Source organism: Lathamus discolor, chromosome Z (assembly GCF_037157495.1).
Source record: "Lathamus discolor isolate bLatDis1 chromosome Z, bLatDis1.hap1, whole genome shotgun sequence".
NCBI lineage: Eukaryota > Metazoa > Chordata > Aves > Psittaciformes > Psittacidae > Lathamus > Lathamus discolor.
This window is the reverse complement of record NC_088909.1, coordinates 4,554,173-4,626,261: the sequence shown is the minus strand read 5'-3', so window position 1 is coordinate 4,626,261 and position 72,089 is coordinate 4,554,173. Positions and strand designations below refer to the sequence as shown.

At 41.4% G+C, this 72,089-nt stretch overlaps 2 protein-coding genes across 5 annotated transcripts; one reads left to right on the top strand and one right to left on the bottom strand.

The window, feature by feature from the left end:
* Positions 1–16,676: 16,676 nt before the first annotated feature.
* LOC136005094 (hepatocyte nuclear factor 4-beta-like) lies at positions 16,677–42,500 on the top strand. 3 transcript variants are annotated; one of them, XM_065662243.1, is made up of 10 exons: positions 16,677–16,879; positions 23,564–23,735; positions 25,597–25,691; positions 33,279–33,385; positions 34,495–34,650; positions 35,132–35,219; positions 36,016–36,168; positions 38,551–38,787; positions 39,434–39,547; positions 40,760–42,500. In XM_065662243.1, exons 1-10 carry the CDS (start codon positions 16,765–16,767, stop codon positions 40,822–40,824), a joined length of 1,302 nt encoding a protein of 433 aa, XP_065518315.1. In that variant the 5' UTR covers positions 16,677–16,764; the 3' UTR covers positions 40,825–42,500. The 3 variants fall into 3 exon arrangements, with proteins under 3 accessions (XP_065518315.1, XP_065518312.1, XP_065518314.1); XM_065662240.1 differs by having other exon boundaries at positions 16,678–16,879; positions 40,550–42,500; XM_065662242.1 differs by lacking the exon at positions 16,677–16,879 and adding an exon at positions 23,182–23,257 and having other exon boundaries at positions 40,550–42,500.
* Positions 42,501–45,047: 2,547 nt separating this feature from the next.
* ZDHHC7 (zinc finger DHHC-type palmitoyltransferase 7) lies at positions 45,048–69,451 on the bottom strand. Of its 2 annotated transcripts, none has more exons than XM_065662468.1 (8): positions 69,309–69,451; positions 62,820–62,905; positions 58,724–59,047; positions 55,881–56,005; positions 50,235–50,331; positions 49,686–49,767; positions 48,386–48,516; positions 45,048–47,357 (listed from the first exon to the last, which is right to left on the bottom strand). In XM_065662468.1, the coding sequence occupies exons 3-8, from the start codon at positions 59,027–59,029 to the stop codon at positions 47,181–47,183; spliced, it is 918 nt and encodes a 305-aa protein (XP_065518540.1). In that variant the 5' UTR covers positions 59,030–59,047; positions 62,820–62,905; positions 69,309–69,451; the 3' UTR covers positions 45,048–47,180. The 2 variants fall into 2 exon arrangements, with proteins under 2 accessions (XP_065518540.1, XP_065518541.1); XM_065662469.1 differs by lacking the exon at positions 69,309–69,451 and adding an exon at positions 68,212–68,231.
* Between the last annotated feature and the right edge of the window lie 2,638 nt (positions 69,452–72,089).

Here is a 72,089-nt window from a genome sequence, read left to right as displayed (position 1 = left end):
TGAAAAAAGAAAAGATATTTCAAATTGGGCTTTGCTCTTCTGCTGAACATGCTGAGGGAAGTCTAGATGCTGTTAGGTCAAGCCACAATTAGTATAAGCTTACAGGCGCTTGGTTTCTACAGGTTCTGAAACGTCATGTGTCTGTATGCTCCTCTGATAACACCAGTGACCTGTATAAAACTGATGAGAGCACACCTAGTGTCTCCTTTTCATCACCAATGTCCTTCTGTACAAAATTATCCTTCACACAGGGAAGAGCAGGCAACACAAGGCTGATACCATCCCTGGACAGAGCCAATGAGCAACAGTGCAGGTGAAATATTACCTGAGCAGTCTTGCATGGGGCAGTATTTTAATCACACTCTGGCTTTCTGGTTTGGCAGGGATTTCAGCTCTTGGTTTCATGTCTGTCTCCAGGCACGACAGCGTGAATAAAGGCTGTCATGACGTGCCTTGGCTTTTTATTGCCTGTTCTTCTTAAGACTTGCTTTATTTGGGCTCTCTCCCAGCTTATCCTGAGGCCATTGTTTAGGTTCTTTGAATCAGGTATTCACAGCCCCACAGGGGCACTGGGAAACATGAGGCATGGGGACAGAAGTGGGGTTTGGACTGGATAAATCTGGACTTTGCTTCTGCTGAGCAAAGTCTGTGGTGTCCTCTGTTGATAGAGCTCAGTGCTCTCTGCAGCTCCCTCTGCCCCTTTTTCAGCAGCATCCATCCATCTCTACTGCCACTGGATTTTCTCTCCAAAGACTCCGTTTTGCTTTTGTGTGTTTCTCCAGCAGGCATTAGTTAAGCTCATCTCTGAAAGGCTTTTGAAGATCCCCAGAGCTGGAGGCTGCTGAGCATTAAGCAGTGGAAGAGCTTGAGGAGGTTTGTAGTCCTGGATAACCAGGTTCCTGTTTCATATTTGAAATAGATCTGCAGCCAGTTGGTTAACTAAATATTATGCTCAGGATAACTACCTGAGCCACCTCGCCAAGCCAAAGAGTCATTGTAGGGTTCCAGAAAAGCCAATATTAAGTCCAGAGACATCAACATTAGTGAAGTAGGACTAAATTATCTCCAGCTGGCTCTGGCTCTCGCCTAAGGCTCAGAAATAAGTAGCTCCCTTGAAAAGAAGAAAAGATGAAGCATTCATTAATGAGGATCATAGCAAAGCTTGTACCTCAGATCACGTTCTTTTTCCAGTCCTATCAGGTTCACCCAAAGACAATTTCTCAGCTCCCATCACTTGCACACAAGCCACTCCACCAAAGCCAAATATCCTTGACAGTGAGGAAGACAGTCCCACTGCTGGAGCATCAGACATGAGGTGTTTCAGCTTCCAGGCTTGGTGTAGGTGACAAGCAGAGAACCCTTGAAGTTTATGCTGGTTTTGATTCAGTTAGCTGGTTTTACATGTTAAGCACAATGAGAACTCGCTATTACGTGCTTCTGTCGTAACTGGAGACCATAAATGAGTACAAGTCTTCAAATGTAAGGGGAAAGCAATACATAAACATTGGCTATTGCTCTATGCTAAATGTGATTTAGAACTGCAACATATGAACAGATCAAAACTCAGCCTTGGCTTACCTGGATATTCAGAAACTTTCACTGTCTTTCTGATCAGTTCTTATGACAAAAGTGGTTTCAGAAGAAACAGGAATTTCAGACATGTCCTATTCACTGCTGTGACATGTAAGCTCTGCTGTCACAGATACAGTCCTGGTGCTGCTATTATTTTTAATTGACATCTGCAGGTCCTCTGATAAACTCTCATTGCCATATGAATCTACACATAAAACCACATTGAAAATGCCTGTATTTACTGATACTTATGATTAGAGACCTTTTCCTTTCTTTGAAAGCTTAACAAGCCCAAAAAGTCCAACCAGTTGCAATGTGTTGGGGGAGGAGTTGTAAAAGAGGCTTCATGTTTTAATGATGGCATGAGGAAAGTTAATAAAAACTGTCTAACTGTACATAGAGGTGCAGAAAAATACAGCTGTTCATAAAAGCATTGAATATTGTTGGGCAAAGTGGAGATGGGTATAATGAGACATGGAAAACATAAATTCAGTTGGCCAGGATTGTAGGGAGAGTCATTTTCCCTATGGGAAAATAGCAGGTGGACTAGTTACTGGGCTGCATCTGCAATAAGCAATTAAAGGAAAACATTTGTTTCACATCATCCATGTCTTCTTTTCCAGGATACTCCTCCAGTTTGCCTCTCTGACACTGCAACTTGAATACAAGTAGTTTCTCTAACAAGGCTGTGCAAACATCCTGTGTTCCTCTGTGGAAAGAAGTGGAAATGGCCAGGAGCAACAGGGCACAGTAAGTAACACCCGGAAATATATCCCAACTCTCTTGTTTGATTTTCTGTTAGATTCTGCTCTGTTCCAGTCCAAAATGAATCTGTTTCCAGTGACTTGAGAACAGTCCTATTGGAGGTCCAGAAAAGAAATCCAGGACGAGTGCTGCAGTGACTCATAATATCTCTGCTGCCATCTTGAGTAAGAGAAAAGGCTGAACATCGGATCAGCCTTTTCCTGTTCAATCAAGTTGCTTAAAGTAGATTTGGTTAAGTTAGCCAGACCAAACTGATATCTGCTGCACAGTGTGTTGTAAAGTCTCTGTGTACACCAGAAAAGACTACTACGTTCAGCCGTGCTTCAGGGTATCTGATGCTGAGTGTCCTTTTGCTAGTAAAAACTAATATTAAGTGAAATGTAAATGTTGTACTTTGCATGTTTTTTTGTGCCTGCCGCATGCATTATTACAAGAAAGATTTCTTTATGCTTTGGATGGATTTAATTGGGTTGGATTCCGTTTGGAATTATGGTAAATCCAGAATAAACCTGCTTTAGGCAAGCCAGTTTCAATAGTGCTGGTATAAATCTACATGCATGTAGTTAAAAGAATGGTTTTCCCCTTAGTTCTTGTAATTTCTCACTGGGATAAGCTAGCCTGAATGTAGCTGTCTATAGGGCATCAGAGCACATAGAGATCTGACTGCTAAGAGAACACAGGCATAAAAATAGTTATTGAAGATGTGGACTTCAATATTTAATTTCTCCAGCTTGTCTTGGCCGAGCAAACATTGCTTTCACTGAAAGCCCCTTGGCATTATTGTTCTTGTCTGGGATTTATTTTTCAAACAGGGATTAGTCTATATTTCTGTAAAATGACTAAACGTATTTGTTCAGAAGTGTGGGGTTTAGAATGCATCTCAGAGTGCCGTCTACTGTACATACAGGAAATGTTGGTTGGTTTCTTGAACTAAACTCATCTATCTGTTATGCCAGTGCACAGCTGGAATAACTCAGTTTGGTGAAGGAAACTATCCTGCCTCTTTCAGTATGACATAAAGTAATTAAATGCACTTTTTCTTTAATTTAGAGTACAAAGATACTGCTGTTTGGCATGAAATGTTTAAGCAGTATATCTTTTTCCCCGTCCCCCAATCTCTGTTTTACAGATCAAAATACAATTATTTCCAATGCAATAATAATTTACAAGAGCAGGCTATTACCTGGAGAAAAGTGCTTTTTGGTTGTGTTTCTATCAACTCTCTTGGAAAAAAAAAATAATCAGCATTGCATATTTTTCTACGGAGAGAAATGGACCAAAAGCCTACATGGGTAAACAGAATGTTGCAACTATGGGGTGTAAATTGCTTACTGCTATCAGGCTGGTTATTCATGGGGGTCAATCTAAAGTTAGAAAGTCTTAACTGGAAGCAAGCAGCAATGCTGGAGATATCTTGGAAAAAGATGAGATGACCTGTTTTATGAAATCAAGAAAACAGAGTCCTGGAGTGTTAGTTACCTCCTTTTATATGTATCTTGTATAAGCACCAGTGAAATTCTGGCCAAAATGGACTGATTTCAGTCCATGGTGATGGTGTTTCACTTCAACTTCATGGACAGCCTCTTGGCTTGTAAGACACTGCTAAGTAATTTCGGTAATTGCCATGGTCTTTTTTCTTTTGCACAAAGGAATCAGGACTGTGTATCGGCTCCTTCGTGCCTCTTTAAATGAAAACAATTAGATGCGTGATTAAACTCCCTCCCACACTGTGGGATCTGGATTCACATACATCTCACAATGCAGTGGCATAATCTGATGGGAAAGACGTGAATCTGAGACTGAGCAGATTTGGCCTCTGTTTTCACTCTTTAGTTTTGCTTCCTACCTCTTCTCTTCTTCATTTATCCTACATAGGGACTGTTTTCTCACTGCATTTCTGAGCAGCACCTGTTCTAGAAGCAACCATCCTGTCAACGCTGCTGCAATACAAGAGCAATAAAAAGCCTTTTCCTGCACTGATATTTCATTGGTGTTTTTATGCAGGATTTTGGCCTGAAGCAAAGTATAATTGGCAGGCAGCTTTTAACTGGGGAGGCCACACTGACCTATTTCAGCAAGGGACCACAGAATAACAAACCCTTGTTATGCTTTAAACAGAACTGAAATCAGAAATGAAGCTTGGGTTTGAGAGCTCTTCCAGGATTTAAAGCTGGTTGTCTCCCCCACTCCCCCCTGAAATATCTGGTGGGGGAGAAAAGCCAAACAAACAGAAGGACAGAGATCAGGTTATTCCACATGGCAGTGGAAAAATAGTTGTAGAGTACATTACCTGGTATTGCACTTTAGCTGTGCCCCACAGATCATCCTATTAACACAGACACTGCCCCTCAATCTCCCTATGCATGGGCTCCTGAAAGTAATTATTACTAGAGCTGGTAAAGTCCTTCCATTTGTCTTTCATTAGTTTTTCTTCTGTTATATTTTTCCTTCAGCCTTTTAAATTTTATGTAACATGAGGAGGCAAGATCAATGCAGGTTAGATAGATAGAATATAAAAGAACAAGATATGCCAGCGTGTCCCTGAGCTTAACAGCCACAGGATAAACCCAGGACAGGGCAAGGAGGGACTTCGCTGTCCTCTCTGCTCTGGGCCATCAGATAAGCCGGTAGGAAAATCAAGGATGGGAAAGATGATGTTTATATCCTATGAGCGTACTTAGATACATATATAATGTACATATATATTATACGTATGTATGCATTATATGTACTATATATATTATATAAAATATATATTCTAGCAGCTATTCTCAAAACATTTCAATCCCTAGTTCTGTAACATGGTATGTATTCTGCCTTTTCTTTCTCAAAATATGTTGTAAAAACCACTGCCTTTTTATCCCCCCACTTTTTTCCCCTCTGATTTATAGCAGGCAAAACAGTGGCACTGCTTAGATTTTTCCCTTGGGATTACTGTTACACAACCAGAATGACCAACAGCTAAAGTGTAACTGCCTTGACTGTCAAGGTAAGCAAGAGTTGAGCTTCTTAGGGATTTTTCTTTATTGCATGACCAAAGCTGGGGAGGGGGAAAAGATGAAAACAAAAACTGAGGGTTTTTTTGTTTCTTGCTATTCACTATCTAGCAGCACAGACTGCAGTGCTGGCAAAGACATTCTCCAAAACATTGTCAGCATTCAGAAATTGAAGTTTGTCGTGAGACATCATTCTTTGACCCTGGTTAGACTTGGGCAAAGGACAATGATCACACAGTGATTCAGGTTGAGAATGACTTTGGCGTTTGGAAGCTTGCAGGCGGTTGGTTTTGAGTGAGAGAAGTGGACGGAAGGCGCTGCAGGATGATCCATATTTTGCTCAGCCTGACTAATTGTGATCATATTCATTGCAGTAGTAAAAATAATCCCTTTCCAAACAGATCTGTGGAGAACAGAGATGAGTTTGCACCTTTGTTGCAGTCTTCTCAAACTGTATCCCAAAGCTATCATACAGATTATGGTACACATGTACCTCTGAATGGGTTCAGATCTCCAGGATGGAAAGGATCTTGTTCGTCAGAGGACTGCTATGGAACTGAGGAGTAGATAATACAGAAACTTGGACCAGATCCATGAAGTCATTTTGATAAAATGAAGATTTTAATGTAGCTTGGCAGCTAATGTGCCTCTTTTGATTAGATTAGATTAGATTTAGACTAGATCTTCATATTTTTTTAATCCATGTAGTCTTACTGAACTCAGTAGATCAGATTATAAACTGCAAAACCTTCCCATTTGTCGGTGCTACTCCTTAATAAAAGGACTGGTTCAGTGTGACCACTGGTCATGTAAATTGGTATATGGCATAGAAATGCGTTCCAAATCTGTCCCTGAGACTGGGACATTTACTGCATATTCAGGTCCAGGAGATATGATAAACCTCTAAGTGAATTTTAACACTGGCAACCCATGAATGAAAAAGAAGACTGTCGTACTGGCTAACTCCAATTTCTAAATGATTCATTTGATGTCATGTACTCCTTAAGATATGAAATCAGTCTAATTAAAGGCAGATGTGCAAAATATAGCCTATATGATGGATATAAAGAAAACATACTTTCCCATGTGAGTGGCAAAGACCGCAGCCACAAATACCTCTCCAGTTTAGCAGCCTCAAAAATGCATCCACAAATATTATTCATCTTGGTGGTCTGCAAAGATTTATCAGGGGTTATAGGTTCCTGAAAACATCTGTGAAACTAGGAGTTTTGTGTATGTGTGTATTTGTCACTCAGTAAACAGTCACTTTCTTTTACCAGACCCACTAGTCTGAGAGAGCAGCAATTATGAGTAAGGAAGTCTGGAAGACACTGAAGCGTTCAAAAGTGGATATTATGGAGAAAATATAGTTTGATGTTTACAATAATTTCTCAAATTTAAAGTCATAAAAAGCATCTTTCCAACATGTCAATAGGTCTCCTTACCACTTTTTTGTGGGAGAATCTTTTAGAAACAAAATTCTGTCTGGATTTGCCTCAAATACTTCTAAAATAGCTTCTCATTTTGGATGAGGAAGGCAAAATGCATTCACCTGTAGTCGAATGAAGTAATCCTGAAACTTTAGGAGTTGTGTAAGAGGCATCTGGTAGTCATGGATTTTGATGAACAACCAGTTCTTGGTTTATGGATGTTGTTGAATCACTATCTTAATGGTCACTAAGGCATTTTTAAAATATATGCCTATTAAATAAGAAAAAAGGAAAAGTCCCTATAGGATGTAGGATTGATAGCTTGTTAGAGATGATAGGTACATTGGAGTGTGGTAGAGTCTATGAGGTACAAATATACACCCTGAGCAATACCAGCATTTCTTTCCCTCATTCACAGAGACTGAACTGCCATTAATATTACTCAGAGCTTTGTTCGTGAAGGAACTGCAAGCAACTGAATGACAGTAGTAGATTAAATATTTGCTGATGATTCTCATTTTCTATCTTTCAATGTCTAGCTGAGATGTTTTATAATTACTACTTCTGGACGCATAACTGGAGAACTGAGACAGGCACTAAGAACTACTAGGTCTTCTTATCCTGTATTTTAAAAATATATAAAATGGGGGCTATTCTTCTGCCTCAGTATTCTAGATTAAACCATCTTTTCCTACTGATTTTCTCATTTTTCTTTTTGACTTACTCCTTTGATGTAATACATGAAGACTCATACATATTGTACCCAAAGCCTCATTAATTCTGATACAGTAGCAATTATCCATCATTAAAATAATACAAATAAAAAAACCCTATATCTCTTTGGTTTGCGCCTCTTTCAACTGTTCAGTCCTCTACATAAACAGGTTTTCCTCCAGATCACTCAACACATGCTGGCTGAAGTTCTTTCCTTCTTACCCTGAAGTAATGCTTCGACAAGATCTTTATGACTGTGCAAGACCTGCAAGACCAGAGGTGCAAATATATAATGAATTATTGCAGGTAAAGTGGACTTCACCTGTTCTAGGTTTTTGTTTTTAAAGTGCTATGTCTTCTATCCTTTCTGAGATTTTTATATTTGCACTGGGTTTATTTAGCAGACAACGCTGAAATGAGGAAGCATAGTTCAGGACCTTATCTGTCCTGAACTATTAATTTATCTGAAGAATGGCAAAGCTAAAAAATCTAGGGCACAAGAACAGAAACCAAAACTACTCAACAAAACTCTGCATGATTTCCCTGGTAGGTACCTTACTTTTAACTGCTCCATTTACCGTAACACAGGTGGCGATTCACAAGATCACAGACAAAGGTCAACTCAATCTTGGCACTTCTTTGGAGCTGAGCCAGAATCTGTTAGTTTATCTCATGTAATGAAGGTACAGAGAAGAATGGTTTACAAAAAGCTTACAACTGGAAAAAATAGATTTTGGTGAAATTCTAATCCTCAGAGTGGTAAAGCATAAGTCTTAAAATACAGAAATAAACCGGGAACAAGGTAAATGCTTTTAGACCTAGAACTAGGAATTTGTAAGATATAAGCCAAAATCTAATTCCTGGGTAAATTTGGGAGAATTTGGGAAATTACATTTTAAGATATATGGCCATGATTTTGTTAGAAGAATACCTTAAAAAGGGTGCCTTATGTGATAGAAAGGGCTTATAAAATAATAAAGGCGTCCCTCAAAATAGAAAGAACAACAGTAACATAAAACACTCAGAAGGGTTTTAACGCAAAGTGAGAATTTGCGCTCCTAGCCTCCCACACTGGATCTGGGTCTTGAATAACGTTTCTGTTTTCTCTGCAGCTGAGCTAATGACAGATCTGAAGAAGTGTCAACACTGCAACCGAAAAAGCTCAGAGTGTCAGGAATGTCGTTCACAGGGGAGAGGGGAGTCATAGCAAATACTCTTTTCAAGGTTGGTTACTCCTGACTAATGGCATGTCATTTTCAGCAAGAAAAGCCAAAAACTTGCCCGCAGGCAGCGGAGTGCTCCAGATGAGTCCCATGCCTACTCCAAGCAGCAGTGGGTGAGGTAATGCTGCTCCCCTTTCCCTGGCTCCTCTCTCCTTTCCCTCTGCCAGCCCTTGCTTAGTCTGGGGTATTTGCTTTAGTCAGAGGTTGATGTCACCCATGGGTGAGGAATCCAGCCTAATTCTTGATGTCTCTGTGTGTCGTTTTCTCTGTTGGCAAGGGGAATTCATCTTATGTGACTTCACCTTCCAAAAACATTGTAGGTCGAGTGTAAGTCACCTGTGCTCCCCATGCACTCCATTTAGAGAGATTGGTGTCATGATACAATACATCCTCAGTCCTTTGGAGACCTGTCCTAGTCTGGGATGAATCACTCTCTGGACACAGGATGAAAGGAAATGGCCTCAAGTTGCACCAGGAGAGGTTTAGTTTGGATGTTAGGAATATTTCTTCATCGAAAGGGTTGTCAAGCATTGGAACAGGCTGCCCAGGGCAGTGGTTGAGTCACCACCCCTGGAGGTATTTAAAAGATGTGTAGACATGGCACTTAAGGGGATGGTTAGTGGTGGACTTGGCAGTGTTAGGTTTATGATTGGACTCGATCATTTTCAAGGTCTTCTCCAACCTGGATGATTCTATGATTCTGCAACATGCCAATTTTAATTTGGTGGCTGCAGCAACATTGACATTTCCAATTCAGATATGAAACCTTAGTTTGGGATGGTGAAATTAGGATAACTGAGTTCTTTAGTGCGGTAGACAGCGATCTGGAGCAGGTGATCTGCTGCAACCCTGTATTTCTCTGACCAGTATAAATCCGAAGTAGTGTGTGGAGAACATCTCATCCCAAGGCAATGAAGTACATGAATGAGAGGAGGACTGGGAGGTCTGGTACTTCTCCTTTGGTTTTCTTCATATGTTTTGGTTCTCTGGATAACATGCTTGAATGTGTGGTTTTGGCTTTCTATTCAATGTTGAGTATGCTGAAAGTTTGGAGAACTTTGGCTGGATTGGTGTAAACCAGAGAAAACCTCAGCCCAAAATCTCGTTATTGTTTGAGTTTAGATTTTTCATGTAAACCCAGCCTAAGAAAGACTTGTGTGAAAAGAAGAGGATGTGATCTTTGTAGGAATTAAGTGGAAACAGCATTTCCCTGCTAGAGAGTGAAATATTGCAAAGTCTCACTTGTGAGACACTAAAATAAGTTAATTGAAGGAAGTTCTATGTTAATTTTGGTGAGTGAGCTGGAGTTTCACCACCATGTTAATGCTTTCATGTGTTGATGGTGTAGGATGCAACCTATTCTGGAATTTGTATCTTTCCAGAAAAAAACATGCTGTTCCCCTAAATTTGTCAGCTTTACTACCTGTGACATAATCTTTTCTCTTAGTTGTAGAAGGTTAAGTAAAGCTAATTGTGACTTTTGAAATCTCAGCTACATGAGCTGAGCAGAAAGCAAGTTGCCAAGTGTCTCAAATTTAAGTCATAGAATCATAGAATAGTTAGGGCTGGAAAGGACCTCAAGATCATCCAGTTCCAACCTCCCATAGGCAGGGACACCTCACACTAAACCATCTCACACAAGGCTTCATCCAACCTGGCCTTGAACACTGCCAGGGATGGAGCACTCACAGCTTCCCTGGGCACCCGATTCCAGGGCCTCACCACCCTAACAGGAAAGAATTTCCTCCTTATATCCAATCTAAACTTCCCCTGTTTAAGTTTGAACCCGTTACCCCTTGTCCTGTCACTACAGTTCCTGACGAAGAGTCCCTCCCCAGCATCCCTATAGGCCCCCTTCAGATACTGGAAGGCTGCTATGAGGTCTCCATGCAGCCTTCTCTTCTCCAGGCTGAACAGCCCCAACTTCCTCAGCCTGTCTTCATACAGGAGGTGCTCCAGTCCCCTGATCATCCTCATGGCTTCCTCTGGACTTGTTCCAGCAGTTCCATGTCCTTTTTATGTTGAGGACACCAGAACTGCACACAGTGCTCCAGGTGACGTCTCACAAGAGCAGAGTAGAGGGGCAGGATCACCTCTCAGAAGCTGTGTCTTTCATTTGCAAACAAAATCGTTTTGTCTCTGTTTTTCAGTACTTTTCATGTTGCTTATTACTGCATATTTTAATTTTCCTGCCCTCTCCTGTGACTTTCAAAGTTCAATTACAAATAAAGAATCATTTTGAAACCAATAAATTTCTTCTACCCGGAAAGTATTTAATGAAGTTTGTTCCTTTTCTTTTTCAGAATTATTTCAAGTGTTGATCAGCTGAGTTCTTTCTAGAAAGGAAAAGAAACAAGAAGTCCTCTGAAATATCCCCGAGGAATACCCAGTGATAGAGGTATTGCTGTTGTGAGGAAAAATATGCTGTTTCAAAAATATTGCAGGCATTTCCTCTTTCTTACTCCTGCTTCTGGAAAACAAGAGAAATTCAAACTCGCGCATGCAAGTATCAGATGAAGTGCTTGGCAGCAAGAGATAGATTTGCAAAGGGCATCAGACTCCAGCGGACCCCATGTGGATGAGAAAATAAGGTTTAACTCAGGTGTCCAAAAAGGGGGATTTATATCTAAGACACTAGTGACCTGTAGCTACATAAAGATATCTTTGCAGATCCAGTTGTTATTCCCAGTGGGAGCTCCCATCTCTCAGCAGATATAAAATTCAGGCTGTTTCCTTCTTAGAAACTTGAATGAGCACTTAGCACTTCTGAAATTCTGGCCTTGGCCAAACACACTGTAGCCAAGAATGAAAGTTATATAAACTCAGAAAGAACAAGCCATCAGATTCGCCTTTGGTCATCAGGAGAATGTAAAGCATCTTAGATTTATTCCCCCAATCCAGTTCAGGCTTTGTCTGCTCAGAACAGTCAGTGCATCAGTGAAATAACTGTGAATATAATGAATTACCCAGCCTGAAGTCATTGCTGGCAGTAGGGTCTTTGTGTGATTTGCGCTTGACAATTTGTAAAGACCAGAATCCACCATTCAAACCTGTTGGAAAAAGTTTTCTGGTGTTTTTATTCTTTTGTTGGGTTTTTGTAGTCCTGAAGGAATTTTTTCAGCATAGTGATTAGAGCTTGCTAAACTTTCTGTTTTCTCCAAAGGGTTGTTACAGAAGATTGAATCTAATTGGTCTAACAGCAAAATCGATAAATGTTTAATATATGTGTTGGCAGCAGAAAACCAAAATAAACTTGGAGAGAAAGGGAATGAAACTCCTGATGTTTTGCTTTTCTCCTTTCCATCCTCTTGTATGAGGGGTGATGTTTTCCTATGTCCATCACATCATTGTCCGTCATGTCATGTCCATCACAGGGGTCTGAAAAAGGCTGTATGGTTCATAGCATCCCTGCTGGAGATGCTGTCAAGTCATCACAGAGAAAAGGCAACGTCTTTACTTAGATTTTGTTCACCCCCTCAGGGTGTGACTAGCCCAGAAATTTGGTTTGTCTCTAAACAACCCCATATTTGGTGGGTTTGGACTCTAGAGCTTTCTGTTATACCTGGAGGTCTTTAAGGCACAGCTAGTAAAGGATGGGTTTCCAGCAGGGGATGAAACTAGTGCTAATATAAAACTGCCACCAAACGAAACCAAAAATGTGTTGATGGTTTTGGCTAACATTTTTTGGCAGGACACATTGTTTCTTGGGGAGTTGACATTAGTTTTAATAGGAATTGTATCAGCTGGGGATGGAGGGAACTTTTGGGTACTGTAGAAAAGTGAGCAGGGGGTAAGACTGGAGCAGGATCTCATTTTGCCTTTCTTGTTCATATACCTCTGTCACAACACTGGGAGAAATAAGTGGTTCAGCTTTGATGTTATTGATGCAGTAATTTGCCTCTGTTGGGTTTCTATCTATTCAGAGAGTGGGTGAGGCTGGAACTGGTGATGGTCCATATAGCTGTTGCCAAGAACCATAGGATGCTAAATGTCAGCCTTAAACCCCATCAGCATCCTCCATGGTCAGTCCTGTCACCTTCAGCTTAGGGTGTCATGACATTGACACTCCCAATAGGTGCCTGCATGACTGTCTTGTTTTTTAAACATGCGATGAAATTAAAACACACTATTTTTATTTTATGACTAATCACTATATGGAAAAAATGTTTTTAGGAGATAACAGGGAAAACAAGCAGGCCTTCACTATGCTTTGACAGTCACAGCACTGTGGATATGTAATGTTCATTGTAATAACAAATACCTGAAAATGTAAAGAGTGATTTTGCTGCTAACTGTATCAATCACAATTATCATTCAGTGATACATGCCATAAAAGACTACACCCATGAAAGGAGGGAACTGATGTAATAAACATCTGGTCTAGATAAACTTGTCATGTCTGCCATTGTAATTATATGCTAATCATATGATTTCACACTGTTTATAATCTCAGAAGCATACTGTTTCTCATTATACCTCACCCAGAAAAAAAGGCTGTATTGGGTTCTGTCTCTCTATTATTGTGTTATCCAGACACCCTCTCTCAAGTAGGTAATTTCATGGCTACTGTTACTTCTGGTACCTGAGAGCCACTTGAACACTAATCCATTCAGGCTCAGGAAAGAGTATAATTATCGCTGCATTTCAGGTGGAGAAACTCATCAAAACCATGGTAGGACTTTTAAATTTACTTCTAAGAATAAAAGAGGAAAACTTTTGTGCCAAAAGTACAGTTAGTGGCTTAAGTTTTCCTCATCATTTGCATAGCAACAAATCTTTCGTTGGGTTTTAGTGTCTCAGACACTTCTCCCCATATGCGACACAGAGCTATTTTCCTTTAAAATCCAGCCTCCAGAGATCAATGTGCAGCTGCCATAACTTGCGATCATCTTCTCCCACCACTTACCTTGCCAAAGAAATGTTTTGGTGGCTTGCCTGCAGTGATCTGTGTTCTCTCTTAATTAATCAAAGAGTTCTTATCTGTTCTGTACTTCATCTTGTCTAACAAGTACTCCCAAAAGCATCCAGATTTGATTTCTAGGAATGAGCATGTGGTCTTATTGGTACCATGTGTTTCGTCAGAGCCTGCCCTCTGTCCTCTCTGCACTACAGATGAGAAACCATATTGATTTATTCCCAGAGCACTGTCTTTGAACACTCATACTATTTTTATTAAACACAACCCTGGGTTTTTTCTCCCTTCTCCCTTTTCCCCTGCACCCTCCAGCTATATCCAGCCTCACCGAGTCAAAAAAAGAATAAATAGAAAATATATTAAAAAGAGGATTATGTCCACATGGAAGAGGACTGACATGAATTTGCAAACTGGGAAGACTCTCTTAGACCCTCCAGTTTTGCTTTTGGTTATCCAGACACCTAAGCTGCCTGTGCAAATGAGTCAATGCCCAAACACCCGAAGGCAGGACAGACACCTCCAGTCCTGCCCCCTCACTGGAAAACCAACAAGGTGTTTCGCAAGAAATGCCATTATCTCTATGTAATTCACCTACACAAGGTGATAAAACAACTAGGGATTTCTGGCTCTTGGCTGGGACAGGTGTCTGCTTCACTGTGATAATGAACAGTGCCAAACAGATGTTAGGACACCTAAAAGTGAGCTAGACTTCTCATGATGTTAACAACATTCAGTCCCAGTCTTGAATAGATCACAGCTGAGTTGCAGCTGTGACTCAGAAAGTGATGTAAGAAAGCTGGGAGATGCAAAAGAAGAAACTGCTCAATCCTCAGTAAACTTTTGGTATTCTTCATGGCCGCTTTTGTGCTGGAATAGTTTGGAACAGGGCACTGACATCTGTTTGAAATAGATAGAGGTGCTGCCTAGAATCACTCCAATGCCACCTTCCCTAACAAGTCAATCCTGATTATCCGTATGGGTGTGATGTTGAAATCTGGTTCTGAACCACAAAATTTGCTCTATAACCTTTCGTCGTTCTCAACACCCTTTTCTCATTCCCAATGACCTTTTCTCATTCCCAGAATGAAAATTGTCCAAGCACATCACCCAGCTTTCTTTGGAATAAAGCCTTAATCTTCACTTTGGACTGAGAGATCAAAACATTGAGGGGTCTCTAAAGCCAGTGGTATCAGTTCAGGAGCACAGATTCCTTCTCTCTGGACCACAGCTGCCCGAAAGCATAGTGAATGCCAATATTTTGAAGGTGAGAAACCCATACAAACTCACCTGGGACTGTAGGAAGGGAGAAGTCTTAGCTGTGATAGTCACAGAGCGCTAAGAATCAGGTAGGATTTTGCCTATAGCTCAGTTAAAAAAAATGCTTCAGATTAATAGGCATAATCAGGACTGACATTGAGTAAGAGGCAAGAACAACTAATCAGATACTAACTTAGCTGATGCTGGCATTACCAAAAGCCTGGGGACATAGTCCAAGGATAAAAACATAACATCTTATCTAACCAAGGAGTCATTTGTGCACCACTAGTTACAACATGTTCTTAAAAAAAGGAAAGAAGGAAAAAAAGTTATCTATAGCGCATGAAATTATTTTATGCCTCAGAAAAGATAAGAAAATAAAGCTAAGTATTCCTGCACCCAATCTTTATAGGATAAAAGCCTATCTAGAGTTAACCCATTGCAATATCCACTGTAACTCTCCAGGATATGGAAAAAAAATCTATTAAAAAAAGAAGTCAAATGGAGATGAAATAAAAATGAGTATATCCAAGACATTTCAAAACTCGGTTTTGGCGTATTTCATGCTATTTGAAGATTGCTAGGATACATGGAGCCGCCCAACTTCTCGGTTCAGTGAGAGTTCAGGCAGTCTGGCAATCCTCTTCCTTTGGCCAAAGCTCCTTTTCTGGCAACACATCTCCTTATTTCTCAAGACTCTTCTTTTCCTCCAGATTCAACAGGATGTTGAACTGGATCTCTCAGAACAGCTCATGGAAAGGAAAGACCCTCTGACACAAACCAACGTCACTGCAGAGGGAACTGTAATGTCAGGGAAGGCATGTGAAAGATGAAACCAGGAATAAGCCAAGTACTTCAAGCCATATCACTTTGCATGGCCGTGTTTTATTTCCAGCCTTTTGCAGTACAGCTCATGAGTCCTAACAAGGAAAGAACTGTGCAAAATTCAGTAAATTAAAAAGAAAACCACCAGAGTCCTGTGGGTCAAAGCTGGAATTGTATTTCCATAATACAGGCCTTTTCCAGAAAAGCCAGGCACGGGTCAACATGAAATGCAACACCACAAATCTGCAAGGGAGTCTGTCTGGTTCCTTCCAGTCTTTTCCATTTCCAGCATTTGCCATAGCTTGAAACCTTCTTCCCTAACATCTCACAACCAAAACAGAACCCTTTGTCAATGGGAAAACTGGGAGATTGGGGCTGCTTGGAGTCAAGAAGAAGACACAGGTGACAGGGACAGCGAGTGGTGGGTAGGATAAGTCACCTCCTCTCTGCTTATGTAGTTGTAATGAAGCTTCATTTTTACCCTCTAGTAGTAACTCAAGGTGTGAACCAGTGTGCAGCACCTTTGGTGTCACACTGGTATGTCTCAGGTTCTCAATCTTGACTCTCTTCAGCCAGTTGTGACACTGACTCGTTGTCTTCACCAGCTGCAAGTGACATCATTTGGTCTTTTCCCAAGGGCTGCTGGTAGCTGGGCAATGTGACATTTGCCCCGGTGTTATTTGATGTGACCACTGCTTTGCCCTGGAAGAACAGCGCATGTGTGCAAATGCCTCTTGCAGCCCTTCTCAAAATGTTTGTGCAGGAACAGCCATAAAATGGGCTGTATTGACCCAAAGATGCAATCCAAGTCGCTTGAGTCTAGGCCTTATCTATATCATATTATCAGGACCGAGAGAGCACAGATGCACCCCGGGAAGGGAGGGGACTGTAAGCACAAGAGGGAACGGCTTCATCCCTTCTCTCCTGGCACGGGGAGGGGACTGCGGGCAGAGCTGGGTAATGATTTGTCATTGCAAGGGCTGGGGTGTCTCTTTGCAGAGGAAATCTTGGCCGTGATTGACAGTCGGGCTGTTTTTTGCTGCTTCGCTTGCTGTTGACAAGTAATAATGAAGCTTTGTCAGCCCATCATGGACATGGATATGCCAGATTACGTTGACTCTTTGGACTCCTCTTATACCATGCTGGAATTTGACAGCCTTCGAATGCTCCCCAGTAGTACCGGTAAGGTTTCTTTTCGCTTTCTCTTGAACAGCCTCCACTACCTTTGTTATAAAGCTGAGCACCTAGGAAAGGCAGGTAGGAGGTGTGGGGCAAAGGGTGAAAGGGATAATATTTAAGCAGCTGACTTGTCAACTTCTGCTGTATCTGTGGTTACATTTGGGCTGAAAGGGGATCCTTTCACTTGCCAGTCCCATTTTGAATTATTCTTTTCCTTGGTGGGCTGAGCGTCATGTCCCGAAGGGCCCACAAGGTATTTCAAAAGTTGGTAGAGCTCTTCATGGCACACCATAGGTTTGCTCCCATAAGACATCTTAGAGGAGTTATTACCAATATTTTTTACTTAAAACGTTTGTTTCATTGCTATATATGACTTAGGTTCATATTTAATCCTTGGAAAAATGTTGTCTCAAATGGAATTTTTCTGTTACTCAGGCAATACACTGTGTGTCCCATTTAAGTTGTTCCTAGGTACTTAGATTGAGAAGCAATATCCAAATTGTAACTTGTCTTATATATTTTACTGGCTACCAACGTGGTCGAAAAGCCTCTACAGCACGCAAAGTAGTTGGGTGCGAGGCATGAGTGATTATATGCAGAGACTTCTGCTTTATTCACAGAAATAAAGCATGTGTGGTATTTAGGTTTTGAATAGTTAAAAGTACTCTGACAACACTGTTCTATGAAATTAATGGTTCATTGTGTGAAAAATAAGGGACATTCAGTCATATAGCATGAAACCAATCATGTAGCCAAACGAGATTCCAATGTTAGCAATGCCTTTGGAGAATTTTGCAGCATTTCATTTAATTTGTTATGAATCTGAGCAAAATTAAGATGGGATTTTCAGGGTCTCACATTTGCTTATTAGCTGTGTCATCAAAATAAATCAGAGTTTCAGTGAGGTTATTATCTATAATATAAAAAGATTAGGCTTATTACTGTGGGACATGGAAGGATGTCAGGAGGCAAGTAAAGTTAGAAGGCCCAAGAGAATTTGAATTTAAAGTTGACTTCAAGAAAAACTTGCTCTGTCCGCAAAAAAAGGGTTTTCAATATATTGTTTTTCTGACAGCTCCAGAAAGACGGGATCTTGTTTCTTATTCTTGAAGAAAGGTTTCCTTTTTCCATCCTGCTCCAGAAATGTTATTTAACACAGATGTTTCTCTTTGTCACTTGCTGCTGAACAAAGGGATATTTTTTTTACTTTTTAGAGTGGCACAAATTTCCTCAAAATTCAGTATAATTTTGCAAATTAACTACCAAATCTCATCTGGGCCTCCCTGTTGTTTCATGCAGTGGATCTGACAGGTTGATTCTTTTCTGAAGTTTATCTACCTCAGTATTGTGTTATTTGTCTAGCTGTTAATGAGTAGCCAATCCTCTCAGAACCTAGCTGTTTTGAAAGTAGCTTGTTTGTCTTAGGTAAGTGTCCTCTTCTGCAGTTTGTAAAAATAACTTCAAAAAAGACCTAAAATATCCATGCATGGAAATACATTGCTATCCAGACAAGTTCAGTTGCCACAGGTAACTCAAATTCACACAGATACTTCGTAGTTTCAGAAATATTTTTTAAAATGTTAGAATTAAGAAACAGTCTCGTTTTAGGTATTTTTAATAAATATACAGGTTTGTTTTAACCTGTATCTTCCCTATTATTCAAGAGTCCTCTGTATTATTTCCCCTACTAAATCTAATGGCAGCTTTGGCCTTTATAAACACAATCAGGAAGGGGCATAATGTTTATTTTAATGGATTCAGAACTGTTTCTTTCATTCTGAACCGTTTCAAAAGTGAAAATAAGAATCTTTTCAAAAAAGGTCAGGATTTCTTAAAACCATTGCTTTCTTTGGAATACTATTTCATCAAAATTTTATGCTGATTAATGATGGAGAGCACTTCTGATGATAAGCTTTAAGCTTCAGGAAGCTGTTATAATTTTGAGATTTGGCTACATATATAATTTGGATTTTCCACCTTTAACTAGCTCATAATTTCCCAAATATTTTGAGACTAATTCAAAACAAAGAATAGCATCCATTATGGGAGTGGAGGAAGAGTAAAAAAAATGGTCTGTTTTAAATAGAGAAAATGTCAAAAGGAAATGAATAAAAATCAATGCTGATCCTGTCTTTATAAAATATGTGTTGTAACTGCAGAAATTTTCCCTTTCTGTACAAACTTGTTTCCTTTACCTTGGCTGGCATTAGAAGCCATATTCTCACTGGGTTTTTATGTGCTGTTAATACCCATTTCCTCAAGCTCGTGTCAGAGTTGTCATTTTGCTTAAAATACAAAGCATTATTGAAATATTGCACTAATTCTTCAGTCAAGTGTCAGTAAACACTTTATCCCGTGATGATGCTCGTTCTTCTGTCTCAGAACTCAAATACCACACTGATTCTTGGGGCTTTGGCACAAGGTTAGAGAAACACCTCTCCCAGCCCTGCTGCAGTCAGACCCAATTTAGACCATGGAAAAGCCATCAAAGATCTTTTGACAGTGCCTGACCATCCCTCAAGCTACACACATGCTTGTGAGGAGCTATGACCCTTCTGGCTGGCCTCTTGGTCATTGTTACCGTAGGATTTGTGAACAAATCAAAGCTAGGTTTTATATCTCAAAAATCCCCCTTTATTTGCTAAAAGCTGATGTAGAAACCAGGGTGACCTGCAGATGGCCAGGGTATCAGTGCTAGCTCCCAGCCTGCCCTACATTTGTATACACAGGTTTCACAATGCCGGCTTTGGCCACCAAGTTATACTGTGTGTACATGGCCTAAACCCACATTTATGATCTCTTTAAGTTCTTGCCCAGTACATGTAACTGTGGGATTTGTCAGCTGCAAATTGTGCATATCAAGACTGGCTTGGATTTCTGGGTAGATAAGACCAAAAGCCATTCTGGAAAGTATTGCAAGATAATTCTCCTACATGGTGTGCATCTGGAAGAGATGTAGACAGTAACATAACTGAAAGGAAAAGCAGTAGTGAGGTCAGGTACCATGTAGATCTCCAGCCCTGAATGGAAGTCAGATACAGTTCTCTAGCAGCATCCTCATTAAGACCATCCTGACTGTCATCTCCTATCACTGTAAAACTTGGTGTCTTCCTTTCAGCCCTGATTAGGTAATGACTTGCATACAGAGGCACTGGGTACCAGAAAATTGTATGCATTTTGATTGCAAGCTTGGATGACCCCAAAGCCAGTAAGCCACTGGAACACTCTAATCAGCACTAAGTTGGCATTGCAAAACCTGTGCACACAAACGTAGGGCTGGTTGGGGGCTAGCACTGATGCCCTGGCAATATGCAGGTCATCCTGACTTCTACATCAGCTTTTAGCAAATAATAGAGGGAGAGTTTTTGAGATATAAACCATAGCTTTGATTTCTTGTCCACAAATCCTATGGTAACATGACCAAGAAGTCAGCCAGCAGGGTCATAGCTCTTCACAGGCATCTGTGCAGCTTGAGAGATGGTTCGGCACTGTCAAAACACTTTTGATGGCTTTTTCATGGTCTGGATTGGGTCTGACTGAAGGCTGCTTATATGCAACTTACAAAAGACGGTTTAAACTTCAGAGTTTTCTGTCAGTGAATATCCAGGACAATGCCTGGTGAGGAGTCTGTCCAAAACCATGAGACCCATGCAATGTCAAGATGAGTTACGGTTTCTTGGAGAGCATCATAATCTCTCCAGGAGAAATTTCAGAAGCACTGTGGCATGGCTTAGGGACTGTTCTGTTATACCATAGTGATGAATATCTATAACCAACACGTTTGAGCATCTCTTCCCAGGATGGTGAAGACAGTTGTGAGCTTGTTTCAGTTGTGAGCTAGTTGGACTTTGTTCAGATCCATCTCAGTGTGGTGCTGAGCGCAGGTAGCAACCCCTCTAGAGAGGCACAACATGTTAATAAAGCTCTGAGCCTTGTGTCAGGGCTAAAGCAACTTGGTCTACAGGGTTTTTTCAGCTGGTTTCACAGGCAGGCAACTGTGCTGGCAGGGATCTGGGTTTTCCTCTGCCTTTCCTAGCAGCGACCACTCCAGGGAAAACCCAGACTTTCCCTAAGCACTGGGTAGGTTTGAAAGCCACATTGAAACAGTTTCCTGATGAGTGTGATGTTGGTTGTGCCTTTGTTATTCCCTGAGATAATTCTAATTTGGAATTCATCATCAGTTGGTGACAGGATTTTGTAATTCAATTTTTTATTAATAATTAACATGTACATACTGGCTTAGGGCTTTCCTTTTCTTTATTGTATTTTTAACTTCTGTTCATGTTCAAGCTGAAAAGAGCACATGACTACCTAACAGGGACTGAACTTGTAGCTATGTATCTGCCATTAGGCTAAGCTGTAGCCCATGGGTTTCTTTGTGTTTTCACGGGTACAAGCAAAGGCAAAATGTGATTTGCTAACTTCCATGGGCTCTCATACACTCAGTTCGTATGGTTCTTCCTTCAGTAATAGTTTAAGGCCAGATAATTAATTTCTCCCTTATATCAACAAGCAGCTCTTTACATATCCTACTAGCATGAGGGGAAAAAGTCTTCTCTGGTGAGTAAATGCTTTCCAGCACCAGGAATACTCTGCAGTCTGGACCCATGTGAAGGACAAAGGGTCCATTGGAGATCCAAACTGTGTGGTCTTGGACTGTTTCCTCTGAATCAGTAGAGAAAGCATGAGCAGAGCAAAGAGAAAATTGGCCTCCTTATGTTTATTTGTTGTGGAATTTTTAAAATGGAATCCAGCACATTCAGTGCCTTTGTTTGTGGTCAACATGTTCCTTTCAAAAAATAAATAGGTGGAGCAACAGATGCAGAAATGTTTAAAGTTACAGTTATCCTTGAAGGAATATTCTAGTACAACTCATTTAATACTGAGGTATATAAATCAAAATTAAATTAATTATTATTAAAAAAAAAAACCAACAAAAATCAATGTAAATTATCATTAAGGACCTCTGACATAGACAATGTTCTCAAAGGGCCCAAGTGCCACTTGCTCACAAATGCCAGAGCTGGGAGCATCTTGCATGGGTTTGGGGAACAGGTAAAACTCAATTCCTGTCATTATGACCAAAGGATGATTTCGATGTTGTCATTTTTTCTTGTCATGTTGCTTCCAACTTGCTAAAACCTAAATATTTATTCATCAGTATTTTAGAAGGTGAAATATAGATCAAAAGGGGCTTCTAGGAGGAGGAGGAAAGGAAGTCTGACCTTTGTTTGTGAAGTCTTAGCTAAAAATAACATAGCCTTAGCTAAAACCTTTCCAGTTTTTGAAAAGCTAAAGCTTTTTTTGGCTTTTGATTACGATTTTCATTGCACAGCAAATATTTTCACTATAAATTTTTGATGTGTATTCATACACAGAAATAGCCCTTCTCTCTGTATACATACAAGTTGTGTGCGGATTACCCAGAGCTATTTTTATGCATTATGCATTAGAAAGATCTCTCTAGACTGTCCAGATCAGATGCCAATTCCTCCTTTTTGAGTAATTTTCCCTAGGATTCCTCATTGCTCAATCCCAGAGCAGCTGAGCTTTTCTCATCACTGCCCGTCCCTTCCACGGGGCAGGATGTGTCTTGTCCCAGAGACTTTTCTGAGGTCACTGTAGCAGAAGATCCGCTCCCCTGGAGCGAAGAACACACTCCCGGAGGTGTGATAAATTCATAAAGCCATTCTGCAGTGAGTGCCCAGGTCAGGACGGACTCCGCAAACATTCCTGCTCTTGGAGAGATGTAAACACTGTCATCTGCGTCTCCTCAAGCGTCTCCTTTATTTTTTCTTCCCCAAGCCGTGCCTCAAATTAGGAGGATTAAGAGGGCAGCGAGCCTGGTGGTTAAGGCCAAGGGAGAAGTTTAAAGGGGAGTTTTCAGCAATGTATACACACAGCTCAGGCCAGGCAAGGGCAGAGCTATTCCTGCCCCAAATGAGAGGGTGCAAACAGAGGACATGACAGAGGGCATTCATATGACCTAATTTTAGGTCCCTAATTTAGAAGGTCAATCTTCCTGCACCCCTATATTGCTTTTCAGTGTAAAGCAATGGGCCTCTTCAGAGGGCAATTCAGAGCAGGAACCACACTTAGGAGAACCAAAGTGGTCCCTGTGTGAGCTGCTGTCTCTGTCTTCCAGCTGCAGAGGATCTCTCAAGAGCAGCCTTTTACTTCCAACACCTCTGTGATGTACACAAAGTGCATAAAGTATTTCATCATTCCTGCCTCTTCTGTATCTTGTCTGCTTTCCGTTTATTCAAGTTAATGATGTTCTTTTCATTGCCTCCTGTGGGCACCAGCTTTGAACTATGTTTTTCATGTGTCTGACTGAGGAGGTGGCTCCTCATCCCTCAAAAGCATCTATCTCACATCCAGGTAAGGTTTCTCTGCATCTGTCAAGTAAAGTAGTGGTAACTGTTAAATTAGCATGAGCATGTTGGGTTATGCAGCTTGAAATCTCTCTGCTGAAGCAAAGAACCAATAGCAGAAGCAAAGCAACTAGGTTACTCTCAGTTGAGATTGAGAAGAGCATCACCCTCAATCTGGAGGTTTTACTAGCATGTGTGCACACATGTGTGTGGCTGACTCAGCACATGCTTTGCTTGAAATAAGCAACTTGCTCTCAGCTGACTCTGGTTTCCATCACAGAGAGGTCTAATGGTCTCTATTGTCTGCCCACAGAGACCATCACAAACGAGCCAGCAAATACCAACCTGCTCACTAACAGCATCAGCTCCCTGTGTTCCATCTGCGGGGACCGGGCGACTGGCAAACACTATGGAGCATCCAGCTGTGATGGCTGCAAAGGCTTCTTCAGGAGGAGTGTCCGCAAGAACCATGTCTATTCCTGCAGGTACCTTCCTTTTTGACAATAAATAAATACAATTTATTGATGCTGCAAATTATCTGGGGTGAAGATCAGGTTGTATGCTGGGACCCCTATCCCAAATGCCCTATTACCATGCTGTGAATGCTAACGGTAATAACTGCAGTTTAGTTTATGGCTGGAGGACAGGGAGCTAAGGTGTAAATTATGTCCTATCTCATCTTGGACCCTGACACCTTTTGTGGCACTGAGTAATCCATTTGTTGAGTTCACTGCCACTGCTTTCCCCATGGTGTAGATCAAGGGAAACTTATAGTCCTGAGGTTTGACCAGTGTATGTCATATGTAAGTAGGGATTCTGGGTGTGGAGCGATACCTCAACACAGCCAAACAAGGGAAAACCAAGGTGGCGAAGGACCAAAGCTCCAGAGATTTAATCTCAAACACAGCCTTTCTTGATTTTCTCGGTAAAAGCAACAAGCATCTAAGAGCCTGTCACCTCCAAAGGCTTCACCTCTCCTACAGCTCCATTTTCGTTCTGAAATGCGTTGAGCTATTATACGCTGACGTATCACTGATGATTTTACAACCATTCTGAGAACTGAGCATGGACAAGTGATGATTCACGTCCACTTTGGTATGCATTTGAGAGCATTTTTTTACCAGGAGGAGGCTATAAATTATAAATCAGCTATCTTGGTTGACCTTAGAAAAATGGTGTTTATTTTAGCACTGGAGGAAGGGGGGAGGGAAAAAGTGAATACACTCAAGCCCTTCATCTCTAATTAAAACCTGGAAGGTTTCTTTCTTTTCCAAAGCTCTTCCTCCTTTAAGGGCGTTTCAAATTCTTGCTTTATGAGTCACCCTCTTTGTTCAAAATGTTGCTGGGGTCCTTATCACTCCAGCCATGAGACGCCCTGGGGTGACAGGAGTGTTCACACGCATGGTGCCCATCCCAGGAACCATCCCTGCAGGACCATGCGATAACTACTACTGGTTTCTTTGAAATCTCAGCTCTTACTCTCCTGCGATGGAGTTGTTGCCCTTCCTCAGGAATCCATGAATCTCTGTGATATTTGGCAGCACAGGGAAGATCCACAGCACTGAAGCCAAGGAAATGGCAAAAGCTCATTTGTCTGCACATCCTTATTTGGTGAGCAGCTCTGTACTTAGCCCAGCTCAGAGCTTTGCTGTTTATTGGAGACATGAATTCCTTGGAAAGTTTTTGGGCCTTTGTACCTTTGGCTGTTTACAAGTCTGGGAAAGTGCCTCAGCTTTTACAACCTGATGATGGTCCCAGAGCAATCGACGTCGTCTCTTCTCTGTGTGGTAGATTTCTCTTCCATCATTTCACCCACCATGGAAAGAGCTGCCAAATCTACCTTGAAAGCACATAGGTTCCTAAATCCTACATTGAAATTAATAGGAATTAGGAAGCTATGTCTCTAAAAACTAAGCTGCAGACACAAAAAGAGCTTGTGGCCCATAATGTGATTGTTCTACACAAAGCAGGACAGTGTTAACAACTGGGATCAAACAATCCCTGATGCTGAACACCCAACAACTGTCTGGAAGTGGGTGATGGAGCTCCTACTCCTGTACAACTTGAGTCACATTCACACTTTCACAGCCAAAACCATCCCAGTCGTTGCAAGGTGGGTGGTCTGAAACTGCTGTGCTCCCAGCTGGCAGCAGTGACAGTGGGGAAGACCAGGAACTGGGCCAAGCCAACATTGATTCAATCCATTTCTTGCGAACCTTCTCTAGGTTCAACCAGTGAATAGTTTGGTGAGGTCTGGGGCTGTATTTCTTACTGGGGCTGCTAAGGGTGAGTGGGTTGCAGTTACCAGGCTGAATGCTTCATGTTTTATTTCTCATCTCCTCCCAGGTTCAGCAGACAGTGTGTGATAGACAAAGACAAGAGGAACCAGTGCCGGTACTGCAGGCTGAAGAAGTGCTTCAGAGCTGGCATGAAGAAAGAAGGTAGGCATGAAGACATTCTAAATCTGCCTGCTGCTGCCTCTGACCCTACTCCCACTGCAGAGCGTGGTGGAGAGCCATGGCAGCCCTGGCCCAGAGAGATGATGCTCATGTGTCACAGTGAGAGACTTCTTATTGCCTCTGAAAGACCCATTTTCTCTCTTTCAGATGGCAGTTTCAATGAGAGCTTTGTGATGGTATTCACCCATCCTGGGAGGCTGGTATCTCTGGGATACTATCAAACTTGGAAAGGGATGGGCTTCCTCAGGGTTTATTTGGTCTCTAAGTTCTTCACAACAGCAATTTCCTTGCTACACACTTGCTAGCTGTGACAATCTCAGTATGAACCTGCCGCACTCAGTTTCATAAATGCCAACCTTTGACTACTGCAAACTGAGTTTGGTGGTTGACTTGGCTGATGCTCATGTAGCTTGGTGCAACCCATTGGCCAGGGTCTAGCTCGAACACGAGCTGCTCATAGCATGGGACAGGGCTCCATGGGACAGGGCTCACAGGCAGCACTCACAGAGGTGTCTGACTCCTGTGTCCTGTGAGCTGGGACCTGAGTCACAGTCAAAGCCTCCAGTAGTTTTACCCTCTTGGCAGCTGTCACAGAACTATAGAGCCACTGTTAGCACCAGTACTGAAGGACCAATCCAATACTGGCAGATGCCTTTTGCTGCACTTCACATTGGCTGTATTAAGAAGGAGGTGGACCCCTGTAGAGTGTTTGGGTACCAGTGACCATCAGGAGGTGCCCTTCCAATGCAGTAAAGGAAATACCAAGTGTTACAGTGCCTAATCCTAAGCAAGAGAAAAAAACATTTCTATTAACCTATGCCTTACCTTCCTAGAGCCATCTTCCCTGGGAAATACGGGACCTACCAGCATTTCTGATCTGTGCTCATTCAGTGCTTGCATGGTGGGAGAGCATGGATAACACTGTTTTACTTACTCCAAGCTTTCTGTGCAGAGACTGCATTTGTACACAGGGTGGATATCAAAGTGGGGACCCAACCACCCATAGATGGTACATCCCCCTGATGTGCAGAATGATGGTTTCAACACTCTTCACCCTTCTGTTTTCCAGCAGGGCTCTGTTTTCCAGCCCACTGACAGATAAAGGATGAGGGAACTGGAAAGGAACTTAGGAGTTTCCTTCCATGCCATGGAGTTAAACACCCCCTACCCAAGGGATGAAGTCATGGTCTCACTGAAACCAAGGGGAAATTTTTCGCTGATTTCTGGTAATTCATAAGATTTCATTGGTGATGTAAAAAATCTTCCCAGCATTCTGACCATATGTTTTCCTGGAGAACAAGGTGGCTTGGAATCTGTCATAAGTCATGGATACAGCAAAAGTGCCTGCTGCTTTAGTTGAGAAGAAATGGAGTAAATAGAGCAGATGATTGATAGAAAGAAACCCCAGCCCTCACATTAATAAAGACCAAATCAAGGCTGAGCTGGTCAGTTCTAGATGGAGATAAAGCCAACTGCCAACACAATAAGCTCCACGCTTGTGAAGGCTGAAATCTGGTTATCAGCCCCATTCTTTGAGCTGAAGCATGATTTTTATTGTTTTTATGGTAAAAGTTATAAACCCTTGGCTCCTGCCTTCATTATTGATTGCACTCAATGGAAGATGACTCACCCCAAGTTCCACATAGTCACATTCTTTAAAACATTTTATGAGTGCACAGCCAGGTTGCGTGCGCACAAACTGCTCATGTGTTTAGTAAGGAGGATTTTAAAGCACCTTGAGCAACTGCTTTGCAGAAATCAGCTTGGCTGACCAGAGCTATATTCAAAGCACGTGTGCAGGACTGTGAAAGAAACTTTCTTGCACAATTGTGTGCTCAAAAAGAACACAGATATTTGCTTTAGGGTGGTTCTAGATTAATATTAAACAGTATTGCGAAGTATTAGGGAAAGAGAGAGGACAGGTCTTGGGGTAGAGCGGTACTAGGTGGATGTAAATGCATCAGTTCATGTTGGGAGACCACAGCTGTGACATCCGCACTTGCCCAGCATATAACCCATTGACCCAGCACTGGCACGCAAGGGTTTGGCACTTTCTTTCTCCAGCACACCGCTTTCCAGCCAGCCTATATAATAGCAATCAGACTTTCCAGGGTGTGGTAATAGCATTGTTTATTCACAGCAGAGGGGTAGAAGTTGGAAATTACCCTTTTCCCAGCCTGTGTGTGTGACAATACACCTGGGGTGGGGTGAGCAGGGTTGTGTCACCCTCATATGCTCCCCACTGCCACTGACCTACTGCTCGACGGGTGTATGTGCAATACTGGAAACTTGCTGTTCCCAGCAAAACTGGCTGATAAACTGGAATTTTGGACCCAGAGTGTTACTTTTTTCCAGTCTTCCTGTGTTGTAAAACATGATGTGACACATTTGGATCTTTCTTTTCTTTTTTTTAATGTTTTTTTTTTCCGTTTTGGAAACAACTCAGTAGGTAAGAAATGGTGAGGAACTACATTACACAGCCTGGTAGTAGGAAAATACCTGCAAATAAAAACCAGCATGATACAAACACATGAGCTAGCTTTAAACTGTCTGACTGTAAGTGCAGTAGGGTCTGTGTGAGGGCCTTAGCATGAGCTGATCCTGGGAGCGCAGCGCAGTCAGCCTGTAGGTTCAAAATGAGTTTGAAGCAGCTGAGCAGAGGTTGTTGAGGAAAGCATCTGTAAGGTCTTTTAGGATGTCTTGTTTGTACACTCTCAATTTGATCCTGCTTTTGGAAGAGACCAGGACTGTCCCACACGAGGGCTACGCCTCCAGGCTTGTGCACTGAGGTGGGATCCAGGTTCCAGTGGTGCCAGTGAGAGCACAAAAGGACCAGAACTTCAGTCTTGTGGAAAGTCCAGTTCCCAGATTTCCTAGAAATAAGCTAATTTGGGAACACTCCCATCCCAATTACATTTTTGGTATCAATAATTCACTTTAATAACTACAAGTAAACAATCATTAAAGTTGTGATGAGGACAGAGGAAAAGGCTTGCTTGAACACAAAACCCTTCTTAACTCCTGAAATGCCACTATGACCAGGATTTAAGGTTTTTATAGGAGATTTGCTCTTTTACTCTTCACTTGTGGTTAAGAATAGGACTCTAGCTTAGTAGGGTCTGGGTCTTTTGGAAGTTTTCTCTCTGTTCTCTCATATTTTCTCTGTTTGCACAGGAGAATGTTCGATTTCTATTGTTTAGCACGATATAACCAGGCGGGTTTTGGTCACTACAGCATCACTGGATGAGGAGTGGACCAGATACTTAAACACCCAAATTAAACAGCAGGCTACTATTTTTAGCTTCTTACTGAGATCATGTTTAACCTTGAGTAAATTAACAAGGTGTGATTTTCCAAGTGAGCCAGGTCATCTACTTGCATAGAGCTGAGCATCAGAAAACCAGGAAGCCTTTTGAAATGCCAGCATTGCACTGTCAGGACAGTTTGCTGGTGAAAACAAAGGGTTAATATTTAACCTCTCATCCCTTTAATGTAATTTATGAGTGTACATGGACTCCCTGGGTTTACTGCAGAAGTAAAAAGAATTACTGTATCATTTACCAACACAATATAGTAGGAGGATTTGAGGCTATTTTTTAATTTATATTTAAATTGGGCAGGTTTATAGGACAGTTTTATTAGGGTACCAGAGAACCTCTATCTTGTTTCATACCTTTTATTTGCACATCTCTTCTGCCAGCATTCAGAAGGCTGGGACTGCCGTTTATTGCAAAGATGAATGAAAAAGATAAAGGATCTTCCTTACTTTGTGATAGTCGTAAATTGAGCCAAAAGCCTGTGAAAGCGTTAAATGTACATGTGCCACTGGGATTTATTTGCAAATAAAATAAACCACACCTACACAATCAGAGGTAGCTTGGGGAAAAATAATTATTTGTGCCTATAAATTAACCAGGCAGCAGGACTAAATCTACAGATTTATAGACAGAAACACTGTGAGTACTGAATGCCAGCACCACGCTGGGGCACTTGCCTCCTCCTGCTTTCTCTTTGTGCTATTTATTAACACATTTCCAACTCCACTGGTGTTAAATGAGGATGTTTTTAGTGGAATAATAATAGAAACGGTAATTCCCACGTAGGCAGGGCTTTAACCTCTGCAGTTGCTGTGGAAAGTTACTGGTTTGCTGCTGTCCTCTTCCAATCAATGCCTTCGCCCATATTTATTGGACTCCCTGGAGCTTCCTTCGCACAGGTTTTGTACTGATGTGGCAAGGCAGCGAGGACAAAATGTTTCTGAAACAGGGGTTTGTTGCAATCCCACAAACACACCGCTGTTTGCTCAAGAGCCGCCGTGTGCGTTCTGCAGCCTCATGGCTGCCAGCATCCTTTATGGCAAAAAACGCCATTGGTGCTCGTGGCAAAAAGGGCCTTGGCTTGCCCTCAATAACAAAACCCCTCCAACGGCTCCTCCATGTCAGATGGAGAATATGTTTGTTTTCCCATCCGCTTCCCACAGTCAGGACATGCCTCAGCCATGGACAATTCCCCGGAGGGAGACGCGGGCATCGTCTTGTCCTCTCTCTCCTTTTCCCAGAGGAAAATCCAGGTCAAGGTCACACTGCCCGTGATCAGCAGCATCATGGGGACTTTCTTCCACTGACGTCCCCTCTTGTGGGGCTGCAACAGCCTTTGATGGTGTTTATTGGCCTTGGGAATTGGAGTGCTGTGAGGATTACAGGATTGGAGGAAATAAAAGGAGGAGCAAAGCTTTTGACAGGCACATACTGGCAATAATCCTTGGGAAACACTGGGATTTTCATCCTTCCCACAAGCTGGGGTTTATTGACTGCAAAGCCAAGATCACATCTGAGCCTGAGCACCGTCAGTGCCAGCACACCCCTCGAGCACTCCTGATGCCTCACCAGGAGTGACCTATCCCTTCCTTTTTACAAGCACAATAAGTATAGCAATATAATTACCACACAGTAATAGATTAATTTTGTGGCAAGTAAAACATTAACTCCATTGTATCTAATTCCATCACATCTTGGGTACTTTCAGTGATAACACCCAAATCACCTTGAGAAAGTTGGTCTGTACCATCCACTTACACTTGAAGATTGAGCTTATCAGAGCATGAGGGAAGCACTGAAATATGTGCTATAAAAGGACCCAGAAGGAAAAACAGTCTGAGGCTGCTTAAAGGTGTCTGTCACCGGGGACTAGGACCAGGTCTGCCTGGGTTCATAGGACTTACCTAAAATAAGATGTGTAACTTGGTCAAAAAGGCAAAATTTGTACCTTTTCTTGTAAGCAGGCAAAAAGAACCTGATTGCCCCTATACATGGATTTGAGCTGGCTTGTTACTACTCAATGCTGGATGCTGCTGCTGTCTTTCTGGTGTACCAAAAAAGACGTGAAGGTTTACTCTGTTCTGAAGATAAATCATAGATTATGGTTCCTATAACCACCTTCACCTTCAGAGTGCTGGGGATCCCTGGTGGGTGAACAGCCTTTTCCATCACCCCCCCCTGCATAGGGTAATGTATGCTGCTGCCGAAGGTAGGTTATCAGAGCGTTCCAAGGGCTGCAGTGGTTTTTTTCTCTAAACCAATGTGTGATTGCCTCTACATAGTGCCTACATAGCCTGAAAAGACTCCAGTAATACACACGTCTTGCATCCGTCCAGCCCCTCGCAGCCATTCAAGCAAGACTGACCCTGGGGTGCTGAATGGCTTTGATGGCTGGACCATCTCAGCAGAGAATGGGTCCCCACTGACAGCAAGACTGAGCCCCAAATCCTGGAAAATAAACCCTGTGCTCCTGCTGATAACAGCAGGCATTGATTTTTGTCACTGTTGTTTGTTTTCTGCCCTTTAACTTTGTTGGCCTCTCATCAGAGGGTGATTAGGAAAGCAGATCAATGGTTGGACATGAGCTGACAAAAACTCACCTTCCCACCTTGTGTGTGAAACAGTGCGCATGTCTCCTCCTTTGCATGAACTCAGAGAAACTTGCCCCGTGCAAAGAGTGATGCTTGCTCTAAAGCAACTCCCAGCAGCCAGGAAAGGTCACAACAGAGGGATGGTGAAAAGGTTTTGATGGCTCTGCAAAACCAAAAGTTTGCTGGAATAATCTTCTCCAATGGTCACTGTTGGGTTAAAACTGCGGTATTTTGCATCCAAGGGGTTAAAGCAGAGTGAGTCATGTTTGGCAGCTATGTCTGAATCATTCCCCCTAAATAAATGGGAAAGGAGCCTGGAATTGCTGTATGAAGAAGGAGGGATGTGATGCATTATAGCCACATGGTACATCTTCCTGCTCCCTCTTCTTTTAAGGACCTGACGATTGCCTTTCCAAGCTGTACATAGGCAAGACATATAAGATGCCAGGAAAATGCTGAGTCTGCATTCAGGCTCCTTTCTCCAGCTCCCTATCGCCTTGTTGGCTGTTGGAGGGGTGCAACGGGACTTGGTAGAGAAACCAAAACTGAAAACATGGTTGGACTAATCCTGCTTTTTTTCTGCTACTGTTTTATTTCACGACTGCAGTGGAGTCATTGGCTCTTGAAGCTTGAGTTTTAAAAATAAGCTCTCAAAAGTGCAATAAATCCCTCATGTTCAACATGCAGGGCTGATGGAGCATGGGGTTCATGTAGCTTGTGCTTCAGGGAAAAGGGTGGTTTTAAGGGTGGAATAAGCCTCAAAACTGAGTGTTTCTTTTGTCTAATTCACCATCACATGCCCATGCCTTTCTATTTGCAAAAGGCCTAGGGCTGATGTTCACTTGGCTGTGGTCACTGCGGTGTGTCCAAGGTGTGTTTTATCACTGTTATGAACAGCCAGGACATTCAGAGCTGATTTGCAGCAGTGTTTTGCACAGAGTGACAGGAGAGCTGGAGCCAGACCCTGGCTGTGGTTTGTTCTATCCCCTTTATGCCAGCAGCACATCAGGGTTGCACACTCACTGAAATCAGCAGCACAATAGGCAAGGCTGAGGGGATAGTTTTAAGGGGAATCGGTGATTTTAAGCTTCCTTTCTTTGGAGCTTCCTTCATGAAGTGACTGCTCCTGCTCACTGTGAGCGGCGGCGATGTTGTTTGACACCTCAGGGGCAGGGGACATGTTAAGGCTGCTTTGAGGTGGGATGCTGCGGTAAGATGAGATGCAACCTCAAGAGCATCCTGCCGTACCAGGAGCTCTGGTGGCGAGTCCTCTACTCAGACATGGCAAAGAAGGTATCAGAGGCCAAGACTCCAGCAGTGCGGGGGCATTGCCAAGTGAAAATGGTGGACATCACATCCCCAAACTCCTCCCTGAGCTACACCAAACCCAGTGGGACATGCTAATGTCCCTTAATGGTTGCCCTGACCACCAAATGGCTTTAACTCCCATGGCTGCTTCTGTGCTTTGTCTTCTCCCCTTCTGGTGGCCTTTCTCCTTCTTCTGGGGCCTGCTTAACCTTATTCCAGCATCCAGCAAGAGCGGATGCTCTTGCAGGCACTGAAGCCACATCCACTCCTGTTTGGGGACCACAACTTACAGCAGCTGTGGGTTGTATGGGGGATTTTCTTGCTAACACAACCACTGCTCACTCTCATTTCAGCCGTGCAGAATGAGCGTGACAGGATCAGCATTCGCAGGAGCAGCTACGAGGACAACAGCTCGCTCTCCATCAACGTGCTCACTCAGGCAGAGGCCATGGCACAGCAGGTATGAAACGCAGGGACAGCCCTCCAAACAAGTACATGGCCTTCAGCTATTCCATACGCGGTTACAAACTCACTAAACCAACCAGAACTGGATCTTTTTCTGCCCTTGGATGGCTCTTGCACAAAGCCACAGGGAAGAAAATGCCTTAGAGACATCCAAAACCAGACAGTAAAAATCATCAGTGCATTATCAAGACAACATGTCCTGCAAGGAGCAGATGCATCCTTTGGCAAGTGAGATGCAAAGCTGAATGTCCAAGGGCTGAGAGATGTTGCAGACCCCGGGTCCCCTCTGCCTTAGCCTAAATTGCTGCTGTATCCTAAAAACTCATTGCATTTCATATGGCAGTTTATCCCTCTTTGCTGCACACTCTGTCCTGCTCAGAACATTGTTCCTGAGAAGGCTGATTATGTCTTTTCTTGTAGCTTTAGTAGGGCAACAGTTTTAGGGTAGAAAAATAAAGATAATGAAATTGCTGAGCTTCAGCTAATGCTGATTGTTTTCTCATTTCATGTTCCACAATAAATTTCACCCTGAACGTCCTTTAAATTCTTATGCAAATATCCTTTCCCCACTGAAACACACGGTCCAGATGTTGCACACTACACGCAGCAATGTGTCCACTTCCTTTTCAAAGAGTACTGTTTTAACCCTCTCCCCACCACGCAGCTCTTTAGGGATTGAAATGGGTATTTCCTGTCCCAGACAGCAACTTGGAGGGGAGAAAGACTCAATGCATGTAATGCATTTGGCTGCCTCAAGTGGTGGAAGGAAAGCTGAGACCCAGCGCTGCTGGCTACTGCTAGGACTGGGAATATCAATTAGATCTTGTCCTGAGCCAGCGTGGAGAGTCGGGAAGGAGGCGGAGGAGGGAGAGGTGTCTGTTGGGACCGAGCACCACCTCGTGGAAGCTTCACCATGGGCTGTATGTGGGACACTAGACACTGCTGAGCATATACATGTGCAGCCACAACAGCAAACATCTTAACAATGACCTGATGAGGGGAACTTCTGTGAAAGCTCCCCATGTTATCAATGAATCACTGCTATGGAGGATGGAAAGAAATCACTAATCTGGTCCCAGGGTAACCGTGTCACTTCTCTTTCAGTATTCGTCACTGAGTCCAGCGCACAGCACAGACATTGCCATGAAGAAAGTGGCTACCATCAACGATGTCTGTGAATCTATGAAACAGCAGCTTCTGGTGCTGGTTGAATGGGCAAAATATATCCCAGCGTTCTGTGAGCTCCCACTGGATGACCAGGTATAATGCAAATGTCTCTTCCCTGCAAACCACTGCCTTCAATAGGAATTGCCAGCCATACCTTTCAGTGGGAGAATCTGACATTGATGTATAGATCACCCTATGCAGAGCAATAAACTATCAGGAGAGAAATAATAACAAAGGACCAGGGATTGGTTAAAAATAAATTGAGTAACCAAGTCCTCCAAAATATAGGAGTTGATCACTTCTGTATGCACAAGTACACAGTCAGAAAAGACTAATTTTCCTTTCATTATTAGCTGATAATTGAATACAAAAGCCATTTATTTCATAAGAAATTACATTATTCAAGCCTGTCTTTGTTCTTTCAGTAAAAAACAACTTTTTATTTAGTTTGCCATGAATGTGAGACTTCTGAAAAGTGAAGCTACCCTAATAATATGCTATAATATACTAATAACTTCTAATTACTCCTAATTGTACGTTATATGTACATTTCTTTCTTCTGTGCCACCTCCAGGTTGCCTTGCTCAGAGCCCACGCAGGGGAGCATCTGCTCCTTGGGGTAGCCAAGCGGTCCATACCATACACTGATTTTCTGTTATTAGGTAATGTAATGAAGTACATTCCTTTCATAATTCACACAATTGAGTTATTGCCAAGTAACATGACTGCCTGCAATCCTCTCTGCACTCCTGGGTCTGTTCATCTGCCTTGAGATTGAAGTGCTTGAGGATATCTCTGGAGACATGTAAAAAGGAGCAGGCAAATTCACCGGGACTTTTACAACTGCCTTGGAATTGTGGATGGGAAACCCCCCATATATAAGTGGCATCTCAAACTGAGCTGCCCTGTTTTTTGTAACTGAAATTGCCTGGACACAAGCAATGGGGTCTTTTGGGTATTGGTGCTTCAAGACTTAGCAGAAAGGTGCATTAAAAATTATAGTGCAAATAGGTATTTCCTTTCCATGTAACTCTTTGGCCACCAGAAACACAGGCAGGATTATTCCTGGGAAAATGAGAACACTGGCCTGGAAAGCCACACATTGAAGAAAAGAGGGAGGGATAACTCTGCTTAAAAACACAAATGCCAAAAATAAAGATGCCACACCACTTGCAAACAGATGCTAGGTATAACAGAGGGTAAAACAGAGCAGAATGTGGAGCAGGCTTTGCGTACAGTTTGTGGTGCACGACATGTGCAAATGTGATAAACAAGGACCGAAGGATAAGATCCATGGCTTGCTTCTGACTTATGAATCTCAGTATGAAGCTGCACACTGGAAATCTGCTGCACATGGGCACTGGACTACGGCAACATGCCTTGGGGTAACTTCTGGATGTGATTGCGTCTGCAGAGCTCGAGCGAAATTGTGACAATGGATTTCTCTTGTCTCCCCAGGGAATGACTTCATCATCCCAATGCACTGCCCAGAACTGGAAATAGCTCGTGTGGCCACCAGAATCTTGGATGAGTTGGTGAAACCCTTGCGGGACATTCAGATCGATGACAATGAGTATGCTTGCCTTAAAGCCATCATCTTCTTTGATCCAGGTAAGATTCCTTCCTGATTCCCAAGCACGGGGCTTGAAGAGGCACTGAGGGCTCTGCAATATCCAGGAGAACCCTTTGGCTGCAGCTCTACATTTCACCCTGCCTCTGCTGTAATGAGCAATACTTAGCAGCAAAGTAAGGACACGTTAGAAGCTACCTATTCCTGAACACTTTGCTATTTAGCAAGTATTAACTCCAGCCAGACCCATATCCAAGACTGTGCAGACTCTAAAGGAGTTTTGCTCCTTCTGTAGCTTGGCTTCAGGAAATCCCATCAGTCTGAAATGAAGGAGATGACTATTAAGGACGTCCATGCCTATACTGAATTATGCATGAGTGAAGTGAGTCAACTGAACATCAGTGTGGAGCATCCATCAGAGTTCAGAAAACAGCATTAAAAGCCACAGACAGCTGCTCTGTTCAGAGCACCCAGAAATAACAAGGATGTCTGTTAATGGATCTTGCTGGCAGCCAGTACCTACCAAGGGCAGGGATGATCCGTACAGGAGAGGGAACAGGGAAACACACAAGCAAACAAAAGCTTGTTTTGAACCTTTACTGTATTATCATTCCACAAACACAGGGGTTTCTGTCTCAGCTCAGGTCCCCCCCAACATTCCTGTTTCTACATGCCTGCACAACACCACCTCCTCTTGGAGTTCCTTGAGTGTGTATTGCCGTGTAGTCTGGAGAAGAGATGGGCAAACAACCCCAAGTCCAGAACAATGCTCTTTTGTCTTTGGCATCTATTAGCAAGGGTAACTCCCATTAGTTCTTTTTTGCTGTGTTCACTGGTTTGAAATCAAGACACGGGAGTTTTACAAACATCGTGAATTTTGGCTCGCCAAAGAGTCTGCTGTAAACCTGAGTAAGGGCAGTATGATCAAAACGAGTTTGACAAATTACCTTCTCGGCTGATTGGTATCTCAGCAGAGCTTTAGATCATTGCGACAGTGAGGCGCTGGGATTACATCTGAAAGGAAAAAGTGCAAAGCTCTGCAGAAGAGAAATTAATTCATGCTAACAAGTAGGCATGTCCATAGAGTCACATGCTGACATACACTAACTTGATAACCACTTTATCTAATCTCTTGGCAAGAAGATCCCGAAAATGTGGTGCTTGTGGATTCTTTTAGACAGTGAAGAAAACGGTCCAGTGAGCCAGAAATCTCAGTTTTAGATAGCAGGAGAGTGGAAAGCTGTAAATCCCTGCACTTCACCCTACCCTGAGTGCACATTCTTGCTTAAGCAAAGCTGGACCAGTGGTGCATGAGAAACAGATTTGACAGGCCAAAGACAGGAAATCAAGATAAGAATCTGATGCTGCAGTGGGTGTAATTACACCATATAGACACTAAACCTGCATGGATTCAGTACTTGGGACTCTTTTCAGGGGAAAATTCCAGGCCATTTCCTTGGAAGGACAGATATGGTTCAACTTCTAAATCCTTCCTCTTCACTAATGGCAGTAGCCAGATGTGCCTGTCTGAAGCAAGATCTTATTTTCTTACTGTCTCACCTCAATTTCCCCCCAAACTACTTTTTCCCCCTCAATTTCCCCTTACTGTTTCCCCATTCCATGTGAGATGTGGCCAAGAAGGCAAATGGCATCTTAGGGTGCATTAGAAAGGGAGTGGTTAGTAGGTCAAGAGAGGTTCTCCTCCCCCTCTACTCAGCCTTGGTGAGGCCGCATCTGGAATATTGCGTCCAGTTCTGGGCCCCTCTGTTCAAGAAGGACAGGGAATTGCTTGAAGGAGTCCAGCGCAGAGCCACAAAGATGATTAAGGGAGTGGAACATCTCCCTTATGAGGAGAGGCTGAGGGAGCTGGGTCTCTTTAGCTTGCAAAAGAGGAGACTGAGGGGTGACCTCATCAATGTTTACAAATATGTGAAGGGTAGGTGTCAGGATGATGGAGCTAGGCTTTTTTCAGTGATATCCAGTGATAGGACAAGGGGCAATGGGTGTAAACTGGAACATAGGAAGTTCCACGTTAACATCAGGAAGAACTTCTTTACTGTAAGAGTGACAGAGCACTGGAACAGGCTGCCCAGGGGGGTTGTGGAGTCTCCTACACTGGAGATATTCAAGGCCCGCCTGGACAAGTTCCTGTGTGATGTACTGTAGGTTACCCTGCTCTTGCAGGGGGGTTGGACTAGATGATCTTTTTAGGTCCCTTCCAACCCTTGGGATTCTGTGATTCTGTGATTCTGTGATATACAGTAACGGCAGCCTAATACTAATCTGTCAGATAAACTTGGAGACTCTGACAGATAATTGTCAGAGGATCACAGCCATCTCATCCTTTTTCCTCCGCCTGACTGACAGGGCAACACTTTCTGGTTACACAGGCCAGCAGTTACCTTCATTTTTCCTCCTCCCAGACTGTAAAGGCCTGAGTGAGCCCGCGAAGGTGAAGAACATGCGCTTCCAGGTCCAAGTCAACCTGGAAGACTACATCAATGACCGCCAGTATGACTCCCGAGGCCGGTTCAGTGACATCCTCCTCCTGCTGCCACCGTTGCAAAGCATCACCTGGCAGATGATAGAGCAGGTCCAGTTTATGAAGCTCTTTGGTGTGGCCAGGATTGACAGCCTGCTGCAGGAGATGCTGCTGGGAGGTATGAACCCTGATGAGAAAGGACAGCAAAGTTGTCTTATTTCAAAGCCGTTTACAGGGCTGCACGTCTGGGTTTGTGTCCTTCTCTGGAGGACATACAGTAGAGAGAACTTGGTCTTGGGAGGAAGGAAGTGAAAGCTCAGGTTGAATTGAAGCTTCAATATTGTTCCTTCTCACTCCAACTTAATTCCCAAGCGTTATCTTTCCAGCCCGTCTCTAAAAATCTGAGACAGGATCAGTTAGTGGGTGCACTCTGTGTGCTTCACATCAGTGGAACATTCAACTTTTAGGCACCCTACCAAACCGACGCAGTCTGTAAGAAGACAACATGCTTTTTCTCAGCAATATGCAAAAGTTGTAACTTTCTGGGAAACCCTGATAAGACCAATAACTGGGGGATACACAGAGACAAATGAACAGTGCAGTTGGGTATTATTAGCTGAAACCCCAGCCATGCCAGAGGCTGACTCTTGCCAGTGAGAATGCTGAGAGCAAAGAGAACGGAGAGTAAAAAGGAAGCAAGGACAAGCTGGGACATTAACCTCCACAGAGGTCTTCCACATTATCTGAATAAAAGATGTTTGGCCTGAGCATCTGGCTTCTCCATAACTATACAAAGAATTATGTCTTTCCCATTTCCACTGCAGGAACCTCCATTGATCTCCAGTACCAGTCAGGACCTCCCAACCTCAACCTGGAACCTCTGCCAGGACATGTCCTCCCAGGCAACATGAGCTCTGTGATTCACACCGCTCCAGACCGTATGTGCCCATTTATATGCTACTAGTGTCAGCATAACAAAAGGACTGGATAAGAGAGGCAGTTAAGAAAAATACCTTTAAGTTTATTTAAACGTTTAAGCATTACACTTGAATGGCCCGCCCTGCTGATTCTCTTACATGCTTCTAAAGAGAAGCTGAGATTTTCATGACAGCATGATCCAGAGGGATTTGAAATGCTACTACACATCACAAGTTTAAAAAAGAAAGCGATCAAGATTGGTGACAGCGTGTTTCTGTGAACGTGGGCAGCACTGGGAAATGCCACAAAGCAGCACAGATGGTTATTAGTGGCGAGGGTTTCCCTGCGTAAAGCATCTTGGTTGCTGTCAAACAGAACAATATGACCAGAATACAAGACCGTCTTCAACCTCTCCAGGCACTGCTGCTAGGCAATGGCTATTGGTTAAGGCATTTATCCACTGTAAAAGCAAATGGAGCATGCAATTAAAAAAGAATAATGTGGGACATGAGTTGTAATTTAACAACTGCTCCCATGTAATCACCATGTCTAGCACACACAGTGTCCTTCTGCCAGTTACAGTCCTACACCTCTTGTGGCGAATTTGCTATTTCTGAGCCATATAAATGTTAGTATCATGTATTTTAGCTTTTTGGTTTGTTTGTTTTTGAAGCTGCTTTACAGCAAGGGAGATTAGAGGTGCGTTCTGTAAATGAAATATAATGGCCATCAGGTAGAGCTCTCTTCTGATGAGGAGACAAAGGATTGAAAAGCAGTTGGGGGAATTTTTGCATGTGCAAAATACTGAGAAGAGTTAGTATGTGCTTACCAGTCCACCCTGTGCCTCATCACAAACCAGAAAGGAATGCTGGAAAATGCCTGAATTCAGGATGGATCCCCCCGCCCCATCCTCCAAGCTTCTGCCCCTTGGTTTGCAAGATAGTTTGGTGACTTCATTTGGGCACTGCTCTATCGAACAGCATCCAAGTCCATGTTAATTCTGTTTCTTTTCTCTCCCACAGCTTCTCCTGAAACATCCCTTCCATCTCCTTCTACAAGTACAGGCAGTGAAGACTATAAACTAGGCTCTAGCGCAGGACCCAACGCTGTAGCGCAGCTCTTGCCTCAGACAGTGATACCCAAGCAGGAGATTCTATAGGGAGAGGTGGAAGGAAAAGCTGGGAGCAATGTCGAAACTGTGCTGAAAGTGAAATGGGCCCTTTCTCTTTCAGAGGCAAAGCACAGCAACCCCCTGCCTGTACCCGGATCTCTCAGTCACACTCTTTCCCAACCGTGAGTCAAGCACCAGATACCAGACTGCACCAGAAGCCTCACCATGGGTCTTCCCACCACCATCGCCCTCATTTCATAAGGGATTCGGGCAAATGCCCTTGTCAGTAGGACCAAGACCGTAAGCTCTTTGGGGTAGGGTTTCCCATTACATTTGTTATCACCTGACTTGGTGTGATCACGACCCTTTTAAAGCCCTCGGCTGCTACCTACATAAAACCAAATGTCTTACACAGTTCCTGATAATCACTACTGAGTACAGCGCATCTTAAATTGTCAGTATAGGTCTATTCCCATTAAAAATCTAATTACACTCCCAATTCTCCTGCTGCATATTAAGCTTTAGGAAGAACATCTTAACCCTTAGCAGGCCAAAGGTTTCTTATTCCAAACAGATGCATCTCGTTCCACATCTAACGTAGGTTGGTATTTGTGATCAGGAACGCCAACATTTTTGTTATCTCCTGTAATTTCCAGTATACACAGAGTTCTGTTATGAGCCATTTGATGTATCCTCTACTCTGTGTGTGCATTTAATATAGCTCCAGGACAGGAGCAAGGATCCCTGCATTGGCCCATGGTTGCTGACTCTGGTAAAACCCACAACTGGCCAGAAGCTCAAGAAGACATTGACTTAACAAATCACTGCTTTGTCTCTTCTGCAAACTTTTACTATAAACATATTTGGAAGAAGCAAGAGTAGTGACAAAAATACAAGGAAAAAAATCCTTTTCCCAGTACATAGGTAAGATTTTTGCTGTAGTTTTATATCTGTCTGTAATGCCTGCCAAAAAAAGGAAGCAGCAGGTATCCTATCAGCCACATCTTACTATAAAAATATTTGTATTTAAAATGTAAGGGTTTAGTGTAAAACTTTATCAGTGGTAGGTAACCAACTAATAACCATGTTACAATTGCTTAAAATAAACACAACAGAGTCTATACATCCTGAAATGTTCCTAGAGCACAGTCATCGTGTTAGGGTCTTCATTTGAATGCATTTGTTAGATTGTCAGACTTCTACACTACTTATGCTTACCTATATAGAAGCCCAGCGACCTCCATCAGACAGCTCTTGAGGGATTAAGAGCAGCTGTACTGAACAGTAGGACATGATAGAGAATTCTTAGTCCTGCCACATTCCACAAATCCATCAGCCCATGTGCATCCCTGTTCATGGCAAAAATGAGATGACTGTGCCCAGCTACGGCTTTGTGAAGCTTCTTTCGTTACTGCTTGTGAAGGACCTTGAGATACTCAGCTGGAGAACTCTATCGACATGCAATCTTATTGACTGAAAGAGAAGTGGGGAAGGGCATCTGAACTTTGATCAGAAGGCAAATACTTTCTATTTCAGTCACTGGGGATACGTTTTAGAGTTGTCATTTTACAGCATGAGATATGAAAAGCCCTAAAGACTGGGTTGAATTTCACCTAGGATCACAATGCTTTATTTTTCTACTGTCTATGATGAATTTGATCTGGCATTATATGCTGATAACTTTGATTTGAAACAGCTATATCTGGAAACCAGGTTCCACTGCAAGCATTCCTGCTGCATGACAGATGCAACAGTACTTCGCTAACATTACTTCCAGTTCCTCCATCATGTAGATTACTTTTATGCTCATTAATGATAAGAAAATAAATTTAGGAGGGAAATAAAAATCCATATTCTCATAATTCATATGGACAGTTTGCCTTTTTTCTTTAAATCAAGTTTCCAAGTTTCTCTAATGATTAACCCAACGCAAATACTTTTGTGATCTACTTTCCATTAAAAAAAAAAAAAAAAAAGAATTACCTGTGGCTGCAAAGCCCAGCTTTTGCTTGAGACTGGTATGTTATCAATCCAAGATATTATCTGATGGAATAACATTGTGATTCAGCCTCCAGTGTTCAGCTAGCCTGGTGAAGGTTCACAGCAAGAATAATTTACTGTCTATGGGGCCTGTAATAAGGGTCATAATAGATTCACAGCAAAAATCTCTTTCCCTATGTCAACCCCACTCGATATTAAATCAATATCCTTACGCAAACATACCTTGGAAGTGACTATTTTATTAGAATTCTGGTTTGCTGGAATCCTGATTTTGTTAACATAAGAGGTTCAAAGACACCATTTAAATGTAGTTTAGCTGTCTGGCCAAATGCCAGCTGCTTTATTAGAACAACATAAACTGTGCATCTCAGGTAATAAAGTCTTCCCTATTTCTTTAAGTTATCAATTTCCTCACCAGTTCTAACATTTGGCTTTATTAACATTGAATCTAGCTCTTATATTACCTTTATCCTGCACTACAGTATTAAGAGAAATTGCAGAAATATTTTATAAAGTTTCACTTATGTTGTTAAGAAACAAAGACTGTGATTGCTTTGATGCATACTGGCTGTTTTCCACAGCTCTCTTTGGGTATGACAAGAGTAAAGTGCATTATAGTAGCATACATACTACTACAATACAGTCAGGCAATACCACAAAAACCAAATCATAGAATGGTTTGGGTTGGAAGGGACCTTAAAGCTCATTGAGTTCCAGCCTCCTGCCATGGTGTCTGAAGGGGGCCTACAAGGATGCTGGAGAGGGACTCATCAGGGACTGTAGCTATAGGACAAGGGGTGATGGGTTCAAACTGAAACAGGGGAAGTTCAGGTTAAGTATAAGGAAGAAGTTCTTTACTGTTAGGGTGGTGAGGCACTGGACTGAGCTGCCCAGGGAAGTTGTGAGTGCTCCATCCCTAGCAGTGCTCAAGGCCGGGTTGGACAGAGCCTTGGGTGACATGGTCTAGTGTGAGGTGTCCCTGCCCACAGCAGGGAGTTGGAACTGGATGACCTTAAGGTCCTTTCCAACCCTGACTATTCTATGGGCAGAGACACCTTCCACTAACCAGGTTGCTGCAAACCCTGTCCAACCTGGCCTTGAACACTGCCAGAGACGGATGACAGTATTTCTCCATTGAAGATATTCAGAACATTAAAAAAAATGGGTGACATGAGCAAAAACATGCAACGATTTTTCAACCAAGAAGCACCAATCCATATTCAGACACGAAGCACCAATCCATATTCAACCACAGAACACTTTGCATTCTGTTCATAGGAATAACACTTAAAAAATATAGAGCTGTAATCCTGGTGGCATTTCATTTCAGTCTTATTAATAGCTTCAAGAATCATTTTACAGTCCAATTTCTGTATTTCAAAACTTCTTATGTCATTTTCCCTCTCCAGCAGCATTGAATACATTCACACATAAACACAGTGCCAACAGAGGGAAGTGAGAACCATCATAGAAACACAACACTTCCGTGCATAAAGACATAAAGAACTCCATAAATGAATTTTCACTTGCCGGTGCTGCAGTCTAATATTCAGAAAGGGTTCATGAAACAACCTGACATTACTACTAGAAATTAAACAAGAAAACAAAAAGGAGATAAATTAGCAGGATCCATCTGCAGAGACATCTGTTCCATTCGGAGAGTAAACAAGCTCTTCCCTAAAATATATGTAAACAAAGCACAGCCTAACTGTTTTGGCATACAAATATATTCAAATCATTAACTTGCTGAAAAATACAAGCAGCAGTGACATAACATTTATATTCATGTATTTGGAGCTAATTTCCTCAAAGAAACAGCAGCCCACCACAGTATGACATTGTACCCTGGAAAGGTACCAAAGCGGTTTCTAGAATTATTGCAAATAGAAAATGAGTTGCTTCCAGCCTCTCCACCCTTTATTGCCTTTGTAAACCTTGCTTCCTCCTCACACTCACCCTTGCTAGGTCAGCTGTTCTGTAGACAGCTACCCGAATACCACTCTAAAGGCTGCATAAGTGGCTGTCTTTGTATCTGAAGCTACAGGACTAGCAGAAAAAGTCAACTTTTGCACAGAGAAACCAGGGAATCCAAACCTGTATTTTACACAAATCCCCCAAAAGTGCAAAGCTGACATACTCTGTTCAGAGCTTTCAAATGTGAAGTATCCACTGTGTGTTACCCCACTTGCCTCAGACAAAGAGCTACGAACACGATGTTAGTAGCCTAAAACCAGCTAAGCAGTTAGCATAGCTTAAAACCCTTAAGAACCAGAGCAGTGTCTTTAACTTTGAGCAGTATCACACATAAATTCTGAGGCAAAGGATGCAAGACCATTACCCTGAAGTTGCTGTCATCTAAATATATACAAGCACATGTGCAAGAAAAAAAAGAGACATAAAGAGCAGAATTTAATCAACTAAGACTTCAATTTATTACTTTTTTACATTAAAAAAATTACAACATAACAAGGGTTCAAAAAGCCAAATAAACCTGATTTCACACGCACACACTTGCTAAATCACAGGGTTCAACTGCTTGAAGTGATATTTTCTGATTTTCATCAGGATTTTTTATTAAAGAATATACACATTAAAAGCCTCATGAAAAAGCCAGACACATTTCTTCTCAATCTTTTAAGATGTGCAACTGAATATGCAAAGATTCTTGTGGAACTTCCTACTTCCCTCTCAGTTACATGAGACATGGTTTTGTTCATTTTACTGCAATTTCATTGGATGTGTCCACCTATAAATTCTCTAGTCTTACACATCAACCTTCTCAGGCAGAGTGAACACATTACATAGTATTGCAATGTTTTGTTTGCAGGGCCACAGATAAGAAACAGATCCCTCAGTAACTTCACCCACCCAATAGTATAAAACCTGATGAAGCTGGAATCAAGATGACACAGTTACAAAGAAATGAAGAAGCAGGTCACTGAAAAAAAATGAATTATAAGTTCTGTAGTACGTAAACTTTATAATGCAAAATTCTTCAGCACATTGAACTGCTTGAGGTGGGACAGATCATCAGTGCTATTGGCAAAGCAAAAGCAAGAACAGGACAATTTTAAGGCAAGTCCCAGAACAGGGAGCTATTTACTTTCTAGGCACAATTTCAAGCTATGCATCAAGGCTCCTGCTTTATAATTTATATTGCAATTTATAGAACAGACTAACAATAATACAAAAAATAGTCTAAATGTAATTGTTAAAGAATCCACTTTTAGCTGAATTTCGTTACTTGCAGGTTGTATTTCAGTACATGAAAATTTATAAACATTTCTTAGCAATACTGTTGTTTGTCAGGCCCACATAAAGCAGTTCTAGATGTATATTGCTCTCATTTCTTCATAGTTTTGGTTGGAAAACAGTTAAATTCTAAATCATAGAATAGTTAGTGTTGGAAAGGACCTTAAGCTCATCTTGTTCCAACCCCCCTGCCATGGGCAGGGACACGCACTAAACCATGTCACCCAAGACTGCAGATCTTTCCACATTTAAGATATGTTGTACTTGAGAAAGTACATTCCGCTTTCCCCTGATGTTTTTGTTTAAGGGATCATTAAGTTAACAGCTTTCCTTCTGTGTAGTCTGTACAACAAAAAAAGGGGCTGAGCAAGACCCTACAAAGACAGTTGTTTTCTGTGAATTGTCTCCAATCTGCAGTACATTCATTTTAATCTCACACAGGAAGATACAGTCACTGGTTCCACTCATCCCTACAAAGGACTAGACACAATCCCCAAACATCTACACTTAAGTTTCTCTAGAATCAATGCATTAAGAACTGGAGATGTGTATGTGGGGGCAGAATTTGGACCACAGCCATTAGTCAGAAGTGGTGTTTACTGAAGATTTAGAGCTTACCTAAATGTCGTATGAGATTAACACTGCCAAACACAAGACATGTTTTCGTGAGCCTGGGAAGACATCTGGCAGGGGTGTAAGAGTGCCTCTGATGTGTTAAGCTGTTGTGTGCACCAGTCCTTTGAATCACTTGCATATAAGGAATGTGTGTCTGAAGAGGGACACAAATGTACAGCTCTGTTTATTAGGACAAGCTGAAATAAAAATTAAAACTGAGCAAATTGCTTTCTTTTCCCTGAAAACTGGATTTAGAAGGCTATGTCTCATTTGAGATCAACTTTCAGCATAATGCTCCTCCTTATGATTGACAACTGCACCTAAGTATATACTTTTTATAAAAAGACACAGGTAATTCCCCAAACATTTATCAAATAAAAGGGTTTAACAAAAATTAAATCTCAAAATAAATTACAGTAGCATGACAACATTTGGCTTCTTTAGTGTGACTACGTGCTTTCCCTTTGTTATCTTGCTGTTAAGACCATTACAGATCCAGTTCACGTCTCTGAAAGTTAATGAGATGTCTGTGACAATAAACGTATAAAACTCTGCTTGCTACAAGCAAATGTCTGATATCAGTTTCACCTGGTCACAGATTATACGTAGACAGCCTTCTCTGGCCCCAAAATAAATATTATATAGTATTCTCCTAAGTTCCAGCATAACTAGACTCAAACAGAAAACTCAGGTCCTCCTTTCTTTGCTCTTAGTAGAAGTCGCCTGATTCGAAATCCTGCAAAAGGATTGATCCACAGGAGTGAAGGCTGACCCCCAAAAACAGATTTCATTCCTTCCCAACGTAGTCTTCGCTCCCATGTTGGCTTTTCACTCTTCAGTCTTTCAATCTCCTGTATATAAACAGACATGGAGCGACATACTGTTAAGGTCCACAGGTTAGCAAAGCCTAACAGCATTTACTGAAACTGATGACTATTTGGCATTCTTTCAGTGTATAGCTAGTGAGCTGATCGGTTTCTTACTATTAACTTACTTAGTAAGAAATATGAGTGGCTGATGTAGCCCTCTAGGAACAGGGCAGAACACTTAAAACATAAAATGTGTACCTCTACCTCTTCACCCCTCCAACTCAAAGATAAAATGACCAGAAAAGCTGATGTTACAGTAGAGGATCTACACAGAATATACCTACACTAGAAGCTGTTTACACTGTTAATGAAATGAGACAATAAGGCTCCCAAGAAGGCTCTTGTACTGCAATTACTGAAGCTAGGCTTACTCTCCCAAATGCACTATTTTGATGATCATTTCTTGTACTTCCCACTGACAAAGGCTTGATACTTACCAATTTTTTTTTCACAGCTACTTTTCAGTACAGAAATACACTTTTAAACAGCCTCACGTGAGAAAATTCTGAGGAGCCACAAGATTCAAATTCCTTCTGTTTCCAGTCAATAACCCATCACAAAACATCTCAAGGCTTAACACTGCAGGCCAGGGGAGCCAAAGGTCCAAAGTATGGTGATACTCTAATACAAAGTGTATCAGAAGCAGAAGAAAGCCTGAAGGGTTGATGCAAGATACCTAGTTTAAGTGCAAGCCTGAGAAGAGCAGACATTTCTCACAGCAGGTATCAGGAGTTTGTGACAGATGAGAAGTGAAAGACCAAACTGAGGTCAAAATCTGTGCAGTGTTTATAATTGAAAACCTAATTATAAAATTTAGGTCAGAAAAGCAAATAATGCAAGAACTCTTGCTAAAAGGCACACCCTAAGAAAGTATTGCAACCCTTAAAACTGCAGAAAACTGAAGATTTGAGTTTTTTCCAAAGCAAAAGCCTCCCCTCATCAAATAAAATATCATCTAATCACGTCTTCCTAAAATAACTGTTACAGCATATGAAAGTAGAGGTCTTTACCGTTTCATCATTGCATATTGAGTGGATCTGGGTGCCAAACATGACTGCAGTGAAAGTGAGAAACAGAAAACCCTCAAGGCACAAGAAGATCATCAGGATCACAGTTACAGGTGGGGAGAAGTCACTGCATTCTGTGAAAATGATACATGTAGTTAAAAAAATAAAAGTCTATAGAGCACGTTCATACTAAGATATCTCTTCAACAAACAGCTACAAAAGTTAAATATCTGGCAGTTGAAAAAGTATTTTCAACAATTAAACTTCTAATTTCTAGCACAGCAGCAGCAATATTTGCTGCCCAAGGAAATAAAGAATTTTATGGAAGTACCATTTTTGGTTTCCTATAAAGCATATGGTACTGCATTGCTGCAATCCTGCTTCAGTATTTCAAGGGTATCAAATAAATGTTTGCACATGAGACAATTTAAGTGCTCAGAACTGCACACATATAAAGACGAGAGCAGCTTGAAGTTTCATGCACGACAAGCACTGCAAAAACCACCACCACTGCCAGCTCTAACTTGCTAGTTAATATGAGCAAGATGATTGATTTTGCTGCAATTCCTGTTATTATTTTAATTCCCTACACAAAGTAAGCAAATTCAGACTTAAACTTACACTCACATCTTGGCAGAACAACTGGTCAACTGATTATAGTTAAAGAAGAAATGGGATAATATAAAGAAAGCAGAATGCTTCAAGTAAAATAAAGGACTAAGATTCCATCCATTTAATGGAATATTCAGCAAAAACTAGTCACATGGATTCCCCTGTTGTTTCAGGTACCAGGAAGAACATATGACCAACCATCTTCTGGCAAAAGTACTAGGTCAGAATGAGCTCTGGCACACTGGAACATTAAGAAATGCAAGTCAGAGGCCTAAACAAACAACTGGGTCAATTTAGGAAATTTCTTTTCTACAGGAGCCCCACAGTTGGCTCCAGTAACAAAATGAGGGAGAAATTCTGTTGTTCACAGAACTGTGCTGTGACACACAAAGCCCAGCTGGCAGTTTCAGGTAATATAGCACTGAGGTGGCTGAGGACCAGCTGTCTGCTTACTTCCTGTTACAGAGGTAGTAAATTCTTTACTATGTGGAAACAGCTCTTACAGTGAATGTCTAAAAGGTAACCAAAAAGAGACAGAGATGGGTAAACAGGAAACAAGTATGAAATATTTTCAGGATCTCACTTTAAAAAGACTGAAGTCCTGTAATATTTCATACATGGGACTAAAATAAGTGTAACTTTCCTTTAATATCCGCTGTATTATGACAGTGAAAGTTAAGTATTTGCTTACCAGTCCACTGCCCTCGGACACAGGAGAAAAACTGAAAACCACACAGTATGAGCGCATGAGCTGAAATTAGGGCTATATACATCTGGAAATAAGAGAGTGTGCTTACTTTTGACTGCTGCCAGGTAGTAAAGCAGACATTCATACCAGCCAACCTTCACCACTGCACAGCAAATACACTTTCCTATTTCAATATTTAGTTCAACACAATGATGTAAAACCAAATTCTAAGTAAGTTTAAATCTAAAAACATGGGTAATAATGAAAGTTTAAAGATTAGCTCCCTAAACATAGCTCCATTTCACTAATCCTTACTACATAAAACATAGCAAAATTAAGATAGTTAATAACAATATTAAAGAGTACAAGATTAAAATGAGAATAAGTATCTTCTTCTCGGAGAATATCTTGCATAGAATTAAACAAACAAAAAAAAAATACCAACAGCAAAACCCAGTTGTGCCCTTAAGCCATTAATCACTACTAAGCACAACCAAAACAGTTATAATCAGGGTAGACTTTTACTGAAATCAAGCTGGTTTTTTCACTTACCGTAAACAGAACAAAAAATCTCTGATTTTTCTCCCCCACACAATTATTCACCCATGGGCAGTGGTGATCCATCTTTCGAATACATCGTTTGCAAATACTGAGGGATAGAAAAAGAGACTTCCATTGAGAAACAGTACTTCACATTTTAATATTGCAACAAGGATACCCAGTGGTCATAAGGTGATGTGCTGTAATATTTCTTGACAAACTGCTAACAGTTATTATATCTGCATTTCTTTTAAAGAAACTATTTGCTCACTCACAACTCAGGTTTTGGTTGTTACAGAACTGACTGTGTACATAAAATTTTCTTCATATACAAAAAACAGTATTAACATGAAAATCACTGCTTATCCAAAAATACAATCAAGGGAATCCTGTAACTTGTTTTAGACACTTGTGTCAGTGTGTATGAGTAAAGTTTGAGTTCCTTCTAGATTCAGCAGAATCTTCCCTTCTGTAGAAGCTATTTCACACAAAGTAATTACTTCAAGGTTGCAGACTTTTAAGTTGTAAATTTGGTTTGTGAATCACCGAAAAAAAACAGCAAACAAACAAACAAAAAGACACAAAAGAAAAAAAATCACATATTCAAAGAGAAATCAAGGTTTCAACTGGCCATACAACTGTAAACATATGCCAGCAAAATCTCAACGGAAGAACAACTTACAAGGTCACTCCTCACCCTCTCAAACATGAAACAAAAACATTGAAACTATAAGCAGCACATATTCTTTGCCTTCTTATAATGAATATTTAAACACTGGTGTTCCTTGTTAGTTCTGCAACTAATTGCTTTGGCGCTGCCCAGTTCTGAGTCAAGGTTACTTCCGCAATTCAAGTACTTCAGTAACTCCATTTTACATGTGCTAAGCCATACAGCACCAGAGGGCTCTTTTCTCTTATATTCAGGTCCATCTGCAGCTAAGCACAAAGTTATAGAAGAGAAACAGAACAGCTGTGACACGTGTTGAGGGTCTTCCATTAAGTTCATCAGCTTAAGTAATAATAATAATACGTAATTCTCCTAGTTTAGTGCTTAAAATAGCCACACACAAAATATTCCAGATTTTCCTGCGGAAAATAAAAAATATTGAGCATTTTCATTTTGGCAGTTACAAACGCAAATAAGGCTAAAAAATGCAGGCATTATTATTCAAAATCCTCTGGTTTTAATGCATGCTTATTTTTATCTGGTATCTGTGAGTGCTGCAGTGACAAGCCACGAAGCAAAGCCAGATGATTGTCAATAAAATGAAGAAAAGGGTGTTTGTGTAGGGAAATAAATGCTCCAACGCATAAAATAATTTTTAAGCCATCATATATGCATGATTTTAAGGTAACTCAGCAAGAGACAGAACTTCTGTGCACATTATATGGGAGAATCCCAAGTATCTCATTGCTCCTCTGAAGCTCGCTTTGCCCTTAGCTATCATAACCCAGCCCCTACATTCCCACTACCTCTTGTTTTACGGACGATAAAGACAATTCATCCTCAGATGCAAATTACTTTTTCACTAATAGTTAAACTACTTAAATTAGCTACTAATTTATCTAGTAGTGACAGTTACATATGAAAATCCCAACATCATAACTAAACACCACAACAATTCTCTAGCGCAGAAGAAACAGGTATCACTGAAGAAAGGCATTCAGAAGGTTCACCAAAAGATTTTCATTTCACACAGCCTGCTGCCTGTAAGTTCAGCCTCTCATTAATTTCCCAAGCTCTGTGGGAAGGTGAGCTAACTCCAGCTACCACAACCATGCAAGCCTCTTAATGTAACACATAATATACACTATCTCTCTAAAAAGAACATTAATGTGAAATACTAAGTAAAATCATACCCAGACTCAATCAAGCCAAACACTGGAAGATGTGAGGTGGGCAGGACTCACTTTTGCTCATTCAGTATTTCACACAAGCCCACGCAGAGCTCTCCAAGACATCAGATGTCTGGAACCCTGCCTTCCTTTCTAATCTCACACCACGCTTCAACAAACGTTTCCAGCCAACAAACACACAGCAATGCTTAACACAGTGGTTCTGCCTTCTTCCTATCCCCGTCACTTGTATTCTAGTCCTTTCCTTGTCCAAGCACAGATGTTTTTGCAACAAGAGTTTGGGGAAGTTAACTCTATAAGCTGCAACCTGGGTCGTGTCACTGTGTATGAACACTCATGCATTACACAAGAGGAAGGAGCAACACGGTAATGAGAACAAGCAGCTGTGGGTGAAGGACAGTCTTCTCCAGCTTGGCACTGCAGCTGAATGCACTCCGGCAACAGCAGATGCAGTTACAGATTTGAATGCCAAAGGTAACATCCAGAAAGACACAGCTAATTGCTTAAGAGAAACTGGTCTGGATAACAGAAATTCATAGGAAGACTGATGCAGACATCTCAGTGACTGGTTTCTGGATAACAGCTCCCCACACACAAACAGACACTCAGAATAGGCCAGAAATAATGACAGCTGTGCTCCTTCAGTGAAAACGAAATAACATTCACTCAGGATAAGACTCTTCTTTATGCTGAAAACATTAACTGCTTAGTAAAATCTCAGTTTAATGTGTTTCACTGAGGCTAGTTATTTAGCTGTAAATAAGTTTCTTGTTCTTTTTGCCATCACTAATGTGTATTATGAAACTATTTTTCTTCCTTAAAAGAAATCGTGCTACAGTATTGCACAATAATTTTCATAAATACACCATAAGAGTCTCTTCTGTTAATAATTTACTATTCAAAACACTGTGGCTTTGAGTGCAAGTATTTCCCAACAGGAACCAACTTTAATTTCCACAAGTCTCTCCCATCAGCAAATTGCCACTTTGACTACTTGGGACTAGACCACCCTTTTAATGTCCTTGGAATGGCTTTGTAAGCCAATAAAATGCTGGCAGTATAATCAAACAAACCTTTTTTCTATTCAGTAAACTACTGTAGTGCTAAGTCCATGGGAAAAAATCAGATTAAAAGAAACAAAGACAATTAAACCAGATATCCAACTACTGAGAAAAACATGACAGCAGTCTTACAACAGATACACTTTCAGGCTCTGGTCTTCTCTTCCAGATGTTCTGTGAAGGCACAAGCAATGCACAAGCATCAAAATACATCCTTTGCCCTTACATGGAACATCTCACAGTGTATTTTACCATAGCATAAAAAGTAAAACAATTCACAAGATGTTCAAAGCTAGGTCCCTAAGCCACCCGTTACTGAAAACAAACTCTTCGAAAGTATCACAGATATCCTTCACTACCCGTTTTTGCCCTGCTTTAACAATAAAGGTCACTCAAATTCTTGCTGTAAACAACATCTCTGAAGTTCCTACTTAATTTTCATTCTTCTTCCACAAAGAAATAATTTTTCAATAAATACCACCTTAACTGGGATCACAGGCTGTCGTGGTTCAAACCAAGCCACACAGCTTGTCCACTCACTTTCCCTCCCCTTTTTCTCCCTCTTTCTTTCCTTCCCCCCACCCCCCCACCTCCTGCTCCCGGAGGGATGGGGAGGAGAATCGAGAGAATGTAACTCCCACAGGTTGACATAAGAACAGCCCAGTAACCAAGGTATAACACAAATCACTACTGTTACCGCCAATGGTAATAATGATAAGAGAAAATAACAAGGGAAGAGAATACAATACCACCGCCGAACGAGTTCGACCCCCCCAAAGAGAGCCCGCGCCCTTCCAGGTAACTCCCAGTTACCTCCCTGGGCATGACGTGCTGTGGTATGGAATATCCCTTTGGCTAGTTTGGGTCAGGTGTCCTGTCTGCTTCCTCCTGGCCTCCCCTTGTCCCTGGCAGAGCATGAGACTCACAAAGTCCTTAGCCAGAATAAACATTACTTAGCAACAATTAAAAACAATCGGTGTTATCAGCTCTGTTCCCAGGCTGGAAGTCAAAACACAGTGCTGCACCAGCTACTAAGAAAGAGAAAAACACTGCTACTGCTAAACCCAGGACACAGGCTACTGGAATATCCAAGATAACACAGTGCCTGCCAAGGATGATGGCCCAAATGTACCCAAGGGACATTGAAAGATGTACCTGAAACCCACACAGTTGCTAGCTCCAGGTCTAACAGATGTGGGTCTAACTGCCCACGCAGAGAACAACCTGGCTTTCCAATACTCCAGCTTAACTTAATATGCAGAGCTTAATATGCAGAGCTTAACATAAAATATCTTCATTTAAGACTACTACCAAATCAGTAAATTCTATCAGGACTGAAGATGTGGAAAACACAAAGACACCTTCAAAGTCCCTTAGGAACCAGCCTAAATTCAAGACGAGAAAATTATTAAGGTTCAACCTACACTTAGGAGAGGCTCTCAGGTGTCCCTTTACTGCATCCCATGGACACAGTGCCAATGAACAGACTGCACAAAGCTGTTTGAGATCCCCAGAGATTAGCAGCTTATATTTTGCCACAAGAAAGCAGCTGTGCTGCTTCTACCCCCAGGCCCACCAAGCAATGAGTACAGCTGTCTTCATGTAATGCTCTACTGAAGCTAATAAAACCAGCCAGAACCAAACTCACTGCCCAGGAAGGAAGGCCTGGTACCTGCATCCATGCAAAAGCTAACGTACAACACAGAGAAACTAGATGAAGATAATTCTATACTCGACTATTTATACATGGAACTTTTCCCTTCACACTCCAGATATAAAAGCCCACTCACATCTGAGAGAACAAGACTTCAGTGGCTGATTATTTATAATGGAAATAGCTCTGCAGCCATACTGCTCACAAAGATAAGCAACATACACTGAGACATTTAACTTAGAAAGCACAAATTTACAGAATAATTTCAGAGTCCTGACAAGACTTCACTCTGTTCTTCTGATTGGCACAAACTCACAGACTTAACTGTAATATGCCACACAATTCATACATATCACTCCTTACACCTAGAGAGCCACCAGAAACATTTACATATTTATGTAAGACTTAATTATGCAGGCATATCTATTTTCAACTCTCACACAATAAACATTACAAATGCATATCCACAGTGCCTGAAAACTCAAAAGACTGAGAATTAGAATGTATATATTTACTATCTCTTCCTTTAGTTCAAATTATCATCACTTCTGTGGTTATTAAAATGAATCTCCAACAGGCAGAAATGCATTTAAACAATTATGTGCACCACTTTGGGAAAATAATCTGACAATTCACATGTAACTTCAAATGACACACAAAGACAAGACACAAATTAAAGCGACAGTTTAAAACTCATCTGTATTTTGTTAATTTGGACTGCAGGAGACATTTCTTAAATGAGCTTCTAAAATAAATTTCCTTGAGATTCTCCCTTGCCCTGCATTATCAACAGTATGGCACAATAATTACAATGATGCTCAGGAAAACTATTCAGAGATCAAACACTATTTAAGACATCACAGTATGGTTATTTTTAAAAGCTCCTGAGTCTCTTGCTTTTTTCCTATCACCCACATTCATTTTTGGCCATAGCATATTACATCTATAAAATACTCCGCAATGTATGAATTTGAAAGTTTACTTGATACCAAAAGCAACTTGTGGTGAAAAACAAAAACCCACATAAGTATCGGGAACATTATTCCAAGACTCAGTATGCATAACTCCTTTAAAACTATGGCATACCTGCAATGGTGTGCACGTTCAGGTTTGATACTACAGCACTTTGGGCATTTGTAGATCACTTCTCCTGGTTTCAGTTGCAAATTATCCATGTATTCTTTAGTGGCATTTCCTTTGGGTACAGCCCCCTGAAATAATTTCAATTAAATGACAGAAAGCTTCTTAAGTGGTCTGAGAGTGTTTAAGAATACATTTTATAGACTTCATACCAATAATCTCATCATAATTGCTGAAATAAATTCATTTATTCAAAGCTAGCCTGCTATAAGCCAGAATCATTTATGAATGCATGAATTACCTCTGCTTGACCTCAAATGCACTCTCATTTCAGCAAGACTCATCTGTGGCCAAGTATTAGCATAATTCTGATAGAATCTGTTGTCACCAGCATACATAAAATATCTTTACATGCAGATAAAAGCTTCACGGGTACAATATTTGCTGACAACAAGACATACTTTCTTACAGCAGCACATGTTAATTTTGTGACATTCGATTATTAGGCCAAGACATCCCCAAAAGTTAAAACAACAACTACTTGAAAGATGTTATTTCAAATCTCTACATCCAAGATTTAGCCCCATGTATACAGGTTTTTGAGAACCAACAGTCACCTTTTTTAACTTAAGCTTTCAGTTTGGACACTGTTAGCATGAACCACCACTGCCTTCTTTATTCTGTATCTAGTGTCATCTGCTGCCTTCTGCTACTGTGGAAGTTTGTGTAGCTACGTGGTAAACAATTGAAGGAACTGATCCAAAAGAAAAATAACCTATCAGGAAAATGAATTACTTTTTAATGATTAGTTCTCTGAGCTGTTCATCACAGAGCTGCATTAGCAGCTGCTCAACACAATGAGGAAGATGACAGGAAAAGTAGGCAGGATTGCTTCTTCCAGTAACAATATCAATTGAGAGCCTTGTGAGATCAGAATCTAATTCTGGATTAGTAAGAAGAAAATAATGGACAGTACCAGTGTCACCTTGCTTATTCATAGAGCTAAAAGCTTATCTGTGACAGGAAGTGATCGTGACATAAACCGGAATGTGAAATGGATGTGGCCTTTCTGTACCAACTCCTCCAGACCAGCACCCACATGACACAGAGATAGCCTTCTCCAGGTTGTCTTAAATGACCTGCAACACTCTATTTCTCATTCAAAAAGAGCCCACTGGCAACATCATGAATTTACAGAGACACCTTAAGGAAGTTTGTAGGACAGAATTAAAAAAGCCAGAAGGCACTTCGGATTCAATTGCAAAACACCCTTCTACTCTGGCAGAAAGGCTTTGTTGCGTATGTCCTGGAATAACAATCTTGTGTTTGTATTGCCTGAGACACAGCCCAAGTTCTCTAGACGAACTCTTTGGCTAAGTGGTGCTTCAAGCTTGAGCCAGCTGGCCTTTGGAAGTGCACACACTCAAAGAGAGTTTCTGAAACTCATACACTGTATTGCTGACGCGTTTTTTGCAACATGAATGTTCTCACTGAAGTGAATACTTTGGTGCAAACATGGTGAATTATCTCAGAGAGAGCTCCTAAACACAGGTAAATTTGTGTTTATAAAACACACCTCACATCCACCTATTCACCTGTCACTGAGGACAATAATTTTGGCATTTTGCTGATAAAAATATGTTCTATTTCAAAAGCATCTTTCACAGTCTCTGTTGGTCACCAATTCCTTTCAATAAGAAAAGAAATAAATCAATTTTAATAGTTTTATTATTCATGTGTTTTGAGGCAGTTTATTCCTTTTTTCCATCAATCTTGGTTTCTATTACACTATCATGTCTTCCACTCTGGGAGTCACAAGGAAAGGAGTGGTGAAAAAAAAGGCAGTGATTCATTTCAATTATTATCATGTTTTATCCATAAAGAACAACATAGGTCTAGAAAGACACACAGTCTTACCAGGATGAATTCTTAAGCAATATATCCTTGAACCATTAACTTTCTTAGCTGCTGCAGTCTGTAGAAGTGGGCACATTTCATCACTGGGTGTGGGCTCAGAAGTAACTCAAAGACCTAGGAAACTATTAACTACAACACCCTCCTGGCTTTTTTGAACATTCCCCTAACTTCCATATACACTGTTACCATCTCAAAAATCTGGAGAAAACAGAAGTTTTTACCCTTACCCTTCTCTCCCCAGATTTATTTCCTTAAGAGAGTAGTAGATTTTAATACAAAATAAATAATTTCATCTCCTGAACTCTTGAAGAGTAAGAGCCCTAAGAAAAGAGTACTTCAAGACCTCTCACACCTACACTCTTCCAGAGTGGGTTCAACTTAAATCTCCCTTACCACTGACTCCACATAATTAAACACAGTAATCATGGAATCATGTATGACAGTACTTTATGCCAATAAAGTAGTACAGACTTTATGCCAATACGTGACTGAGGTTTCACAGCACGTCCACCTCTAAAAGTTCTTTCATGTGCCATAAATGTAAGATACATTTCAAAAAGTACAACAGGGTTAAGTTACAACTTCTTATGAAGTTTTGAAAATAGATCTGACAAACAAAAGTAAGAAAATTTGGACGGAAAAGACTAAAACTCCATCACCTTCTTCAGAACCTGAGTTAATATTTACAAATACACTAAATTTCCCGTAAGCCTACCTCTCCCTCTTAAACTGCCTGCTCCTCAAGTCAAAAATTATTTGCAGTTTCAACAGAACAACAGGAAAAGTACAGATATCATGCCTTCACCTTGAGGGTTTTGAATCTAACACCACTTTTCCTAAAAGGAGACAACTGATACCACTTGCCCACATCTCTGCAGACAATGAGCTACATGAGAGAACAATCCAATGTGAAGGAACAACTGCATACTTACTGGATCAGTTAGCATCGTTCTCAGATGCGATGACAAAGCTAGTATTGCCAAGCAGTTAAAGAGAACACCGTTGATCACTGAGTACCAAAAGTCTTTGGAAGGCAGCAACATGACAAAAGTCACTACGAAGTCTGCATAGACAACCAGAAGCCATGTCATTATAGCACAGACCATACCACAGCCATCTCGGATGAACCAAACCCTCTCTGCCATGTCAGCCTCTGAGGAAGAGGAATCATAGCTGTCATTTTCAGCAAGAAGTGGGTGGTGCTCAACATCACGGAATCTGTGCCCTGATGACTGCATGGTTTTCTGGCCCTTGCCCTGCAGGAAGCAAAGATACACCATTATTATGCCTGAGGAAACTGGAAATACAGGTGGCTCTCGTTTATTATTTGTGTAAGATAAAACATACACCAGTTGAAAATAGATTACTGAGATTATTTTTTTTTAAATCAAAACCTGAACAATTCTATGACTACATAAAAATGAACTATTTCTGTAATCAAAAGACACTAATTTACAATGTTTCATAAAAAATTTTGTAAGCAATTTTCTGAGTTTTATAATACCGTAACTTTCTTTTTCTTATCACTTCAGTTTGCATGGCAAAGTTTGGATAGACGGGGGGCTACAGGCTTCTGGGAGAAGCTGCTAGAAGCTTATGTCCAACATAGCCAATGCAGCTTGCTCCAAGACAGACCTGCCACTGGTTAAGGCCAAGCCCAGCAGTGACAGTGGTAACACCTCTACGATAACATATTTTAAAAAGGGGGGGGAAAAACCCTGTGGAACTGCAACCAGAGAGAGAAGTGAGAATACAGGACAGAAATAGCTCTGCAGACACCAAGGTCAGTGACAAAGGAGAAGAGGTTCTCCAGGCACCAGGGCAGAGGTTCTCATGCAGCCCACGGTGCAGCCCACAGTGAGGCAGGCTGTGCCACTCAGCCCATGCAGGTCCACGGTGGAGCAGGTATCCACCTGCAGCCTGTGCAGGACCCCACACTGAAGCAGGGGAATGCCTGAAGGAGGCTGTGTCCCTGTGGGAGCCCATGCTGGCACAGGCTCCTGGCAGAATCTGTGGCCCTGTGGAGAAAGGAGCCCACAATGCAGCAGGCTGGCTGGCAAGACTTGTGACCTTGCAAGGGAACCATGCTAGAGCAGTCAGTCAGTTCCTGAAGGATTACAGCCCAGGGAAGGGACCCATGCTGGAGTAGTTTATAAAGAACTGCAGCCCATGGGAAGGATCCATGTTGGAGAAGCTCATGGAATACTCTCTTCTGTGGGAGGGACCCTAGCTACAGCAGGGGAAGAGTGATGAGTCCTCTCCTGAAGAGGAAAGAGCTGCAAAGACAACATGTGATAAACTGACCACAACCACCACAAGCCAGTGGTGGGGAGGAGGGTAGAGAAATAGGCAGTAAAGTTGAGGCCAAGAAGAAGGAAGGGGTAGGGGGAAGGTGCTTTTAAGATTTAGGTTTAATTTCTCATTATCCTACTGATTTAACTGGTAATAAATAAAACTAATTTCCCTAAATTGAGTCTCTTTTGCCCATGATTGTAACTGGTGAGTACCTCTCTCTGTCCTAATCTCTACCTACATGCCTATGGTTATATTTTGCTCTCCCCTGTCCAGCTGAGGTGGGAAGTGACACAGCAGATTTGGTGGGCACCTGGCATCCACATAGAGTCAACCCACCACAATCATGTAACTTCAATGCTTGACAAAGTGATTTTAGAATAGTTTCGTTTCCATTTTGTTGTGCCTGTAAACCATTCTTCCTCTTCTGTTCAAAATGTAACCTCTTTCTTCTATCTCAAACTAAAATGGCAAAGTCTTCATCAAATTACAGCTCCTGTCTCTCAGAACACAGCAAATAATGGCACCAGACTGTTGGCTTTTCATACTGCTCCAGCAGCCCTGGGAAGAGCAGAAGGAAATGTAGAATGGAAATAAAGCTGTTTAGTACATTGTTTGCAAGAAAAAAACACTGCAAGTTAGTAAACAGCTACATTTGTTGACGTAAGCGGTACTGCACTGAAAAAAAACCACAAACCTGATACAAAGATACATTGGGATAACTTACAAAACTTACACAGATCAGACCAAACTTCAGGGAAAGAAATGGAAGTGGTTAAATTAGCATGGCAATGGATAATATGAATCAGATTTTCAAAGAACACATTCATTTAATTTCATGAAAACCCTTCTAGGGCTTTATGGTTGTTCCAGCATGGAACAAGAACCTAAACTGCAAAAACACCACTATTTTCCAGACATCTCTAACAAGCAGAGATACGGAAGAACTGAAGTGCTTGCAACCAACGGGAGACAAAATAAAGCTTTAACATTACGCATCAAGACTAACCTGCTACTTTAGGAGTATACTGTGTTCTAAAATTCATATTGATTCATGCAACTAAAGGCCACATCTGAGGGAAACTTGAAAGCATTTATATTGATTTATGACAGCCAAGCACAAGTCTCCATTTTTATTTCTTGTTAAGGCAGCCTATGTATGACTGGTAGCAGTTACGGCACTTCAATTTACACCCCAAGACCTTGAATATAGGATCACTTTGTTAGTCTAAAATGGTCGAAGTGCTCATTGCCAGGTAAAGAGCCTCTTACACTAAGACAGTTTGCAGGTGAAGCTGTGTATTTCTAAGCCCTTTAAAAGCTCCCAGTCCTAACTAACAGGAATCAGATAAATACATTCTGCCAAGTAAATCCTTCTGATCTTTAAGCTTTAATGATAGAACTAGGCAAGAACAATCCAAGAGACTAGAAATGAAAACAAGCACATGCAGATTGCAGTGTAGAGATCCCAGAGCAACAATTAAAATAACTAGCTAAGATACTCATAGAACACAGTTAAGTGCGGGCTACATTTTCTGGCTCTGAAACAGAACAAACTGAAATACAGCATTGGTGCTCGGATCTTATCACTAACAATGCAGTATTAAAATTTCTAGGAGTTACACTGTGTTTTCTATCCACACATTGGTTTTTTTGTGGTTTTGTGTTGGGGCTTTTTTTTGTTTTGGCTGGTTTTGTTTTGGTTTGGTTTTTTTTTGGGGGGGGGGAAAAGTTGTTGGTTTTGGGTTTTTTTTGTTTTCTTTTTTCTTGTGGGGTTTTTTTTGGGGGGGGGGGTGTGTTATGTTTTTACACCAAAGTCCCCACTCTTACCAGAATGCAGTTATCTAAGCCATGGAAGAAGGTTCACATACTAGAAAAATACCTTAAAAAAGAAAAACTTCACCTCCCTTAAAAGCAATTCAAGCTTAACTTAACCTAGATAAGGCCCACTTTTCAGCCACTTTCAATTATCCTAATCTTTCTGCATGTTTACAGTTAAAATTACAATCTGTGCCAATTCATTTCAATGGCACTTTGTGACATCAACCACTCCTTGAGGTCAAGACTTGTAAAAGAAAATTCAAGTTTCACGAAGCCTACGTACTTAGCAGCTAGATCATGCAGCTATTATTTCATCAACAATGGGCATATAAAACTTTTAACAAAAGCTTTTGTCTAACTTTTTCTCTCTCAAAAAAAAAAAAAAAAAGAACCCACGAAAAAAAAGTATCTACAATAAACTTTCAACTAAGCCTTGAAGTATATGAGGGACTGACAGCAAAGCAATGTTACCAGACACACAAAATACCCAACAAAGGCTCCAAAAAGCCAAACGTCTCCTAAAGAGGTAAGCAGCATTACCGAGATGTTTTCAAGAGTTTGAGAGGAATCAATGACTTGAAACCAGTCTCCCAATTCTGAAACTTTGTATAGGACACATATTTGGAATTCTTCCCAGCTAAGGGAATATACCTCAATACCTCAGGAGAAAAAAAACAAATAATTATTTTTCAACCAGGGCAAGTTTTCAGCTGCTCAAATCAACAAGTTACCTTAAGTAATTCTGAAAGCAATATATCTGTATTTATGTATGTCACAAAAAATGTGAGTTTTTAGATCAATTCTGCAAGCAACTCCTTTACATACAAATAAAATGGCATTAAATTACTGCTCTCGTTTTAACTGTATTAAAGACAACCAAGAAATTTTTAGCACAACAGAAAAAATCCAACATACCTCACAAATGTTTTGTATGTTATTCTGACATCATGTGCTTCCTTTGGGCTATCCTAGGCTATTCACATAATTATATCTGATGTAATCTGAAAAGATATCATGAACAAACTGATCAGTAAAGCACTCGTTTCATTAGGAAAATAGTGTTAAGCACGAATTATATATATAGACAGTAGTACTTTGAAATACGCTGCATGTACATACAGCAATCAAACTTCTGACCAAGAAGAAAAAAAACCTTTAAGTTATCAAAGAACAAAACTAAAACACTCTAAACACTGTTTCAAGTAACTCCGCATTTGTCTTGTTCACTGTTTTTGTTGCATATCCAGGTTTTAGCATTACAAAGTAATGAATCCAAAGGCCAACTTGCTTTTCTTGCTTCCCATGCCTGTATGTCTGAGAGATAGAATATGCAAAAAATAATAATATTATTTGATCGTCTTTAGAACTTACAGAAAGGTTTCCGGTAGCAGAGTATTAATAACAAGTACACATGCCTACCACTATTTCCATAATTGTAAGTTAAGATAGGAAAAAAATGTTTTAACTCAAATGAATATATAAAAGAAAATGTATATAAAAGAAAATGGCCCACAACTATGCCAAAAAGAATATACACTCAGAAAGCTATCTTTGCTAGAATTCCACCATATAGACAAATAATCACTATACAATCTATGATATACAAATCAGTATAAGGACTGAAATGCTACCATGAGCTATTCTAACCATACTTAATTTGACAATACAAATGTTCCATGATCTTGAATCATACCCCTTCCTTTTCACAAGAACACAATATTCACATCCAACAGAGACTGTGAAAGTAAGTGCTCATTAGTACTCTTGAAAGTGTAGAAGATTTCCTTTTTCATAGTGAAAGAAGAGGAGAATGAACTTATTTTAGCTAGAAAACCAGGTACCAGTTTGAAAATTTTAGCAGTCAACTTTTGGAAATCACCAGATGGCATCTGGAGTGTGAATGCAGTACAAAACTTTGAGTTAGACTTCTATTTGGAGAAGATAACAGAAAAGACGTGGGCCTACCTTTCTGACTGGAAAAGTTAGTGACCACATGCATGATGCACAGAAAGTGGTGAAGCACTGGTTTCTGTCAAATTAAGCTGGGAGCCCTGTTTGTTGTATGCAACAACATTGACTGCCATTGCTGTTGTCTCACCCAGTCCTACTGCTGCAAACCATAACATCTGTCTGGCAATTAAATCCCAATACACGATCAAGGAAGATTTTCTTGCTTTGTTTTCTAGCTTACAGTAGGAACTTGGAGTGTGTCTGGTTAAAGCTGGCTAAACAAGTACCTAGGTTTATTTCTTCCGTTGTTTTATTTTCTAGTATTTAAAATAAACTTTGTGACATGAAAACTTTACTCTTTCATTTGTATGGTTAATTTAAATTACATATTTTGAGAGAAACAAAAGGATTTGACATTTAACAGCTACAGAAAATACACCACCACTTGCTACTTGTAAATGAAAGCATCCAAAACTAACTTGTTAGGGAAAGGTATTCAAAACAACATTACTGTTGGAGTTCTTCATTATATATTTTCAAATTTTCCCAGTTCAATAGGAATTATACCAATGCAGACTTCCCCTGAAAATGAGAAGCCTCTTGTCTTATTTAAGCAAATTCATATATTCTATTGCAAGCCTACACGGTTAATGCAAACACTGATTATGCACATATAACTGCATGAAGCTACAGACTGCTTTCTTTTTTGCCTTATAAATAAGCTTTTATACTTCTGTTAAACCAGTTTTCACAACATTTTGAAATCCACAATCATTAAGTTGTCACTGACATGGCATTTAGTGGAAGCTAAGTAGAAACACACAAAAAGAAGTTGAGTGTATCACATTAATTTGCAGTGTCATCCACCCATTCTTCGAGTTGAAGGTGACAAGCAATAGAAGATGACACTCTAAGCCTCCGCAGGTGAAATATTACAAGTCAGAGTAATCATTCCCAACTGTTACAGAGAATTTATTGAGAAGACGGGGACATGATATTTTCAGTTGGCTCCCTAATCCTAAATGCTATTCCATGCCAAATTTCAGCAGTTACCATAGCCTCATTTGTTACTGGTTTATATGGAAGTGCCACAGTTCAGCTTTTTAAGGAATAATAGATTTAGTCACTCTCATGTAATTTCCCCCTCTCCTGCTCCTGCACGCTGTTCTCCTCTCCAGCTGCCTACACCCCAGATTACCCCCTGCCTTGGCTCCCTTCAAGGGAAAGAGGATCAATGTTTGAAAAGCATTTAGACTTTATGAAGAGCTAAGCATCCCCACTGAGATTCTCACAGCTTTCCTCTAGAATAGTCTTTTATTTGTTTCAGTGCCTGTCCTAACCAAATTTACATTGAGTCTCTGTTGTATTCTTAAAGAACAAGCCTCCAAGACAAAGCATTACACTTCAACATCTAATATGCCAAGTAATTACTTTTAATTTGACCTTTTAATTATTTAATGACCTTTTAATTATATAATTATCCAATGTTTCATGGAAAACATCATCTGTTTGCACAGGTGATTATATTAAAACTGATCCAATGCAGTTCCACTCTTAGGGCTTATTTGAAATTCTCAGGTCAAGAATGTCTCACCTGATTTGCACCTCACTCTTAATGAAATGCAGGCCCAAATGCAGATGTATTATTGAAATAAAAAACCGAAACACCAAACTTTCAAAGAAGTTACATTACAAAACTCACGATCACTGGAAAGATGTCTTGTAAAACGGCTGTGCCTAAGACGTTTTAGTTTTCCAATGGCGCTAATGATCTACTGCAAGAGTAAACCTTCCTTCCCTGTGTTTACTGGAAGAAGGCTACCAAGGGCATTAGGAAGACAAATGATATAATACAACTATTGTATCACGAGGCCCCAGCACTGTCAATTAAACAAAAAGGGCACCTTAGGTTAAGCACAGCTCTTTTCCCTGCTATTTTTTGAAGAAGAAAGGAAAAACAGTGTAGGAAAATTTATTTTACTTTTTTAAAAGAGATATACAGATAAGAATTTATATACAGGCTAAAAATCCATCAGCTGTCAAAGCCTAAATCTTTTTTTGGTCACTTTTTCCTTTTTTTGGACAGATTCATAAGAATCCTCATATTTCAGTTATGATGCAGATAAAGATTATTTCAACATTTCTGACTGCACAGTGATAGAGGTCAGTAATTGCAGGGACAGGAACAGATACTGCACACTAGAATAATAATCCCTCAGCACTTACATACAATGGATTTAAGTCCTACCTAAAAAGCACTGCACTGGTGGCAAATCAAAATCACCAAACTGTAATTTCATTAAAAGGTTACAGTGTAAACATTAATTTAAATAACTGCAGAAATTTTAAGTAAAGCTCATGGGCACACCTACTACTGCATCCAATACCATGGGCAATTTGGACCATTCCTTGCTGACAGATAAATATCCATCAGATAATGTCTAGAGATAATCATGCCTAATTTAGGTGAATAACCTACTTTTTATTACAGATACATGCAATCCAAATTGCAAAGCCATTTAATAAGTAAACTGTGGTTTCTTTCAACTTCTCAGTGGCTAGTCTAGCAAACAACCTCACAACAAATAACTCTAATAACTACATCAAGCAGTGAAAGCACTGAAAACCCTTTAGCTTAGCCCCAGCAGCAGCCCAGCTCTGTACAAGGAGACCTTTGCTAGGGCTTCAGGGCTGACCTCTCTCAGCAACCATAACGTGAGACAGGACAGGGCAACAAGTATTCAGAAGAACCAGTCCATCAACTACATTTCCAATTTGCCCCAACAGATTCAACCTCTGCTATCTGAAATTACAAAGAGATATGCCCGATTTAAAGAATCTGGGACATACGTAACACAGAGCACATAGTTCTGGAAAGTGGCAGCTGAAATAGCTTATGATGGTAACCCATGATACAACCCCAAAGTGGTGTTACCAATTTATTCCCAAGTCTATCCCATACCCTCAGTGGCATAGCTCATCATCTCACTAAATCCTTGTTGCTTTTGCTCTAACTTAATATATTTTGTACCATAAACATGGCATATATTTAATATGGTACATACCTTATGAATTTCTTGTTTATGCCTCATAGCCCTTCTTTGTACTGACCCGTATCTGCTCTATAGCAAGCACAATGGCACTTTACAGTGGAAACATTTAATTAACGTGATACTGTTTATATGCAAACACCTGGCAACACATTCAAGAGACAATCTTCAGTAAGTACATCTCCAACACAGTCAAGTTTCAAGCTATTGTAATAATTCTCCTTACGCCAGTCTCTTATTACACACCAACTGCCAGGCCATAGGAAAACACTGGAATTGCTTCTTCTCTGCTTTGAAAATAGGATATGCTGCTTCTAAATAATCTCAGAAAAAGGGTATACACAAGAAGTACTTAAGCACAAGCATGGATGTCTTGCACAGAAGCTGGTCTTCTTATTACTTAAGTCTTTATGGCAATAGCATATTTACAAACATTCTCAAAACCCAGCAATGAGAATTCAAGGTAAAACATGTTACGCAAAATGAAAGGAAAAAACCATCTAGACGTCTTCAGAATGTGTACTTATAAAAGGAATTAAACAGCTCTGCTATCAGAAATAAACAGTAGATTTGTGATACCTAATCACTTCTCCACAAGCATTGTTCAGCATGGTATCTTTCTGATAAGAAATTTTTCCTCTGCACTTTATCTGATACACAGAGAATTCACTGAGCTCCAACAGAAAGGACAGGGCATTTCTGAGCTAAAAAACAACCTTCATCTGAGAGTAGGACATGAACACAATCTATGTCTGGGCTTTGTATCTTACATCTTTTGGAATAGGACCACAAATTCCAATTCATATTAAAATCTAGAAAGCTAGATGCCTAAATCAGTATCAGTATTGTTACGTGGAAACAGAAAATTTTACTTCTTTGCCAAGGCCAACTGAGTGAATCACATTCTACTTTAGACCATGATCTTTTAATTCTAGTTTTTTGCTTTACTCAAACCACATATATTTATTATGTTTAATAAAATTATCTATATTTATGTAAAGTTTATTACTCAACTATACTAACTTTTATTATCTTTATAATATACATAATATTATTTATTATTAATAATATTTGTTATATCATTATTTAATTATATTAAAATCTATATATGCTTTAATTATAGCACGCATATCTGTGTGCTATACCCTCACACTGAATGAGGGTAGCTTGGGTATCACACATACTCGTTGCACTGTGATACAAGGCTGGCAAGCACATTTTTCTGTCAGCTGTTATACCCACATCCACATGTGATTCTTCCAGGCTCCAAAAAGTGATGCCATAGATCAAAATTCAACTACTCTCACCAGCAATTTTCAGTATCCATTAAAAGAGTGTTCAAGCCTTTGTTTTAATGGTTTGTCATATCAGATAAAGCCTCACACTTCATTCTTGATTGTCAGTCTTTCAGCTGCTGCAGAATTCCTTAAAAGTTCTATGTTTTCATAAAAGGCACAAGAAAGAAATACATCAGATATATATGATACAAAATACACTACATTAGAGCAAAGTCAAGAAAGTTTTAGATACGAAAAGTATTATCAGAGTCTTTCAGCAGCAAACAGCTTTCAGATATTTAACTCTAAGCACACTAAAATCTCCCATCAGTTTTATCCATTAACGAATCAGTACGGCTCTGCTTTATCTGTATATTTTCAAAGGCGGAGAGCACCCACTTCAAAAGATCTGTTAATATGAACAGTCACAGTGGCTTCAACCTAATTATGTCTTCAGCAAAGCGAGCAGTTACATCACTGTAATTCAGCATCTTGACACCATTATACAACTGTATGTACAGTACTGAAAATAGCCAATGCTTTCCCAATCCCTTTTTCTACGGCGCAGACCACATATGTGCTGTGCTGCACGAACCTACCCTCCCGTTTCTCAGAGTACGAACTATCTGCGTCCCCACTTCTCCAACCGCTGCTTCTGCCTCCCGGAAATAAAGAAAACCAGCACCGCAGAAATCAGCAGAACTCCCTAAAGCAAGCGCCAGAGCATCACAGAAAAGCGGCTGCTGTTCCCCTTCCTCCCAGCTTCCCACGGCGGCAGCTACGACTCCACAACACAGCCGTGCTGGGGGACAGGGACGCTTCCCTCAGCTTGTTTCCACGGCTGCTGACAGGTTTCAGTTTTAAATAACCCGAATAGAGGCAAGAGCACAGGCAGGACATCGAAACACCCCATTAAGACCCGGCACCAAGCGCCAGCAAGGACGGGGACTGAGGGGCGCCCACCGCCCGCCCGGAGAAGCGGCTGAACCCGATAACCTTCCCCACCCGTCCTTCGCCAGAGCCTCCCAAGCTCCTTCTCCACGGGGCCGCGGGGAGAGCGGGCGCCCTAAGCGGAACCGGCTCGGTGAGGGGACGGTAGCCCGGGAAGGGAACGCGAGTGGATTTACCTCAGCGGCGGCTGCCCCGCTGCCCTCAGCGCTGCGGCCGGCGCCGTGCCGACGGTGCGGTGGGGCGAGCCGGGGCCGAGCCCCCGCCGCTCAGCCGCCGCCGCCACCGTGCCCGCTGCCGTGCGCCCCGAGGAGCCGAGGACTCCCGGAAGCGGGAAGGGCAGCACAGCAGGAGGCGGAAGCCGGGCGCGGCGAACTGCGCAAGCGCCGAGTCGGGCTGGAGGCCGGTCGGTGGGCGAGCCGCGCAGGCGTACAGCAGAGCAGAGCTGCGCGGCCCGCTGTGCGCATGCGCGCCACGAGCTGGGTGGCCTTGGCTGGGGGGTGCCGGTGCGGGGCGGCGCCGCTGGGGGGCGCTGTGGGGGAAGGCAGGGGAGGTGGGCGTTGGGGTTGCGGTGCCGGTGGTTCGCGTTCTTCGTCTCCGACCGACAAAAATTCGTTATGTGAGAGTAAAACTGGGTTCTTTCGGGGTAAAACTGGGTTTCTTCACCCGGTTGCAGAGTAAAGGCGCGGGGCGTGTCGGCAGCGCGGCCATGGCACCGTGCTCACCGTGTCACTGGGCGAGCATGGCGGTGCTGCTGCCTCAGGGAGCTGACCCCTGCTCAGTCCCTCCTCGTCCCTTCGAAGCCCTCCCTCATCCCCAGCAGCAGCGCATCCCTCTCCACCCGCTGTAACAGAGTACAGACCCAGGCGGGTTCCCTTCACTTCTGCCATGATGCGTTTTTGCTTTATGCCCATAAAGGTTTTCGTGGGGATAGGTCATTACAGTTGTCACTTCAGGAGGGTGATTTGGCGTGGAAGTCAAGAGTGTGTTCATTAAAGTTGATCGTTCAAGGCTACAACATAAGTAGTTGAGTTAGTTTTGTATGGAAATGAAAAATTGACTTTTTTACAAGGACATGGTGATAGGACAAGAGGAATGGCCTTAACCTGCCCAAGGGGAGACTGAGATGAGCTCGTAGGCAGAAGCTCTTCCCTGTGAGGGTGCTGAGGCGCTGGCACAGGGTGCCCAGAGAAGCTGTGGCTGCCCCATCCCTGGCAGTGCTCAAGGCCAGGTTGGACACAGGGGCTTGGAGCAAGCTGCTCCAGTGGAAGGGGTCCCTGCCCGTGGAAGGGGTCCCTGCCCATGTCAGGGTTGGAACTGGATGAGCTTTAAGGTCCCTTCCAACCCAAACCATTCTGTGATTCTATGAAATACTATTTCATGACCCTCAGAATTTTCCATTAAGAAAAAATGCATATCCAGTACCTTTAAAAATCTGATGCAAAATAGCAAATGCAGCGTGTGAGCTGAGGGTACATTTGAAACACATATAGATAAAAATGCTGAAGGATAACAAACCAAAATTGCAGCAGCTTGGGCACAGTTCTGCGTCTTTTTTGTCTTGCAGCACCACCACCATCTAGTGGGACCTGGGCTGCAAGTGCGTGAAGGGCTGTGCGTGCTGCAAGTACAACGTTCAGCTGCCCACGCGCCTCTGTGTGCTTCTTTTTCGTTTCCAACTGCTTCTGTGATGAAACATTAAGGATTTAAGAAAAGCTCGTGTGTAGTCTTCTGTCTCCAAGGGTTTCACATGCTAAAATAAGAAAGTCGATGCCAATATCTCTGCTGCTCAAATAAAAGTATGGAAACATCTATAGACACAAAATTATAAGGGCTGATCTTTTTCTAGAACTATTTCCCTCCATGTTTGCCCTTAATATAGCTAGTGTCATCTAGCCAGAAGTAAAAACAAAATGAAGAAATCCTTTTTTTCTTGGGTATAATTACAAGAGGTTCAGCACTGATTATAGTGAGCTTAACCCTTGAGAAAACTGACATGTATTGATGTCCTTGCACTTTTATCTCAGGGTGGCTGAGAAATGATAGGAAATTATGGTTACCCAGGAGCTACAAAAAAGTTAGGTACTGTGTTGGTTTTTTGTTTGGTTTTTTTTTTTTTTTTTTTTAGCATTATAAGCTAGACAGGACTCTGCATGTTCTCACACCCTGGAGCTATGTGCTTCAGCAGTTCCCACACATCCTTCATCCCTTCTAATTAAGTGGAAGTTTTGCAATCGACTTCCGTGGAACTGATGCTTAGTAACTCGTCGCCGCAGTGCAACGAGTGCGTTTGTCCACTGGATGGTGCATGACTTACTTCTGCAGCCCTGGGGCAGCCCAACTAGCCTTTGTCATAACCACCATACGACGCTGGCAAACAGCGCATCCGCAAATGCAGGGAGAAAAGGTGTACGAGACAAGGCAGTTATTTGATTTTTTTTTTTTTAAGAAATATATATATGACACATATAATGACGTGTATCTTAAATATAGGCTGAAACCACGAAATTTTCTCTGAGATCTGAGCTTTCCATGTCTGGGTCACATACTACAGCTGTGAGTCTAGCTGCTATTTCTGGATGTAGTTCTGAAAATCCAGTTACATTTGCAGCTCTCTAAGTCAATGATGCATATTTTTTCTCTTGGCTTTGATTTCTGCTTGAAGACTGCTAGAGAGACTGGGTGGCTTTGCACAGCACATAGAATCAGTGCTCACTGCAGTGCAAAGATTGTGAGAACCAGCCTGGACCTCACAGCCACACTTCATCTGATTTTGCAGGCCCTTGATTTCTCAGGGTGCCAAAGTACTTTTTTTCGGATCGAATATAGTCCTAGCACACTAATTTCCTTTGCTAGGTAGCTGAATTTGAGAGAGGTAGCACTGTTTAAAGTGTTCACTACGCAATGAGAAGTTTGATAGTCAATATTGTAGATGATTAGGAGCAAGTCAGCAAATGTAG

Coding starts and splice junctions, on each gene's coding strand:
- LOC136005094 (XM_065662240.1), top strand. CDS start 16,765: ATGAAGCTTTGTCAGCCCATCATGGACATGGATATGCCAGATTACGTT. Junction 25,692..33,278: donor AGCTGGCATGAAGAAAGAAG/GTAGGCATGAAG, acceptor CTCTCATTTCAG/CCGTGCAGAATGAGCGTGAC. Junction 36,169..38,550: donor CATCATCTTCTTTGATCCAG/GTAAGATTCCTT, acceptor TCCTCCTCCCAG/ACTGTAAAGGCCTGAGTGAG.
- ZDHHC7 (XM_065662468.1), bottom strand. CDS start 59,029: ATGCAGTCATCAGGGCACAGATTCCGTGATGTTGAGCACCACCCACTT. Junction 50,332..55,880: donor GAACGTGCACACCATTGCAG/GTATGCCATAGT, acceptor TCTATCCCTCAG/TATTTGCAAACGATGTATTC. Junction 48,517..49,685: donor TGTCCGAGGGCAGTGGACTG/GTAAGCAAATAC, acceptor TCATTTTCACAG/AATGCAGTGACTTCTCCCCA.